Source organism: Micrasema longulum, unplaced genomic scaffold, assembly GCF_059751315.1.
Source record: "Micrasema longulum isolate JH-2025_06_02 unplaced genomic scaffold, ASM5975131v1 h1tg000244l, whole genome shotgun sequence".
Lineage (NCBI taxonomy): Eukaryota > Metazoa > Arthropoda > Insecta > Trichoptera > Brachycentridae > Micrasema > Micrasema longulum.
The window spans coordinates 194,104-266,192 of NW_028277449.1; the positions used below are offsets into that span (position 1 = coordinate 194,104).

Below are 72,089 nucleotides of genomic sequence, written 5' to 3' on the forward strand. Positions count from 1 at the left end.
TACATGCGCGCGTACGAAATCAGAAGCTATTGCAGTAAATGTTTTGGCGCGTACAGCGATGAAAGAATTAAAAGATGATCTTGATACGGCGAATTGTATTACAATTTTGACTGACGCTTCAAACCATGGTAGTAAGAAAATATACCCTATTGTAGTGCGCTTTTTTCTACCTTACGTAGGTGTACAAGTGAAAATTTTAGACCTACAAGAACAGTTAGGTGAGACTTCAGATATTATTGTCAATTATTTAAACCAAGTGTTGACAGATTACAATTTAACAGAAAAAGTCGTGGCATTTTGTGGGGACAATGCCAACGTCAATTTCGGGGGCGCAGCTAGGCGAGGAACTAACAATGTCTTGACAAAATTACAAACATTTATGAAAAAGCCATTAATAGGTATTGGATGTGGAGCCCATGTAATTCATAATGCTGTAAAATCTGCTGCAGATGGGCTACCCTTAGATTATGAAAGTATAATTGTGAAGATATATTCATTTTTTTATATTTACACGATTCGAGTTGAAGCTCTAAAGGAGTTTTGCGCCGAAACTGAAACGGAATATCAACAAATGCTCGGCTATAGCAAAACCAGATGGCTTGCTCTTATGCCTGCATTAGAAAGGGTTTTAAAAATGTATCAGCCATTAAAAAACTACTTTTGGAGTATTGAAAAATGTCCCATTTTACTAAAAAACTTTTTTGAAGATCCCACATCAGAATTGTGGCTTTATTTTTTACACGCTCAGTCAGCAAGTTTTCATCAAGCTGTATTGAAACTTGAAGGTCAGACTGTATCAGCAATTGAAGCTGCAAAAGAAATCAATCAACTAAAAGATAATTTCACTCAGAAACAGACCAATCAGTTTCTCCCATTTTCAGTCCGTCAATTTATGGTGAAATTGAAAGATAATGGTACTGGTATCAATGAAGAGTTTGTGAAAAGGACGGCTACAGAATTTTATAAAACAAGCCGTGAATATCTGGAGCAGTGGACTTGCTTTCTAACCAAATAAAATGGAGATATTTTTTTGGGCCGATTTAAAAAACGTCCCCGCATGGGAAGACATTCAAAAAGCTCTGGATGTCCTAATTGAAAAGGAATATATTGATAGTAATAAAGATACAGAAGTTTTTGACGAATTTTCATTAATTTCTAACTACATTACATCGCAAAAGGTAACAGAATGAAATAATCAAAATGTTTCCACGGAAACTCGTTGGGTGGAAGTATTCAAACATTTTCACGCCAACAATCTGCAGCATGAAAATTTTTCTGTTTTAATTGAATATATTTTATGTTTGCCTGCTACAAATGCTCCAGTAGAAAGAGTATTTTCTATGATGAACAAATTATGGACATCTGAGAAAACTCAGTTACAAATTCCAGTTTTAAAGGCGATGTTGATTACCAAGGTCAATATACCTTTAAAAAGTTTTTTTTTTTCAATGACTACCTATGGTTATTTGACTTAAATAAACCAATGTCCCGTTTTGAGTCAAAAAATAAATGGTCACGTTATGCATGACTCGTCTATTTGTAACATTCATGGAGGATAGAAAAAATGTGTTTTAGTGGGTAACTCACAAATGCTGATTTTGAAGTTACCTATTTGTAGTATTGAGGAACTTCAGTCCTACAGAAAATTAGATACAAAAAATACTTTCTTACGTGCGGTAAAAATTGTACTGCAAATTTTCTTGAAAATGTACAAAAAAATATTTAAAAAAAAACGAATAACTTCGAACGACACCACAAGTCTATATGAATCAACCGACGATAAGAGAATTGTGGAAGATTTCCAGTTTACTTACCGTCAATGGACCAATCAGCAGAGCTAACTAAGAAGCGGAAGAGAACTTGAGCGCCGAAAGTCAACGACTTTAAGAAGTAGTTCGTTTTAAAAGTGAATAAATGTATGGAGGAAACCATGAACTAAAATGTCGACTAATGTTTTCTCGTTACATCGAAATCTCCCTATTTCCGTGATCTTTATAACCAAGTTCGACTGTAGTTCATTTTTATTAATTTTTTCATAAATTTTCGAGAAACTTTTGCATACAATTAAATGCTCTTATTTTTACAGCATGCAAAAAAACATGTTTTATATCCAATTTCCTGTTGCATTAAGCATTAATGAACAAGATAATTTTTAAACTACGTTACTATTGCAATTATGTTATTTTTCTTTTTGAAGCTATGCAATATAAATAAAATAAATTAAAAACTAAGTATAAAGTAATGTTATCTGGGTATGAGTTTTGCTAGAACAATAGTTTGTCTGGCAGCGTTATTAATATGACGAAACCGGTCAGCGTGCAGTTGAATTCCGCCATACCTGCAAAAGAAAAAATAAATAAATTAAATCAGAAAATACAAAATACCCCACCAAATACCTCATATTTGTTATGTACAACTGTATAAAAGATATCAAATTAATATATGGATATTCTATTTATTTAACATCCTGTGCATAAATATTTGTACATTGAAGGGTTTATTGGCAAATCTGAAAATCTGAGAAATCTGAATCCCAAATCTGAGACGGATTGTGGTCCCGTGAGCAGTGTCGGAGACTCAGTATCAGAACCCCGCTGTACCACAACTTGTTTCCCATTTTCTAACACGGTAATTTATGACTAAAACAAAATGGCCCCAATATTAAAATACTCGAGTAAATCGTAAGAATGAAAGTATTTAAAAAACAGAAAAATTTATCTATGGACAACTGTTTAAAAGATATTAAGTTAATATACCGGTATTGTATTTATTTAACATCCTGTGCGTAAATATTTGTACATTGGAGGGTTTATTGGCAAATCTGAGACGAATTGTGGTCCCGTGAGCAGTGTCGGAGACTCAGTATCAGAACCCCGCTGTAGCACAACTTGTTTCCCATTTTCTAACACGGTAATTTATGACTAAAACAAAATGGCCCCAATATTAAAATACTCGAGTAAATCGTAAGAATGAAAGTATTTAAAAAACAGAAAAAGTTATCTATGGACAACTGTCTAAAAGATATCAAATTGATATACCGGTATTGTATTTATTTAACATCCTGTGCGTAAATACTTGTACATTGGAGGGGAAAACCGGAGATTCGGCGAGCCCCTAAATCGGATAGCCTGATATTCTTCAATAATTAACAGTTTTTCTAAGTTTCTCTACTTACTTTTTATTTGTATCTGCTTTTACTTATCAACTGGCAAAGCGGTTATGGGCGGTAACCCACGAAAGTAAAATTTTACAAGATGACCAAAAACCAGCTTGCCCACCACATACCGCACATTGCATCCGAGGTCATAAGTCTCCTTGGCAGTGCCCACATAAACGTAATCAAGCAACCATTTGTTTTTTTAAATATTTTTTTTTTTTTTTTTTTTCGTTCTAAAAATGTATTTTAATGAGCCAATATGTCTTCCTGCTCATACTGATCATCGTGGTTTAAAGAACACCCTGTATGTAACGTTATAGCAAACATAAATCTTGTAAAACAAAACCAATCCCAACTTATGTTAACACCTTCAGTGGTAATTTTAGTTGGTTAAAATCGTAAGTAACATATTAATAGAACAGTTTTTAGGTTACGTCGTATTGCAGTATCACTGACAAAACGCTACTTTTTTTTGTTTTTATTTGATGTAAATGGTAAATTAATTTAAATTAATAAATTGAACAAAATAAAATGAATTATGATGTGTGTATAAAGATCCTAAGTTCAACTTTTTGTACCTAGACTCACAAATATTTACATGAAGCCACGGACCATAATACGAGCAATATTTGTTTCCTTATATTAATTAATACAAAGCATCTCTATATTCAAATGTATTTCAGCATATTGAAAACAGTTTTTTGTTGAATTTTTAATGAGTATGTACACGTTGATAAAAATATTTTTCGCAACAAACTTTAGACTCAGTATAATTTCATTGTTTCATCTAGTGAGCAGATTAACGTTTTAGTGTTTTCATTCATTTTTTCAATCAACATTTTGAGTTTATCCAAATGTATGTAGACGAAGTTTTTAAGATTAACATAACTACACTTACGGAGAAATGGAGTCAATGTTAAAAATCTCGAGTCAACAAAAACGTAGAAATAACATTGACTCCATTTTTATGTTTAATTTGCTGAATGGCTTAATTGATGTACCATCGTTGATGGAACAAGTGGCATTCGATGTTCCGATCTGCCGGTTGCGAAATAATAATGCGCTGTTCCTCGATCAACACAGCAGAAACTATGGCTTGCATGCACCAATGTCCCGATTGTGTCGTATTGTAAACTCGAGACAAGATCTGGAACTTTTTTGGTGTAAGTCTTTATAGATTTAAAAATTCACTAAGACAGACCGGATCTTGTCTTGAGGTAGTATTTTTTTTTTTTTGTCCTTGCTTTAATTTTATTTAGTTGTATTTTATTTTATTAGTGCCTGTATTTATTATAAGACATAGTATTTACCATCGTTAGAATGGACTGCATAAGTCCGTCAAATAAATAATATTGCAACAGAGATGCGGAACATTTTAGAGAAGGAAACATGGGAGTCTTAGCATTTACAGGGTTTACGACACGTCATTTATTTAATGAATGTTCTATTAATGTACAAGTTGTATTAACATAAGTCGTGTCCGTTTCTTTCCAAATTTAAAAATGAGCATCAAAAGTTTAAAAAAATGGTAAAGGTTATACGTCATTCGAAAGAAATTTTTCTGTTCTACAAGGTATCGTGTTTTCTTTTACGATACACATATTATTTTATTTGATTACAAGCCTTTTAAATGGAATGTCAGGAAAATGAAAGTGAGCATTTCGACACCTCTTTCAGTTCGCATTCAATCGAGGGAATAAAGCTGCCAAAGATGCTCGCAATATTTGCGCGGTGTATGGTGTAGACGCTATGAATAATTGACTAATTTGTTGTAAAATAATGAAGGAGAATACATTATTTACTAATTTGATGTATTTTTTTTGTTGCATTCTCTGTTTTCTTCATTTGGAAAAAACTAACACAACTTATACGTGAACACCCAATATTTTAGATTTTTCATCCACCACGCATCAACAGATGAAAGCATTGAAGAAATATGGATGCTTAAACATAGGCAGAATGATGGATGTAACACAGTGAATAAAGTGGCCACAGAGCCAGTGGTAAATGCCTGACTTCCATATTCCTTCTCTAAAATATCCTCCATCTCTGTTGTACTACTACTGCTACTACTACCATCATGCCATTTCTCCGTAGGAGTAGGCAGAGAGAATAGACCGCCATACATGTCTATCCTGGCATACATTCCTAGCTTCTTCCACATTCATACATCTGGTCATACATGCCCTTCGGTTCTGCCTGCTTTTGACATGACCAGACCTAAGATTTTAGTCTAACTGATCATGCCACGTCTTCCTTGGCCGGCCTCGTCTTACGTTACCATTAATTTTCGCCATATATACTTGTTCTACCATTCTTTCATTCTACATGACCAAACCATCTCAGAAACCCTTTCTTAATCTTATTAATTATACTTGACTCTCGCCTGATTTCATCATTTGTAACCCTGTCATACATTGATTTCCCACACATTCGTCGAAGAGATCGCATTTCAAGCACGTTCACTCGGCTTTCATCCTTCCTCTGCCAGTTCCATATTTCACTTCCATACATAAGTAATGGGACTAAAATTTCGTTGTACACTGCCTTTTTTCAGATTTAAGGAAACATAAGGCAAAAAAATGAGTACCGATTTAAAAGATAATAATAATGAAATGGATAGCGAAAATGGTAAGACCAAAAAATTTTTAATGAAATATTTATTTTAAAGGGTGTTTTTATTCTGGAATATTCCATAGTCCCTAGACTGTCACTTGCAGCCATCGCTAGCTTTAAAAAATCATATTTTAATCCGGGGATAGTTCTGGATATTGAGTCTAGATTAAGGTAAAACGGTAAAACAGAACTTAGATATAATTAATAATCGATTAAACTTAAGTCATAGTCCCATTTTTAATATTTTTCCTATAAAATCGAACTCTACCCTGAACGCAATTACCCCCTTCCCTTCCCTTCCCCCACCTTAAACACAATTAACCCCTCCCTCATCCTTATCGACACCCACTAATTTGTTCACTGTTTCTTTTATGTATGTTTAGTTATAAAAATACCCTGAAGAAGGTAACAGTTGGTTACTGAAACTAGTTGGTAAAAATAAAGTGAGTGTATCAAAAAACAAAGTATAAGTTTTATTTTTCCAAATTTAATTCAAAATGATACACAAAGTTATTGCAGAAAATATTAAAAATATAAACGTATTTGTTTATAAATTACCTTAAATCAAAACTATTACTCAATGGGAAAAAGGAAAAAAGAGGAAAGAGGAAAAAGGAAAGGAGGAGAGATTAAGGAAGAGAAAGGAGATGTTTCTTCAGACGTGATTTGAACAGAGATAATGTAGTAACATCTTTGATGGTGGATGGGAAATGATTCCACAGTCGAGCCGCATGGACACTATATGAGTTAGAGAAGAAAAAGGAATTGTGGATGGGTATTAAGAGAGTGCCTTGAGAATTAGAACTACGATGTACTGCATCTAATCATGCCAATATTTATTTTCAGGGGGTGTCAAGAAGAATCTATTATTAAGTTACAATGTATTTCAATTACTCGGCTTTATTTATGCATCATCAGTGATGGCTAGGAGGTACTCTACCCTAGGGGAAGATTCCATTGAGGGAACATACAATGAAGTAGGATGTACTATGCAATTCTTACTGATGACACAGGCGTTTGAGGTTGTTTTTCAAGTCTATGGGATCACAAAGGTCAGAAAAGAGAATAAGAAAGTCTAGTGCTAGCTAAAAACGAATCTTTAAAACGTTTTAAGGAGGTTAAAATTTTTCAGCTGTTATTTTGAAACAGTTATTCTCTAGAAACAGTTTCACAGCAAAACCGTGTTTCTGAAATAATAGTTTATAGATATATGTCTCATATTTATTTATTTAACACTTTATATACATATACAATTTATGTACATATAAGAGTGGGCATGTTTTTTCTTCCTACCTACCCAAACCATTCAGTTTGAGAAAATTACAAGTACAAGGACATATTCTAGATAATTATGCAGTCTTATAGTTTAGAAATTAACTAAAAAATTTACACTATGCTATGAAGAGAGGAGAAAAGAGGTGGTGGGAAGGAAAGAAAAAGGAGAAAGGAACAACCAAACATTTAGATAGTGACATTTCAATCTCGATTTAAATGTAAAAAATAAAGGGGCGCCTCTAACATTAGTGGGTAGATTATTCCACAATCGAACAACTACTACTGTGAAAGAGAAGGCAAGAAAATTAGAGCGGTGAAGGGGTATCGAAAGGGTTCTCTCGTTACTAGAGCGAAGAGATAATCCACGTTGTGATAGAGGTTGGAAAAGCTCTCTCAGATAAACAAGCGAAGTGGGATCATAGTCTCTAATAATATAATAATATCACGACAATTTTTTTGTTGCAGAAACAGTTTATTTTTGTGAAACTGTTTCAGCAACTGGTGTTATTTTTTTTTCCGTTTTTTCTGCTTCTTTATTACATTCCTATCGCTTACTAAGAATTTGATATATCCGAATAAATTGTATGGTTGTGGTAGCATAATTTTGAGTGACAGCTTCTTCCCTATTTTATTGCTTTGAACAACAAAAAGTTAATTGTGAGGCCCAAAGAGGCGATATCTATCCAAAATTCTAATCAACTGAAGCCCGTAGGGTCGATTAACTGAGGCCTGTAGGGCCGATGAAACAAAGCCCGGAGGGAAGACAAAAAGAGACCCGATCAAACGAGGCCAAGTTCGTAGCAACTAACAGTCAGCGTTATCCAACTGTTTCCCTGTAGCAATAGACTATTTAATTGTAGTAAGCTTATTTTATAACATAGATATTATATTTTTAACTAAAATCATCATCATACTATTCCACCCGTTATTGCGTAGGGTACTGTTGGTTCTCCAAACGCGCCAATCACTACACTACAAGTGGGCAAATTTCCATTCAATTTTAATGATTTTTTATTTATTTAATTAATAGGAAAGAGACAAATTAATTCATGGCTGTCTGACCTTTTAAAAATAAAAATATAACACTTATATTACTAATTATTGGCGGCCTCCGCTGTGTAGTGGTTAAGACACATGACTCACACAAGGAAGGTTTTAGGTTCGATTCCCAGTGAGACCCCAAAAGTTAAATGTGATTTTTCTCAAGCCTAGGTATACTGAGCTGTAATTCACCACTGTAATTAGCCTCAAAGGCTGTTGTGGTGCAAAAAACTTTTTAACTATATAACTTCTTTTTTTTCATTATTTAAAGCTTCTAATTGTTAATTTTACATATTTTGGGTTCAAGACATTTTTCCGCTGCAACTGATCTATAATTTTTATTTACAGGGCAAAATTTATCCACAATTTATGCAAACAACTGCCAAAGCTTTAATATTTTTGGCAATTGAAGTTGATTCAAAATTACGCAGATTTGAAAACATTTTCTACATATTTATCCTATGGATTGCAGCAGATCTAGTGAGGTAAACAACATAGTTCTTGAAATTTTAAATTCAAATTCAATAAAATACCCAGATCGCTTTCTGTGGAAACATCGGTAATTTTAAAGTGATTCATCGTATAATGAAATAAAACGGAATACTTCAACAATGTTTTGAGTATGTCCAAATGTTTGCAGACAGGCTAGATTTCCTCCCTAGGGAGATCGAAATTTGTTGCAACAGAGAGGGAAACATTTTTAAGAATGGAATATGGAAGTCTGGACATTTACAGGGCTTATGTTCTGTCATTGGCTGGTTGAAGTGGCCACTTTACACACTGTGTAACATTCACCATTCTGCCTTTGTTTAAATCATTCACATTTCCTCAACTCTTCCATCTATTGACTTTTGTGAAGTAAAAGAGCTGAAGTATCTCATTATGCGTATATAGGTCTCTGGATAAGCCCAACCCCGGCCTATCTTTCTTAAAAATCGATGTTGAACTGATTCAACATTCTTGATGTGAACATCATAATATGGAGACCAGATAACAGCGGAATACTCTAGGTGCGGGCGAACTAGGGAACAGAAGAGAGTTTTAAGGGTATTGATATTTTTTAAGTCAGTTGTGCTTCTGTTAATGTCAATTTAAGGAGATTTAAGGATTTATTGATAACATGTTCAATATGAATTGTATAAAAAAGTTTACTGTCAAGTTTTGCTGGTACAGTAAAACTCCTGTTTTACGTTTTTCAAGGGTGCAACAAAAAAAAGTGTAAAACTTTAAAGTGAGCAAATGAAAAATGTGCGGGAAAAAATTAATTTTATTAAAATATAATTATTGTACTTATATATACTTTATACTGCAGAAAAATTGTAAGAACTGTCATGATTGGGGATTATTCATATTTACCAATGATTTAATAAAAAATATTTTGTATTTTTTCAAGCAATACTACGATATGTTATTTTTTATTGAATTTATAAAAAAACATGTTTAAATAATTTTATCTGGGTACTTAACCTTTAAAACACGAAAATAAAAATTTGAATTTGCATAAAATGCATAAAACGAATTTTTTTCTAGATATTGGGAGAATTTATTTATATGGTATCACTTTTTTTAGTATGGCACCACAAAATTACAACTGTCATTTACATCGCGGCAATTTCACACTTTTATGATAACTGTTTAAACTATCTCCTTTTCACATTATGTACATATTATCAAATAATATTTCAACAATATTTTGAGTTTGTCCAAATTTTTGTAGACAAGGACTGGATTCAACTCCCTGGGGAGCTGTTTATATTAACATATTACAACAGAGATGAAGAACATTTAAGAGAAGGTAATATAGAAGTCTAGGCATCTACAGGGCTTATGACCTGTCAATGGCTGGTTTAAGTGGCTCCCCAGGGAGTTGAATCCAATCCTTGTCTACAAAAATTTGGACAAACTCAAAATATTGTTGATAAATTACCTGGTCCATGAAGAAGTATAGAAATTGAAAAAATAATCTTTTCAGGCGTTGCCTAGTATGTAGGTGAAATAATTCAATTAAATGAATCTCACCCGCATAAATAAAGGTTTCAGCTCTTTAACTTCACAAACATCAACAAATGAAAGAATTGAAGGAATATAGATGTTCAAATATAATCAGAATGGTGAATGTTACACAGTGTGTAAAGTGGCCACTTAAACCAGCCATTGACAGGTCATAAGCCCTGTAGATGCCTAGACTTCTATATTACCTTTTCTTAAATGTTCTTCATCTCTGTTGTAATATGTTAAAATAATATTTCTATTGCCAATTTTTTAAACATTTTGCATCGTAATTTATCGATGTAAAGACTTATCTTCCTAAACATCCGTCAACTGCATGTCACCATTTAGTAAAATGTCAAAATTAGACACTTAAGCAAAATGGTCAATTACACTGCACCCACTTTGAATTTAGTTTGAGACAATAATTTACACATTTTTTTATTTACCTCGATTTTACTCTCCGTTCACGCGGCGGCGCGCGGCTCGTCTTTTGACAGATCGAATGAGTTATGTAAAAATTTCGACGTAACACCGAGGTTATGAAAAACGTTGATTGGGAGGAATATTGAATGAGAATGTATGGAAAAAAATGGGACCTAAATATTTCGGTGTAAAAAGCGGGAAAATGTAAAAACTAGACAACAACAACAACAACAAACCATCACGCCGTTTAGATAGAACGTCATAACACTCTATCTTGGCATACAGACCTCGCTTCCTCTACATTCATACATCTTTTCATGCACGCACGCCGATTATTCCTACTTTTGACATGTCCAACTTCAAGTATTTGATGGCCTCGATCGTGCCACGTCTTTCTCGGTCTTCCTCGTTTTCTGCATCCATCAACATTCGCATCGTAGATCCCTTTAGCCGTTCTTTCGCTGTCCATTTGCTCTGCATGTCCAAACCAACGCAGCACCCCTTTCTCGATTCTGTCAATAATGCATGTCTCAGCCTTACACACTTCGCGGATCTCGACATCTGCGCGCCTATCATACATCGTTTTAGCACACATTCGCCTGAGGGATCGCATTTCGACAGCATTCAACCTACTTTCATCGTTATTTTTCCAATTCCATACTTCGCTCCCATACATAAGAGTTGGAACTAGAGCTCCGTTGTGAACTGCTAGTTTAGCCTCCTGCAATAAACTAGGTTTTACTGTATTCTGAAATTCCACTAGTAAATAAAATATAAAATGAAGTAACTTATTTCCAGGTATTCATACAATATAGCTCGACTGAGCAACAGGAATTCCAGTTTCTTGACTTGGATTCGTTACACAAGTTGGATCATTCTCATGCCTGCATCGGTTTACTACGAAAACAATGTCTTCGAGGAGACAATTGTGTATCACCCGAGAAATAGCGTGCTCCACTTCGCTATGCCCAATAAATGGAATTTCACATTTGACTCAGCGTTGGCCTTCAAACTGTATTACGCACTAATATTGTTGCCAGGAATACTAGCGATGGCATACCACATGATTGAAACAAGAAAAATCAAAATCAAAAGGCTTTAATTTAATGAAAAGATAACAATCTGATTGAACCATAGTTAAATTAAAAATAAAGACATGTGAACAAAAAAATTGACCCTGATTTTATTTATTTAATGCACAAAATACACAATTTTACATAGACACAATTATATGTTTATTTATGTCCCGACTTGTTAGAAAATTCCGTGTTAAGTCGGGACTCTTCGATATATAAATCAAAAATCAAAAATATTTATTTACATATTAAAACAATATACAGGTAATCAAAAAAAATATGCATAGTAATCAAAAAAAATATGCAAAATATACTTTTTGTTGTTTTCATTGTGTGTTTTGTAATATAAATAATATAGATGTATATAAATACCTTTTTTTAAAAACTGTCTGAATATTTGTTAATTATGTTTGTTTTTTAAGTGAGTCTTCTTTGTTTATTCTCAAATGTAATTAAAAAAAACTAAATTGTTAAGTGTCCTCGGCACGGGAAACCCCAGTGAGGTCACATTATTTTTATTATTAATTACAGTTTGTAAGCGAAAAATATGAATAAATAAATTAAAAAAAAAAAAAAATACAAAATAGTAATAGAAAAATAAAATTTATAATACATGTCGAAAATGGAATCAAAAGTTATATAATAATACGTATGACAGTGATGACATACACATATACGATATACGTATATGGATAATAATGAAAACAGCAGCGATGTTATGCATTCATTCCCGAAGCAATCTCATACAGTGGTCTCTACCCCTCGATACAATCCAGTTATGGATCTTCATCTTAAATATAGACGTTATTAAATTTACACTGCCGTTCTTACGAAGAATGCAGTATCTACCGTACATTCACGAAGACTGGACCGCTGAGCACGTGCAAACCACGAGCCCACTGCGTGATATCGCATGATGTGCCCATTTTACACCACGGCATGATAAAATACAATACGGTGGATCGATATTCATTGTTTTACAATTATTTACTTATACAATGCCTGGCAAACGCAATAACCAGTACACCATGAGACCGACTAATCTCCAGTCGCTTTTCTTTTGCAGGATTTTTACCTGAGAGTACTCGCTAAATTCAAATAATGCTTATGATAAAATTATCATTAAAATCTTGTTTGTTTAATTTAACTTTGAACCGGGTTGTGGTCCCGTGGCTAGTGCTGCGGACTCACAGATCAGAGATCCGAGTTATTTACAACTTGTTGAAAATGGTCACCAAAATTGATATATTTAGGTAAATTAAAATAACGCTAATATTTATTTTTTTAAATAATATATTAACCAATTATTAATTTTGGTTGAATTTTTATTTAAGTAAAAAAAAAACAAAAAATATAAATATTATCAAATTTAAATAAGTACTAACGAATCTAATAAATGTCAATTAACTATAATTTTACCATGCCGTATAGATTAAGATGATATGTGCGAAATAGGCTATTCTCCATCGGGTATCGGGTATCATGCGGCTGATTTGTTTATTTGGAAATTCTTGTAATAATGAACAGACTTTAGCATTTTTGACAACATTTTATTAAATACAGATTTAGAATAAAGGGAAGGATCTTTATTTTTGTCTTACTCGCGTATCAATACTCCTTCAGAAACCACGAAATCCACCGCGGGGACTAGATTTTCAGTTTATCTGTAATATACTTTTATTTAAGTTTAATTTATCTTTAAAATTTAAACATCAATCTTATATGAAAACTAAATTAATCTCTCAGTTTTTTCCTTTCTTTTGATACATGGCATACAGTGGTGACATGCATAGTATTGAAACTACAACAAAAACAATATTATTTTCAAACATATCTAACTGAGATACTACACTCTTCATACGGAGGGCAGAACATTACTCCTTCGAACAGTTTATTGTACTGTAGGTTTCATATTTCATAGTCGATGACACACACTTGAAGTCGACAAATGACTGACGATACAGTGTCATAATTTTCTATCGAATCCAATACATACGTATAATGCAAATCTTACAGTATTGCACGTTTAACCGGGAGCATTGTTCTGCAGTACATTCACATCGTCCCTACCATGAAGAAATGAACTACAAAGGAACGTCGTCTATAAAGAGACCACAGGACGCAACGCCAGTCAGTCAGCCCAACATGTTCAGTTCACTTCAGTCTAGCTCGACGAAGTCACTCAGTTACAGCATGTAGTTCAAGTGCAGTGTCTTCAGCCCAGCGTCGCCGCTACGCTCGCGCTACACAAGCAAGTGCTGTATCTTATTTGCCATGTAATAAATACGCATCAAACAGCAACCTCGTGTCTTCTCTTTCAATCTCTAACTGGGGTAGGAACTTCAACCAACAGCCAAAAACTTAAATCCTACAGTACGTAGAGTCTTCTGTTAAATCAATTATGGGATAATTTTATTTATAAAATGTTATTTTTTAAATACTGTAGTTTTGAATTACTCTCAATTCTCTGTAATTTCCCATTGTGAATTATATTATACGCCAGAACCTCTTTTTACACTGTGGATATGAGGGTATTAAAAGTAAACTTAGAAATCTCCATTCAAGGAGTCAATATTTGCAAAAAACTTAGAAAAAAGAATATGATATTTCCAATTATAATTACTCTTCACCAACTCAATGGAGAATGCTAAGTTTGCAATGTTAAGTAGTATAATTGAAATCTGTTTTTGCAAGATTTAGAGACGGTTTTGAATTACGCTTTTATTTAGGAAGGTAGGTTTTTATGTATAATTTATTTTGACATCAAAAACTAATTTTCTGTTTTTGGTGGAGATTTCTAAGTTTGCTTATAATACCCCTCAAATGTTCCAAGCAGTAGAATTGTTTACTATTTATTGAACCCTAATTTTACTAGTCGAATTATTGTCGGCCTCGTGGTGTAGTGGTCAGTGCGTTTGCCTACCATGCAAGAGGTCTCAGGCTCGATTTACGACATGGTTGACATGAAATATTTATTTTAAAAGGTGTTTTTACCAAGCGTAAGACTGATCACCTTACCTTGATGTAACGAAAAAGGGATCAAGATACAATGCGATTGGTGTACCAATGCAGTACCATGCACCATTAGGTGCGGAAAGGGAATGATGATGATAATGAATTTTATTTTTCAAATATGACATGAGTTGATTTTAGCGCCCTTGAGGTGATTTACACAAAAATGGCACTATATAAATTATCTCAGAATAACGAATAAAAGATATCTGCCGGATAGTTGATGCCTAATGTCATTGGCAAATATACATATTTTTAAAAACTACTAAACTTCATCATTGGAATACATTACCATCTGGTAACCACGACGCATACATTGTCCAAGTTCAGTATGTCGATGAGCTTCAGTAGCCTTCCCCCGGCTGCCTTCTCCCCGTCATCGTCACAGTCCTGATGATGACCGCACCTCCAGGCCAGGATGTTGTGGGTAGCAGTGGCGATCTTCTTCTCGCTCTTCAGGCTCCTGAGCACTGCCCTGCAACACATTTGGATAGTTTGGAGAAAAGAAGAAATGCACACTTGCTCATGTGTTTTTTCAGATTAATGTGTGGTATTACGATCAACATAGGTGTAATGGAGAGTATTTTTCTTTATGTTCCTAATGACTACCTTAGACATATGCAGCTAAAGCTGTTTTATCTTCCTGCTGGCAGAACCAACCTGCCGATGGTAATGCGAGTAGGAAGAGCGATGTCTTTACTCGACCGTATCTCTTCGGATATCGACATCTTTCATATAAGTGAAAAAAGGTCAGAGAGGATAGCATTATTTTTCTTTAATTGCTGGGTAGTTTTATTTTACCATCTTTGTATATTTAAATTTAAGTATAAATTTTTTCGTGTTATGTATGCCTTGAAACATTTTTGTAATGTACATAAACGTAAATATAATAAAGTATAATAAAGAAATGTAAGAAATTTGGCTAAAGGTAGACAGACATCCAGTGACAGTCATGGTACAAAATTTCTAGCTAGGCTACAATATCTTTATATATATATAATTTCTCTGTACGTGTGATGTCACTGAACTCCTTCTAAACGGCTTAACCAATTTACGTGCGGTTTTCAGAGAAATATAGATCTTTGCGCTGTGCGTGTTTGTAGATATTAAAATCTTCAATCGAATGTGTAAAAAAGAAGTAAAGAGCATAAATGTTTTATTAATGCATTGACAAAATAATGGAAAGATTTTGTTTTTTTTTTATTTCATTTATTTCTTTTTACTGGATTTTTGGTAATACTAAAATAATATTAAATTCAATACATTTTTAAAAATCATATTCCCACATAAGTACACCCCTCTGTTGATGAGAAGACCGGAGTTTGATGTTTGCAAAAAGAATGCCATATTTGAAAAAATATTTATTTTATGTTTTGGAACTCAACCATAAACAAGTACTTAGGTACCTACTTAAATCCAATATTTGAAACAATTTTCGGTTTTGGAATTCAAACAAGCACCTAGGTACCTACTTATCAATGAAAAGTCTTTTTCCAAGCTTATAGCAGGCAAGCCAACGTTCGGGCAGGACAACGTCTGTCGGGTCCGCTAGTAGTATATTTATTTCAATACTGCTAGACTTTAATAACCAATATTGATTACGTATAGTACATCACAATTTTTTTTTATAATGGTAATAAGAATAAGCGTTGATACATCTTTTTGAGTTTTTATAGAATTACAGAGTTATTAATTACCAGGTACATACGTACTCAATGCCAAAATGTACAGTAGCGACCAGCGACTAAAGGCGACTAACACAAGAGTAGATACTCATCTTACTTCATCATGGTTGATATGAAATATTATTTAAAAGGGTGTTTTTACACTAGAATATTTCATAGTTCCAGGACTGGCGCCTGAAGCGTAAGTCTGATCATCTTACCTTCATGTAACAAAAGTGATCAAGATACGCTGCAATTGGTGCACCAATTCAGTGCCCTATGCACCATTAGGTGCGGAAAGGGAATGATAAAGATGATGATTTTTTATTGTTATTTATTATGGCTTGACACAGGCATAGCCTAAAAAGACCTAATAAGTTCATTCAAATTGAAACAAGTGTAATTTTGAATGAATATTCAATTAAATTCTCCTGAACTAAAAACTAACATTTCTTAACTTTTAAATTAATTTTATTCTATTACTGGGTTATTTTAATGTGTACACTTGATTGATAACTTACATAGCCGTACATTACAATTTAAGTTACAGTGTTCCCTTATTTTCTATGTGAATTATATGTAAAAACTGTTGTTTTTTTCCCAAATAAATAAAATAATTAATATGGAAGTTAAGGCATAAGATAAACGGAAGTCAAGGCATGGGGAATAAAGGAGTCTAAGCAAAGGGAATATGGGAGTTTAGGCATAAGTAATATAACACAGAAAACGATACATAGGGAATATAGGAGTCAAAACAGCGAATATAAATATGGGAAATATGGAAGAGTCAATGAAAGGATATACCCTATCAAAATATGATGGAGATCTCTCAGACAAATTTGTGATAAAACAATGTATGATAGGTGCACATATGTCGTGATGCGTACAGCATGCGAAGCTAAGATAAACATTATTGACAAAATTAAGAAAGGGGTACCGCGTTAGTTTAGACATGGTAGAGCAAATTGACAGCGAAAGAAAGCTGAAAAAGATTTAGGATGCGAATGTTGGTTGATGTAGAAAACGAGGAAGACCGAGATAGACATGGCAAGCACAAATCCAACACACACTTGATGATGGATTTGTCAAAAGTCAGAATAAACGGCGTGAGTAGATGAGAAGATATATCGATGGTCCCTATTAATGTCGGTTCCGCAAAATGACTACTTTTGCGTAGAGCAGTTCAATGTTAGTTTTACCAACACTGTTGCTGTCACATGGACAAAGTTATTACTACCGACAATATTAGCCTAGAAACTGACTAAATAACATGATTTTCAATCAAATAAATTATTGTATACCAAGTAACTTTTTATTGTGATTACATTTATATAAATAAGTGAAAATTGATAAAAATGTATACCCGACATTGAAAATAGGGACCATCGATATGAATGTAAAGGTATGTATGCAAGGACAGAGTAATGTGATGTTTTATCTGCTATGCCTACCCCTGTGGAAAAATGGAATGAAGGCTTGTTTATTTAGGTACAACAAAAAACAATGTCTATGCACAGGGAATGCTCCGTGTCCAGGCGGATGAAGAACACATTTCTGTGAGTGAAATAGAACCAGAACCCTGGACGAGTCGTCTTGACCCGATGGCTCTCAAGTAGGTCCTGAATAAGGAAACCGAAAGAAGACAAGTCCGTCTAGTTGTGCAGTAGTTGGCACGTAGTTGCCTACCATTTTTGAGGTCCTTAGTTCGATTCCTGGAAGGGTGGACGTGAAATATTGATTTCAAAGGTTTTTTTAATTGCAACATTTCATTGTTTCTGTACTGGCACCTGAAGTGTGAGACTGATCACCTTACCTTCATGCAACCGATGATCAAACTACGCTGCATTTAGTTTACCAATGCAAGGCCCAATGCACCACTGGGTGCGGAAAGGGGAATAATGATGATGGATAAGGAATATGAGAGACTAAGCAAAACTTCCAAACATAAAGTGGAGACCTGTATAAAAGCGGCCCAGTGGCAGATCAAGTACGAGATGGAATAGATTGAACAGAAACTGAAGTAAGATGGCCAAAATCTGGAGCTGGTGAATAGTACGCCGGGAGGGGAACAAATCCCATCCTGGAATTAAATGTTGACAAAAATGTAATATTACTCACGCGACATCTTCAGGCGCTGTTATTTTGGCCACATGACCCTGAAACCGGCTCTTTCTATCCTCAATAACTTCCCCGTGGATTATTTTAGGACACGGAACACATTCTTCCGGCTAGAAGAAATCAAAACACCTTAATTTATTACGTACTGAAAGATTGCATAATGCAAAAATCTCATTTACGGAAAGAATACGTAAGCTTCGCAGTATTCAGATTGTTTCACAGAAAAGCTCCAAGATATCTTAGGGAACTTTGTGTTAGGGGAAATACAAATATGAGCGTATTAGAAGCAAACTTGAGATTCTCCATTGAAGGAGTTACTGAGATATTTGCGAAAAACTTTGAAAAAGAATTGTGAGATTTCTAATTATGCTTCACTAACTCAATGGAGAATGCTAAGTTTGCGGTGTCAAGTAGTATAATTGAAATCTGTTTTTGCAAGATTTAGAGACGGTTTTGAGTTATGCATAGTTTATTTTGGTATCAATAACTAATTTTCCGTTTCTGGTGGAGATTTCTAAGTTTGCTTCAAATACCCTCATATATTTAAATGTATACTATAATTCAATTATATCATAATGCATAAATAAATTAGTTTCCATAACAAATGGTTTAAACCAATTGAAAAATATAATAAAATCAAACAAAAAATGGCATGCACACTAAACCAGAAATTAATATAAAAATGATAAATGAAGCAAAACACAGGGTATAAAAACTCACAGAGGTACAAAAATAAATAGAAAGCTTTAAAATATTTCAAATAAAAAAAAAGTTCTTAATCATAAATTCAGATGTAATATGTGATATAAATGAAATATTTATATTAATTCTTAAGATATGAACTAAATTAAAAATAACAGCATCTACGAAGGGGTACCCGAAAAAAACTGAACTAATATTTAAAAAAATATATATATTATCATTATTATTTTTAAAAGATAACATTTAATACCCTCAAAAGTACTCTGCATTAGAGCTAATGTTCTTGTCCAATATTTTATTCCATCTTTGGAATCGTTTTCAATATTCGTTTCTGTGATACTTGACCAGCGCAAGTGTTTTTTTTTCTTAACCTCAGCAAGGTTGGTAAAACGTTATTCTTTCATATATTTTTTCATTAAAAGGAATAAAAAGAAGTCGCAGGGGGCTAGATCGGGTGAACTTCACTTCACTGAACTCGGTCACTCCAGATAGCTCCACAACTTCTTCGGTGGTCTGTCGTCGGTTTACCAGGATGATCTGACAAATTTTAATGACCTTTTTGTCGATTCGGGCCATCGAAGGACGTCCAGACCGAGATTGGTCACTAGTTGACATTTCACCTCTTTTAAAACGGAAAAACCACTGAAACACTCGAGTTTTCCTCATAGCATCATGTTTGTTGGCCGTTGTTGACATTTCAAGAATTTTTATGCCAGTTTTCATGATTTCTCGGCTGTGCGCTCGATCGTCCATGGAAAAAACGACGAGCACACAAAACAACCATCACAAAAATTCACACCAGCCAAACGGAACCTTCTCCAGCAACGACACTCAGGATTCTGGCTGATAAAAGGTGGTTCTACATGATTCTATTAGCAGAACCGCATACTACAAAAACTTCGCCCACAACAATATTAGTTCGGTTTTTTTTAGGTATCCTTCATATATTATAATTATCGTAATCAACTGTCACATCTGACCAGGACAAAAGTCTATTAGAGAATGAAAATCTATTAAGTATGTGCTTGTGATGTGCCTATCTAATTATAAATCATTGCATGTATTACAGTAGAACTGTCCCCGCCTTTCTGTGTACATCTATATATTATTATTCTAGAAATGATTGATTGCATCTGTCCTCTTGTGCTTAATAAATATAAGAAAATAAATATTTTTAATAAGTAAAATAAATATAATAGACCTCTTCCTGAACTTCTACAGTTGGTACAGCTTTAACGGGTGAAACAAATTTTGGGTAATTCTGTAATACTTCGCGAACTTTTTCAATCCACTGAAATATAACTGTCTCGCCAATATTTTCCCTAAAATAACAAAATGTATCATTGGCTCCGTTAGTATTAATTAAAACCAAAAATATTTTGAGTCCATAAACCCATAAAACTTTTTTTTTATTTTAAAATTATTTATGTAATTAAAAAAACTGTTATTTTATTTGCGACAAATAGATTAAAACAAATACAAAAAGGATCAAAGGAGGGCTGTATGATAAGTACCCATGTTAGAAGGGAAATGCATTAAAAAAAATATACATATACAATTTATTTTACATAAATGGGATAATTTGCCTATAACATAATAATAATGAACATACAAAATGAAAAAATATAATAAGTTTGCCTAGCTATAACAATAGTAAGCAAGTAATCACACAAGTAAATTAACAAAATGAGGAAGTTCAGTGGTTTTTAATTTTTTTTTTAACTCAAAAAAAATTTTTTTTACTTTTACATATTGTATATTTTATTATCAGCGACATGCCTTTTAAAGTTTTGTATTTTTAAATTACTGCGCGTGCGACGTCTCAAGATCTCTTCTACTTCTCGGTGAGTTCTGCTGATTGGTCAGTTGACTTACCATAAACCGGAAATATATAACAACTCTCTTATCATCGGTTGGTTCAGAAGAACTAGTGATTATTAAAATCATTTTTATTATTATTTTCATACAATTTCAAGAAACTTCGCAGTACAATTTAATGCTCTAATTTTTACGATGCATAAGATATATTTTTTACATCCAATTTCCCGTAGGGCTGAACTTCCTTAATAACGGATACGCAGAATGTTGCAAAAAAAATATAGATGGGATTTATTTTAACTGCTATTTATATATATTATTTAACTGCTAATATGTAAATATCTAATGAACCATTTATTTTAGGAGCACACCTTAGAAATTATTGAACATTAATTTTTAATTAACAATGGGTCTCAAAGTGATCATAAATGGACAAAGTTCATGAATCATGTATTATTATCTTATGTATGTGTGTTTATTCAAACGAATTAGTTTAATTTTAATAAAATTAAAATTTATAAAGACAGGAATTCACTCCAAAACAAACTTTGTTTTACAAATATATCTAGTTTGTACTTTTTTGTGGCTAATATGTACGCAATAACAGCGTACCTGAAATGATTAAAATTGAAACAAAAAATAATTAAACATTCAAAACTGAATACGATTAAAAATACCGCAGGACAGATAAATCAGATATATCATGAAAATATTTCGCAAATCTGATAACAGAAAGTATACTAAAATGTTTAGCAAAAACTTCATATCTCCAAATGTAGTTTTTGTACATAAGCTCTTATCGAGCCCATGTCTTCAATTGTTGCCGGAAGTTTCTCTGTGTATATTTAATTGGTAAATTATTGACTTATTTTAACTTAATACATCCTTTTGGTTTTGGTTCTGTACCATAAATTAGACTGCCGTTGTTGCTGCGAGACTAAATAAATACATTGATTCAAAAATGTGTGAGATACTATCCTGCCATTTATGGTCCGAAACCTTTGTATTTGTCGATAGTATTTTTGTTTCTCTATCCACTGCCATATCTAACTCACTTCAGACCGACAGGGGAGATTGCCGTCATTGTTTTAACACGCCTCATTTAAAAATACATTAATGGGTCAAACATTAGTTTTAAAATGTTTTGAATCGTTACTTACAAATAGACTTCATTCAGTGCTCTGTGTATGTCTTCCTTCTGCGATGTTGCCAATGTGGGAGCGGACATCTCAAAGGTAGGGGGAGATTCAGACGGATAATTCAGTGGCAAATGGAATGCCAGAGTTACATCGACACCAGCTTCGGAAAGATCAAATCTGAAGTCCTGCGAACCTTCCGTTATTGACTTCCATTCTGTTCCATAGATCGCGGTGAGAGCCTCGATCTCATCAGCCTTAAACATTCAAAAGATTTATTTATTTCACTTTTTACATAACATTTTTTAAAAATATGAATACCTCATGGGGCACAACCCGTGTCGAGGCATTCATTTACATGATTTAATATATTATACTTATGGTGTCTAAAAAATATATATAAAATACATATAAAATAATACATATTCATACTTAAATCCACACAGATATATATTTACATAAATAATAGTAAGAAACATATATGTGTTGTGAGAAAATGATTATGGAAACTATTTATTTTAAATATCCCAATCTTGAGCAAAAATGAAAATTATATATATATCAATTAAGTTATGAATCTCGAAGATACAGGGCAATCCAAATCCAAGATTTTGATATACTCAAAGTATAGTATTAATAATATCTAACGATTTGTCAAAAAAGATTTAAAACTAATTAAGGGCGCCTGTGTTGTGACTTCTCTTTTATGGTAACACTGGGTACACATATCAATGACAGCGTACATATGTACTACTTTTCGGGAGGGCTGATTAAAAACTCGCAAATTAACCTTTGCTTCTTATTTAAATTCAGGATTATGCTTGGTAAATTTCATGTGAATCATGACTTAAGAAAGTTATGTCTATAATCAGCTTTTTTTAATGTCTTCAATCGGCTGTCCTGACAACCCCACGTTTTCAACATACAATAGTTTATTTAGCTGCCATCGATATGTGGACTTCTGGTTTTAATTTTTTACAAACATAATTTTCTTTTTACACTGGAAATACTTTTGACCAACTCAGGTGTATTTATTTAGCTGCAAAAGCAGCGCATTGCATTCTTTTGGCAGATTTTGGTTATTGTTTCTATCAAAAATCCTCAAGAGTGAATGACTCAGAATGGCGTCCAGTTATGAAACTTTTTTCCATTTAATAACAAGGTTTTTTTAAAGAAATTGCATTGCTAAGTAGATAAACCTATGAAAGATAAATCATTATTAAATTGGCTTTCATAGCATATCTCTAAATATTTGTATAGTTGTTTATTTAATTAATAAATATAATAATTATATAATAAATAAATTTTTATTGATCTTAATTGAAAACGAGGAACTAGAATCCCAACCGTCCATGCGCTCTGTAGCTGCAAGACGTACTGGGATATTTATTAATTGTACAGCGCCCTTGAGGTGATTTTCACAAAAACGGCGCTATATAAATTATCCAACTATATATATATATATAAAAAAAACAAAACCACATTATATTATTAGTACAGCTCACATACTTAACTACTGTGCAGACATTAGGTCAAGTAACAAGCTACTGTCAGCACCCGGTGGCCCAACATCCACACAAATGCCAAATATAGGAGTATATGACATATATTCATCGAGACACTGTGTGGATACTAATACAAAACATGAAATGCAAAAACAATTATATATGAACAAGTCTACTGCTTTGGTGGGGTAACCATCTCAAGACAGTTCTGGACCCAAATCAAGTAGTTGCCATTTTTTTTTAAATAATTTAAATTGCTCAAGATTTTTATCTACTTTTGTGGCAAACGATATATTGTTATATATTCTTGGTCCAAGGTATATTTGACTCCTTTGACCAAATGATGTTGTCATTTTAAGTGCCATGTATTCATAGCTAGTATTGTAAATTTTATTTCCACCATGTTTATGAGTGCGAACAAGAAGTGCCTTAGCATACAGTTGCTTGACATTCAGAACACCTACTCGTTCAAACACCTCAGCTGTAGGTGTCCTGATAGGGACCCCGAGTAGAGCCTTGAGAACACACTTTTGTACAATTTCTAATGCTTGAATAGCATTTTTCCTGGCCCCGCCCCACGCAATAATACCATACTCAATTAGACTTTGACATAATGAGAAATACACTTTTTTCAATTACCAAGTTCATATCGATGGTAAAAGAATGAGTGAAATTTGCACGAGAGTCGAATCACTTTTTTGAAAAAATGAGAACATCTTTTTTTATTTTGAATAAATAAATCATTTTATTAACAAGAGATAACTATACAGATATGGACCATACCACCTGTGTACATCAGGCGAGACATGCATTCGACAGGAAATCCATTTTTTTTAAATCAAATAATGTGGACCTGAAACTACACAAGATCCTTGTCATGACCTATGTATGGAGTGTTTTAATGTACAGCTGCGAGACATGATGCCTATCCGAAAGAGACAAAAAGACTAGAAGCTTTCGAGATGTGGTCCAATAAAGGAATTCTTGAGGACTTTATCACAAATGACGAGGTCTTGGGTGGAATCAAAGTAGCGCTTAAGACCATTTCCTAAAGAGAAACTAGATGGATTGGTCTTATCCTGCGTTACGAAGGTCTCTCCTACATGAGGTAATAGAGTGAGTGTCCAGGGGGATAAACTACAGCGGGCGCCCTCACCAAGAACACCTCGAGGGTTCATTCAAAGATACGAGTCGCAGGTCATATGAAGAACTAAAGAAGGCCGCACGGAACAGACCGGATTGGTAAAGGAGATGCGGGGCTTCGCTGCGAACCAATCTAGAGAATTAAAACCAGAAGAAGATTTAATCAATCGAGATTTAATGCACATTTAATCTGCGTCTTTAAAATACTTCTACCAATATTTTGAGTTTGTCCAAATTTTTGTAGACAAGGACTGGATTCAACTCCCTGGGAAGCTGTTTATGGGCAGAATGGTGAATGTTACAGTGTGTAAAGTGGCCACTTAAACCAGCCAATGACAGGTCATTAGCCCTGTATCTATATGGCAACCGCCCGTCTTCGAAAGACGATGGTGATGTAAACTTAATTTGAAGACTGGGAAAAACAGCTTTTCTGGTGACTGTATAGTCCTCTACGGGACCAGCACAGTCGACCGCATTTCTCACACTTCCAGGTTGCGGGGGGGGCTCCAGTAGGTAGCTGCCTTCCTTGCAGTCTTTAAGCCTCAGACTTTCCAGCCAGAGGTCGTCATGTGCCGCTTTTCCCTCCTTTACGGCTCCTCTCCACACATCTCTATCCCTGGTGAGATCTTCCCAATGATCAGCGTCAATGCAAAAGTCTTCATGTCACGTTTATAGACATCTTTAAATCGCAATCGCTGACCACCGTGGGTTCTTTTAGCATCACAAAGCTCTCCATACCCTGTAGATGCCTAGACTTCTATATTACCTTCTCTAAAATGTTCTTCATCTCTGTTGTAATATGTTAATTTAAAATACTTAGTGGTTTATATGACTTTTATTTGGTCCCGACTATTCTCCAACAAATACCTCTTAATATTCCCTCATGTACTCATTGACATAGAAACCATTGACATACTGTGTATGATTACAGTTTTTTTTTTAATTTTCATAAAGTTGATAAATACTAATATTGATAAGTGCCATAACTCAAAATACGACTTATGCAAATAACTGCCTTTTTCCTCATGACGGCAGTACAGGTGTTTCTTCATCTGCACTGCAGAACGTACATCTAGATGTCTTAGAAAAGTTGATTATAGCAATTCAATTTGCAGTGCCCTGCAAGGGCTCTAGTTATAAACCTCGCATGGCTTCGGGTTAGTTTCATTAGGTTGAAAACAAAACCTTGCTAATACCATTTTACTAGCTCTTTTGTATGCACAGCAAATTATGTACAAATGCAGTGTATAATGCACCGTTAAAAGTGATAAGAAAATTATGACTATGAAGAATTGGTGGTTCATCCAAATGCGCTATAGAAGAAAATAGACAATAATTTATGTGGTTATTTAAACGTATTGATTGTACGTCAATCCATATTTTACAAATAAAATTATGTACAAACTTGTTTCGCAATATTATCATCCAACATTTTTGCACTATCCATGCTGATAACTTTACTATAACCTTAGATATAAGTATTTACTACAGTAAGTTTAGTGTTATCTTTCCAGAACTTTAAATCTTAAACACTTATTTGTTTCACAAACACGGCTTCTATTTAAAAACCTGTTCAAAAGTATATTATTGTGACATTACTAGTATTTTTAGTGCAAATGTCGAAGTTCCGCACTACGGCTAATACTGTCTGAATGACACTTTCCCACCATTTTCAAAAATTTCCGAGAACATGGTAAGCATAGACAAAATGAAACGTCTAACGTCATCCGTGTCGGCCGTGTCAACTCAGCTATTTTGGATAGTGTCCATAAATCGAACAACTCGTGATTGTGTCTCAAGAGTTTTTTTTTTGTTTTGCAAAATATGATTTGGTACAGACACAACATCCACTGAACACGAAACTATTACTGTTTTAGATTTTAATGAGTCTTTTTTTTTTCTTTCGCCCAATGTATGGCGTGTGATAGAATGAATTTTATACCTCTTGTGTGACAAGGGTTGGTTTTAGCACTACCAATGCCCTAGGCGGAATCTCTACGCCCCCCCCCTATCTTCCACCCCTTTAAATCCACACGAAAAAAGGCAAGGTTTATAATTAAATAATCATTTATTAAAAAATACTAATAAAATGTTACTTTTCTAACCTTTCTATTGTCGAACTCTTTTATTTAAATACTTAAGTTTATGTTTTCCGCAATTTCGTTTTCGATTGACAAAAATGCAAGGTTTGTCAATCTAGATTGAGATATTGTCGATCGTTGATAAGTTTTTATCAGTTAAAGCTTAGAAAAACTCATTTCCCCATTAGCAACCGTTAAAGGAAAGTAATCAATATTCGCAACGCTATCCATGCAAGTTACAATCTTTGATAAAATTCAAAACAATGACAGGATTAACCACATTCTGATCAAGCAAAAATTATTTTAGACTTATGAGTTCATCATACAACATACAACCATTTATATCGGATTTAGGATGCACTGTTAATTTCAATTTGAAATTATCACAGAGTTCAAGAAGGTCTGGTTTTTCTGGAATCTTTTTATATTAAACAGAGAAGACCAAGATATCGACAACTTATTTAACTTTTCAAATCTTCCACTGAGTGAAATTAAGGTAGTGTTCAAAAGGCTGTAGAAAAATTCAACTTCAAATTTCTTTTTTGGAAAAGTTATAGGCTCATCGTGGGCCACTAAAACGAGTTTGTCGATAGATTTACGAGTAAGTTGGACTGGCTCGATGAAAGAGAGTATAAAATGAGGCGCCTGCAGCGCTCCTCTATATCTGGCGCCCTGGGCGGTCACCCAACTGCGCCCTACCCTGACGCCGCTACTGTGTGTGGCTATGATATAATTCGAGCCTACAAAGGATACAAGATGCCAACATAACAACTGCTGATTTTTACAATAAAGAGTACGAGCATAAAACTTACAACAAGGTGGCAATTATCTTGTGTTCGGTTTATTCAAGAAAAAAAGGTTTTTTACGTGATCGGTTGAGGTGTTGTGTGTATTTCTTCCACAATGACCTTGGCGGTGACTAGAATGACCATAAAATGGTTTCATTTTTGGGTTTATTCTGAATGCATATATGTTTGCCGCTAGATCACCAAATTGAGAAATTTCGAGTAGTCAAAGTATGTTAGACTCCTATTTAAATACTAAAAAAAAAATTGAAATTATTACAAAGTGCTCAAATTATGATTTGAACGCACCTCGAAACTCGCGATTATTTTTAATCTATTCAGCTTTTCATCTGTTCCATAGAAATTAGAAACGTCATTTGACACTTGCGCAACTTGACGTTTTACTTTTACTGTAACAAAGTCAAACGAATGTGATGTTTATTTGAGTTGTCTATATAGCTGAACTTTGGCCATAATCATAATGCTTTCATTTTTCCGAAAGTTGTCTTTAGACGTGCCAGGAAAATCCGCCGTAGATTTTTCCAAGGCTAAAATGGATAAATCCGCAACGATAACGGATCTCGGCTATAAAGATACTAATGACTTGAAAGAAACGATTTACGGTGAGACATTAAAAATATTGAAAAATATAAATAATATAAAAAGTGATTTCAAACATTCGTAGTTTATTTTGCCAGTATTTTAATGTTATGTCACGGCATGTTTTGTTTCAAGATTTCCTGCGCACAATTCGAGACCCAGAAAAGCCTGCCACTTTAGAAGACTTGAATGTTGTTTATATCGATGGAATATTTATTAAAGCACCTACTGCAGATAATGTTCAAGTTATCCGAATAGAATTTAATCCAACCGTTCCCCATTGTTCCCTCGCTACGCTTATAGGACTTTGTATCAGAGTGAAAATTGAGAGATCTATTCACCATTTGATTAAATTGGATATTTTTATAAAGAAAGGTGCCCATACAACAGAAGAAGAAAGTAAGATATTTATTTATTTGTAAATAGTATTTCGGGTACACAAAATTATAATAGCCCAGAAACCGTGTACGCACATCAAACTGAAGCCGACAAAACTATTCATAAATTAGTTACTCTGTAGACGTCGCTTAGTACGCAACTGCCGATTTAAATTCAATTACGCCGTATTATGTCGTTTTTAAGTGTCAAAATACCGCTGCGATTAAAAGGAAATAGGGTAAGATCACATTTTATGTCTAAGTAGCGAATTCATATATATTATTATGCTTTTAGAAAAGAAATACAGTCGATATTGGTTAAAACAATCAGTGAAATAGCGAGATCTTGGATATAATGAGTAAACATAAGTTGACATTTTAATTTGTGGTTTTTTCCACATATTTAATTTCTTTTATAATTACAAAATTTTATATTTACAGAAAGGTTTCAAAAATAGGTTTAAACTGTTTTTTTTATAATAAACTTCTTACCAAGCTCATTTCTGTACCCTTTTCGAAGATTTTACTTATTTATTTTTTCATACTTACGCACCCACACACACGCACCCTCTCCCTCATTCATTCACACATACACACATTCACATACACACATGATTACAAATGTCACACACATATAATTACGTAAACTCTTTTCTTATATATTATGTATTATTAGATTTACAGTGTTTTTTTTTAATTGGCTCTAATATAGTTAATATATTTCTACTTATTTTTTTTGTAATAGCTGTAAAAACCCCATATAAAATAAAATAAATACGAGACGTACCAAACAAAAATATTGTCAACAGTTCAGCAAAAACTCTTAAATTGTTGAAAAAACAATTTTCGAAATAAGAACCCAAGTAATAAAATCCAAATGGGAGACAAACTTACTACCGGCGAATTAAGATCGGTTTACATTTATGACACTATTTAAGTGTCTAAGTACCTGATTGGGAAAGCTAAGCTTTATGAACTTAGTAGCTACGGGCTCGACACCTTATTAAAATTTACAACTTAATTTGTAGTTTATGAATGACGTCCTTGTTTCGGGGTTTTTTATATATTTTTTATGTTCTATGGTCAATGTATAATGAACATTACTAGTGGGTGATGTCAAAAACCCAACCCTTGAATTGTTGACTTGACTACTAACAAGCCAGAAGTATTTCAATTTGTGAAAAAGTGGCAATTATTTTAAGATAGAACGTTGCGAGAAATATGTTGAAGAGTGTAAAAAGTTATCTCTATCCTTATCCACAGTGTCAACGTTGTAAAAAAATACGAATGTTTATTTCACTGTAATTGAAATTTAGAAAGTGGTATTTTCAAAAGCATTTACAATCATTTTCATTTGTCATAATATGCAATGGCGATTGGATTAAAAAAAACCTTCCTCTGGTATAACGAGTGATGCCTATAACAAGCAAATTCAGTCGGTCCCGTCTTCCTCACTATAACCAAGTTTGACTGTATTTACGGTCTTATGATTTACCCAAATAATTCATTTTGAGAGCCATTTTCAATGAGTTGTAAATAACTCACTATTAGAAAATAGGAATCAATTAGGGGTAGAGTGGGATTCTAACTTTGGACCTTTGAGCCGTAAGTCCAAGACTTGATTTTTATTGATATTTCGACCCTGAAAATGGTGCAATGCATCAACGAGTAGGTAACATCTTGGGGGGTTTCATCGTCACGTGGACAGCTGTTGTTCCTTAGCTCTCGGAAAGTTAGAAATGGCGCGGGTAGCTCATAAACCCGCCATGGCTAGGGTTCCCAATTCAATCCACCGAAAATCCGAGAGGTAAAATAAAAAAAAACTAAAATGAAATATTAGTTAGTAAATTGGGATTAATGGATAAATGCAACATCTTTTTAATCCTTTCCTACATTCATTTTCACCAGAAAAGGCAGATGGAAAATACGGTTCTGTGTGTGAAATAGAACCAGAAAGTATACCAGTGTTTTATTATTGTATTTATCGCATTGTATGTTATTGTAAATATATTTTTTTTATTATTATTATTATCCTGAATAAGTCGTTAAGAGATAAGTCCGCCTCGTTCCGTAGGTGCGTTCACCTATCATTTTAGAGGTCGTGGGTTCGATTCCTGGCAGGGTGGACTGTTTAAACTGCAATATTTCACTGTCCCAGGACTGGTACCTGAAGCGTAAGACTGATCACCTTACCTTACTTAGATGATTGAAATACGCTGAATTTTTATGCTCAGTTTACAAATGCAATACCCCTATGCACCATGGAATGCGCTGAAAGGGGTATGATGATGACATTCATGGTAATCATACAGGAATAGATTCCAAGTGATTTTATCTGCATGTCGGGAGATTAAAAAAAATATAAGATTATTCCTGAGAGGATCCCGGAATTACGGGAGGGTTGGAAACCCTAGCCATGGCCCATGAGGATTTGTGTGAGTTTAAAGCTCATATGCTGTTATAAATGTCTCCACATCAGAAAATACTACATGTATTGAATAAAAAATAGATAATATATACATAACTAGCGGACCCAACAGACATTGTCCTTCCTGAACATCGGCTTGCCTGCTTAAATAGGTACTTGTTTGTGATTAAATTCCAAAACTAAAAATTGTTATATTATATTGAATTTAAGTAGGTACCTAGGTACTTGTTTATGGTTGTATTCCAAAACATAAAATAAATATTTTTTCAAATATGGCATTCTTTTTGCAAACGTCAAACTCCAGTCTTCTCACCAACAGAGGGGTGTATTTATTTAAGAATACGATTTTTAAAAATGCATTGAATGTAACTTTTTTTTAGTATTACCAAAAATCCAGTAAAAATAAATAAATGGGTAGAAATTATAAGAAATTTAAAGAAAAAATCTGATTGAGATCCACAAAAAATAAATGCTATTTGTAAACATTTGAAAACAATCTTTTTTTATAGACAAAAAACAACATCTTTCCATTTTTTTGCAAATGCATTCTCCTCGAATGCAACCTTGATAAATTGACGAATAACACATTTATGCTCCTTACTTCTTATTTACATATTAGATGAAGATTTTAATATCTACGAAAACGCACAGCGCAAAGATCTATATTTCTCTGAAAACCGCACCTAAATCGGTTTAGCCGTTTAGGAGTTCAGTGACATCACACGTGTAGAGGAATTATATATATATAAAGATAAATATGTGAATACTGGTTACTCTAATACTATGTACTATGAATAAATAAAATATGTAATACAATTTTTTTTTTCAGTTAACAAACAAATAAATGACAAGGAGAGAATAGCAGCGGCAATGGAAAATCAAAACTTGAGAGAATTGGTGGAAAAGTGCATTAAAGAAGAAACCTGAATAAAATATTTTGAATCATTACCCATTAAGCTAGTTAAATATTATATAACTATATAATAACTATTATATAGTTATATAATATTAAATAATATATATAATAACTATTATGATAACTATATATAATAACTATTTTTTGTATGCTGACAAGTTTAGAATGGATTTTGTAAAAATGTAAATCAATATATAAAAGGATTAGAATTAGGATATTTTGTATAAAACTGTTTATCTATTTACAATACATATTAAAATAAATGAAAAATCATTTAAATAGCATTTTTTTAACAATATAAATATAGACACCAGATCATCAATTGGAATGGGTTGATATTGTCGCGGGAGTATCTCAAGGTGGAGTTTTATCACCATTACTATTTTCTATTTTCCCTGTTTATCAATCTGATAGCAGAATATCTCAAGCGTTCATATCATCTCTATGCAGATGATTTACAACTATATCTTGAGACCTGGAAGACCTGGAAGCACCAGTGAAGCAATAGAATTGATGCCTAATACACTAAATAGCGTGTCAACATGCACAAAAAAGTATGATTTACTTATAAACCCATCTAAAACACAAATTATGTTTGCAAGTAGTCGAAGATTGCTTAGTAAGTTAGACGTATCTACTCTTAATCCTCTGAATGTCAATGGTACCTATATCCAATGCAGGAAATCTGTAAAAAATCTAGAAGTACTAATGGATGAACATCTATGCTGGCGAGCTCAGACTATTAAATTAAGTCGCAAAAACAATTTCAGTCAACACTCAATTAGAAAGTTGCAAAAAAAAAGTTGTGGATGTTTGTAGCACTAACTTTGTAGTTCATTGTTATATTTTAATGGAATAAATAAAACAAAGTAATTTTATTTATTCCTTTTAAAAAAATGTTCACTCATACAAGTATCACTACTCCCATTCAAGAATACGCTGATGTTTCCATGACTGATTGAAGCTGTGAGCAACTCGACAAACTTGAACAACTTCAGAATACATGCATTAGGTATATTTTTGGTCTAAGGAAATACGACCACATTTCTAATTATTGTTTGCAACTGAAATGGCTCAAAATTAGACAGCGGATAGACTATCATTCCCTCTCACTTCTGTTCACTGTACTTCATAGTCTTAACGCTCCTATATACCCCTGTGAAAAATTTCCACGCTTATCAGTTTATGGTTTACCTCTTCGTCCTAATTCTCAAAGTACCCTCTTAATACCCATCTACAATAAATTTCTCTTCTTTAATTCTTATAGTGTTCATGCGGCTCGACTGTAGAATCATCTCCCATCCACTATCAAAGATGTTATTACAGTACTTCTGTTTAAATCACGTCTGAAGAAACATCTTCTTTCTCTTACTTTATTTTTCCTTCTTTCCTCTTTCCTCTTCTTTCATTTTTCCCATTGAGTGATAGTATTTATTTAAGGTAATGCATATACAAATACAGTCATTTCTATTTTTGTATATCTTTAGTTTTTCGTTGGAAGAAATTGCCAATTGGCAATAAGCCCGCCAATGTACAGAAAGTTAAATAAATAAATATATTTACTAGCAAGTAGTGATTCATTTTTCTTTGAAGATGGCGTCAGAATCCTGCGCACACAAACAATGAAAGGAAATGCACTTAATAATTTAGAAATAAATAAAGCAGTAAATCAAAATTTAAATAAAAACAATTGAATGAATAGTCCTAATTTCAATATATTACTTGTGTATTCATACTGGGCACATTATATACAACAACAACAACAACAAACCATCACGCCGTTTCCTCGTAAGGGTAGGCAGAGAGGATAGAACGCCACATCACTCTATATTTGCATACAGATCTCGCTTCTTGTAGAGGAATGTAGATTCATACATCTTCTCATGCACGCGCGTCGATTATTCCAACTTTTAACATGTCCATCTTCAAGTATTTGTTGGATTTGGTCATGCCATGTCTTTCTCGGTCTTCCTCTATTTCAGCGTCCATCAACATTCGCATTGTAAATATTCTTAGCCATTCTTTCACTGTCCGTTCGCTCTACATGTCCAAATCAGCGCGGAGCTCCTTTCTTGATTTTCTCAATAATGCTTATCTCAGCCTTACATAATGTACGAATCTCGACATTTGTGCATCTATCGTGCATAGTTTTACCACACATTCGCCTGAGAGATCGCATTTTGACAGTATTCAGCCTACTTTCATCCCTGTTTTTCCAAGTCCATACTTCGCTCTTATACATCAGGGACGGGACCAGGACTCCGTTGTGAACTGCTAATTTTGCCTCTTGCGACATACATTTTTTTGCCAAGGTTGATTTAAGTGCACCGTTCACTCTGTTCCCGGTACTCGCCCCCCTTTCAATATCTTTCTCAGTCATTCCATCCCTAGTAAACATACTTCCCAGATACACAAATTCCTCTACTTGTTTTAGTATAACTCCTGTTACTGTGATTTCTGATAATTATATATTTATATTATTTTACTTTCTAATGGAGCGAAATTTTTGTATTTATTTGGGAGTTCGTTTTACAATTTTTATCACAGAATTAATTTTTTAACATTTTTATAATTTAAAAAATACCTACATTTTTTACTTATAATATGACAATTGTTTCGCCTCGTTAGGGCATTTTCAAACAAATGTTAGGCAAAACAATTGTCACGAAATTTTTGTTTTTATATTTGTAAAAATAAAAAAAAAGTTTTCAGTAGACTCAAATCAGTGTTTGATTTCTTATATTATTAGTTTAAATATTGAATTCTACAAAATAAACACCAAATCAATCAATACCTACATTTTTTATTACAAGAATCGATGAATACAGCATAGAAGTTAGGATGGATTTCGTATGATTCTAAAGAATCTACCTAAAGTTTGAATTTAAATAGGTACCTACTTTTACATTTTCAATACTTTTTGTTTCGGAAGGTAATTTATAAAAATTATTTTTTCCCGCAGAGTGATTTTGTAATAGAATTAAGAATATTCTTAATTCTATTGATTTTTTTCTAGACTTGTGTTGTTAAAGATTTTTTTTTTATGGATCTTTTTCTTTTTATAAACTTGCACCATGGATTATATTTTAAGCATTTATTTTACTAGATTTACACGAAATTCTTTATTTCATTTTTTATGCTACTTTTTTACACCACGACTGGCCAGGGGACCCAATAACTACAGTGGTGAATTACAACACAGAACATCCCGGCTTGAGAAATATCTTATTTAATTGCATAGAATTATCTGAATTCTATGTTTAATTGTTTGGTTCTCACCGAAAATAGGAATTCTGATTTTCCGTGGGTGAGTCCCACGGAACTTCCATGATTCATATTTTCTTCAATATTGATGGATAAAAAACAAAAAAACTGAAAAATAGCTGAGATTGGCGCAGCGACATTGGTTTAGTGATATGCGATTAATCGGTATAATGTGTTACTAAAAATAAAATTAATCGAATATAATTCAGTAATCGAATGTTCAATAAGTTTTTTTTTTTGTAATCCATCCAAGAGGATGATTTTAGTCAATAAGTTACCTACCTTACTGTAAAGTGTATAAAATGTCCCACGAGTACTTGTTTTTTTTTTTACTGCTCCCTGTAATGATTAATCTTTAAATTTTTTAATGATCTAGATAAGCGTTTTCCTACCTTTTTAAGCCTGCGGATCGGTGAAAATAGGAGAAAATAATTGAGGACTGGCAACGCACGTACAAAAACTTTTATTTATGTAGTATTTTGTTTATTGGTTTTTAATATTATATTAAAACTGGTAAAAAAATAAGAAATAACGAAGTTTTAAAATGGGTGACAAGTATTTTTGCGGATCGATAGAATATCTCTACGGTCCGGTACCGGTCCACGGATCGTCGGGTGGGTTGAGAGTTGAGAAACGCTGATTAAGATGATTTTCCTTACCTGGCCTTTGACAATCGTGTTCTGCATTAAAACTATCAATGAGGTAAGCATTTGATTCATCGTGTAATAATTGGCCAACTCGTTAAATAATTAATCTCATAATATTATTTATATTTAGTATTTTTGGGGTATCCTAACTTTTTTGGTTTAAAATATGTATGTATCAGTATCTGTAATTAATAGTATTTGTATTTATGGGAAATACACAATTGGAAAATATTTCAATTTAATTAATTTGGTTTGAGGTTTAAAGCAAATGATTCATGTAAAGTGGCAGGTATTTATTTAGTACATAATAATTAAAAATGGTTGCAGTATGTAGTACGTCGAATATGGAGGAGTAAATATTATAAGCTGGCAAATTGAGCGTGATATTTATTTAGTTGTACATAATTAATAATATTGATGTTTTTTGTTGATATTTCTTGATAAAACTCCATAGTTAATGATTATGATAAAATTATAAATAAACTTCTAAAGACTCAAAGAACATATTGCTTCCTATAGGTTAAAAAATGAGAAATCTAATTTTGCAACACACCTAAACTCGCTTAACCATACTTTTGACAGCAAAAACAATATAAAATAACTACACTTTGAAAACAAAGGGAAAAAATTAGATAAATAAGAATCATTAGAAATTAATAGAATTAAACTTAATTCAGTAATAATTAACCAGCTATTGGAATTATCGAACTCTCCTTTACTTTAAACCATTAATTTAACATATAACTACGCTCCTTTTTATTGAATTATTTACTACTAAATAAAATAATTAACATAAAATTAACTATCCAAATGAATAACTTCATTCTATTAACAATGTATTATCTAAGTATGTATCTTAAAATATTTCGTCATTGGGTAGGTATGTAAACTTCCCTGTCAAAAAAGTATTATGCTAACTTTATCTGTTGAAATGTGTATTTCCCACTCTGTTATATTTCGCCATGTGTTCCTTTCCCACCTTTGAAATAATTAAAGCTTAATCCCAATTTCGGTCCAAAAACTCCCAAACATAAACTGTTCAGCAAACTAGTTGTAAATATTTATATTTCTGTTCCCTGTTAAAATACTTATTTGATCTTATCTCCAAAATATGTTAAGAATAGTATAAAAAACTGTAAATGTTGTAAACAATTCACCAGTCTTGAAGATGCCTACTTAGGCGAAAGCGCTCGTTGGTCAAAATAATAAAAAGTAAAACTAAACCAAGAAGTTTCATTGATAAGTTTATTTATAATTTTATCATAATCATTGTACATAAATGCCTATGCCTATAGTTTCAAAATATATTCCAAAAGAACTATGCATTCAGATGAACTAGCTGACAGCCGTTTTCAGTTAAGATCAGCTACATCTACTGCGATAGGAAAAGTTATTTTACGTGTACGCAACTAGCGCACTATATTCGGTGAACTTGCATTTGCGGTAGCAGGCTTTACGGCATAGCATGCTCTTCCAGTAGAGGTGCGATACTGTGAGAGTGAAGTGATGTTCTGAAAAAAAAAATCATTTCAATAAATAAGAATGAAAAAATCTTTATTAACCATAACTTAAGTATAATCATCATCATCAGTGGCGCTACAGCCCGTTGTGGGCCCTGGTCTCCTCCAGAATTTGTCTCCGTTTGTCCCTGCACCCTGTGGGGCATTCTGTGCACATGGTCCAACCATTGAAATCTTCTTATTTTGATGAATTGTGCAATGTTGAGTTTGCCATACAGTGCCTCTAATTCATAATTAAACCGTCTCCTCCACACTCCGTTTTGGTTGACATAACATAAGTATGCAATGTGATAAATACAAAAAACAAAACAAAGGTATACATGGTTAAATGGTGGAATTATCGCTATTAGCAATTTCTTAAAGCCTGACCAAAATACAATGTAAATAAATAAAAAGTTAAGAAAACACAAACAGTTAAAACATTGTATTAGTTATGACGTCTGTTGCTTACATTATTCACATTTTAATTTATTCAATTGCATCTCCCAAACATTCATTTATACTACAAAAACATTTATTTATTAGAAACACTTTTGACACTCCGTAATTATTCAATTCGGAGCACGTGAGAACAAAGTAAATTATTTTATTTAAATTATAAATTTCAAGTTCAAATTAAATTTATATTCCTACAACCACTTTGTAAAGTGACCTTGAGGTATAATATTACGAAAATGGCGCAAGTTAAGTTATCCATAATAATGTGAAAATGATCGAACTATTCGATTATTATAATTTGTTATTTTAACCGTTATTCGATAAACTCTCTGTAGTAGCGAGTCCTCATAACAACGTTTTCAATTTCCTCGTTTCCTGCTGTCCGTCCAGTTCGTCGGCCGGTGTCGGCTGTCGGCGCAGGTGGTCGGTGGTCGGTGGTCGGTGTTGGGCTGTGCCTCCTGCAGCTTCAAGTTTATTTAAATTTGATCCTGCTTTGCTCCATTTCTCTTCGCATTATATATTATTTCGTGAAATGCGCACATTTAGAGCATTGACACAGCTGTTCGGAACGACATCGACACTGGGCGCAGACAACTGCGCAATTGAAGAATAGAAAAAGTTGCAAAATATTTTCAAATGCCCTAACGTTTAAACACTGTAAACGTCTAAAATCCAAAGAAAATCCTGCAAATTGGCGGAAGAAAGCGGAATATCATGATATTTCTCCCGGGTAAGTAATCCACGTAGTTATTGTATTACTGTAGGATGTGTGAATTGCTCACGACTTTTCGAGATCATTCTTTCAGACTCAAGACACTTTCCTCCCTTGCTTAACTTTATAGTCCTTAAAACGTAACATGATTAGAGATGCAAGGCGGTAAAATTACCGCGGTATTTTACGGGAATTTTACCAGATTTTGGTAAAATACGGTATTTTTCGGAAAGAAACGAATTTGACGTAGGTACCGCGAAACCGTCCAATTTTGCCCTAGATGGATATTTTGCCCAAAAAGTCTAATCTATGATCAACCTTAAAAAAAACATATTTCCATTTGATTTCGGTAAATTTGGTACATTAAGGACGAAAGTAGATTTATGTCACTAACTTCCCTCCGAAGCTTTAGTCACTAACTTTACTCAGTGGATTGTCAGAACCTGTCAAAGTCCGCGTGTTATTTATTGCGGGCCAATTACGACTCTGTGTTTTTTAATATACTGCTCGATAGCAAAGGCAAAGGTAAGTTTTTCTTATTGCATGATATAGAAGAAGGTTTTCAGATCATTTCCTGTTTATATTATGTGCTGTCAGTAGCTTAAATCAAGAATTATGACAATGGGCAAATTAAAAGGCATAAGTTGAGCCTCTGGGTTGTCAATTTTGCTCAAACGAAAAAACGTGTTAGGGTTGTCACTTTCTTATTTTAATAATTAGTTTAAATTAAATTAAAACTTTTATAAAGGTTTTGCACATGTCAGGTATTTTAGAATTTCAAAAATATTATCATTATTGTGGGTAATTTAATTTAATTCTTCTTTGCCTTTCTTAATTAATTTAATAATGTGTTTGTATATTCCTTATATTGCTTTTTAATTTTCTGAAGCATTTCTCATTTTTTGCATGGTAAACAATATGTTTCTATATTAGATCATTTTCATTATACCCGGAGTTAACCAGCCTCCATTATTATCCACCCTCAAACGATATTTTTTCACTTTCGTAGCTATGGACTGAGATTCCAAAATAATTTATATTCATTTTTAAAATTAATGTCGTCTAGTTTTCACCTTCTTAGTTGTTCGTTAACTATATTCCTGAAACAGTTATTATTTCTCACAACATAGGTTTTGAGTATTTGCCATTTCGAAAAATGTGTGTACCTACCTGATATTAAAGAATGTCATTTAGGTAATTAAGACTAAGATTATTGGCAGGTCTACTTAAATAAAAGTCAGTTTTCAACATTTTAAATAACTTCACTTTAAAGTTTAGTTTACCGGTGTAAAAAAAAAAAAAAAATTATGTTTTATTTGAATCCTGTTATGCCTTATATTATAAACATAATATAATGTTTGTATTATGTCTTAATAGTGTATTATGTTAACTATGTAACTTTATTTTTAAATTTTAATAATATTTTTTTTTAAATTTTTATATTTGAGAAAATGTTAATTATGTTTAATGTGTAACTTCTTCTTATTATATAGTATGTATAATGTAAAAGCCCCATGGGCGTCAACAGAAAGAAAAATAAAATAAAATAAAAATAAAAATAAATAAAAACATTTATTTACATAAACAAGATTTATTCATTTTTCTTAAGTTATCAACCAGATTTTGGCAAACCTTTGGCCGATGTGATGGAACAGTAGTCAACACGGGTTCCAAGAATGGAGCAAATGCATTAATTGAAAGACAGTTAAATCGACCCTCATATTAGTTTATATGTAAGTTGCATGCTAACGAATTACCACCGCGTCATTTATTCATCACTTTGGACGGCTGTACGTTAGGTCCCAATATGTTTGCATCGTCATAATTCTTGATTTAAGCTACTAACAGCACATAATATAAACAGGAAATGACCTGAAAACCTTCGTCTATATCATGCAATAAGAAAAACTTACCTTTGCCTTTGCTATCGAGCAGTATATTAAAAAACACAGAGTCGTAATTGGCCCGCAATAAATAACACGCGGACTTTGACAGGTTCTGACAATCCACTGAGTAAAGTTAGTGACTAAAGCTTCGGAGGGAAGTTAGTGACATAAATCTACTTTCGTCCTTAATGTACCAAATTTACCGAAATCAAATGGAAATATGTTTTTTTAAAGGTTGATCATAGATTAGACTTTTTGGGCAAAATATCCACCCAGGGCAAAATTGGACGGTTTCGCGGTACCTACCTGATATTGAAAATTGTCATTTAGGTAATCAAGACTAGGATTATTAGTATGTGTACTTAAATAAAACATTTCTTTAAATAAACAAGATATATTAATTTTTCATTAGTTATCAACTAGATTTTGACAACCCTAAGGCCTATAAATTGCTTGTATGAAAACAAATAAAGTTTGGCGTGTAAATTTGCCCAATCGTTATTAGACTAATATTTTATCAGTAAGCCATTGAAAATATGCCCAAACGACAATTTTGTCCTTGCATTAATAATTCAATAGAGTAGTTCTTAGACAAGAACGTCATATGAGCTACAGTTCAACAAATAATGGTTGCGGGCAAACATGGAGGAACATTCTGGTAATTTTGCCCGCCATCAAAATTTTTAATTGCTTGAAATCGCATTTAAATATGACTGAATTAACAATTGTAACACAATTCAATGATTACCAAGGTCATTCTTTGTAATTAAAAAGCAAAGCACAACACACATTTTTTGGAGAAAATCAACATAATTGCAAAAAAGCGGACAAAATTGGACGGTTTCGCGGTACTAATTTTTATTTTTCAAAGATATTACAAATACGAGTAGCTTTGTTTTAGGACACCTTACATGACTGCAAAAACCAGGTTTAGATCCATCGGGTGGTTGCCGAGATTTTTTAGAAGTATGGGACATTCAAGGTCATTTCGGTATGTACTTTTTTCACTTTTTTTTTTATAGAAAAGGTTATTATGTTTATTTATGTTATTAGGTTTACCTCTTCGTTCTCATTCTCAAGGCACTCTCTTAATACCCATACACAATTCCTCTTTCTTCTCTAACTCATATAGTGTCCATGCGGCTCGACTGTGGAATCATCTCCCATCCACCATCAAAGATGTTACTACATTATCTCTGTTTAAATCACGTCTGAAGAAACATCTCCTTTCTCTTCCTTAATCTCTCCTCCTTTCCTTTTTCCTCTTTTCTCTTTCCTCTTTTTTCCTTTTTCCCATTGAGTAATAGTTTCGATTTAAGGTAATTTATAAACAAATACGTTTATTTCTATTTTTATATATCTTTAAATTTTTAATCTTTTTTTTCTATTGAATATGTTCTGTAACTTGAATAATAAAAATAAAACTTTTATTTTATTGGTTGGTTGGAAGAAATTGCCATTTGGCAATAAGCCCGCCAATGTACAAATAACATTATGTACAAAAAGTTAAATAAATAAATAAATAATAAATTATGTTTTGAAACTTAACAGGATCGGTGGACATAGGGTCCTTAGTAAAACCTTAAGTTTGTGACCTTAAACGACCACCGCTCATGCCACGATTTTGAAAAAATGGTGCTTAAAATCAGTTTTTTGTGTATAATTACGTCCCTGAAGGTTTTATAGAAAAAAAACATACGAAAGTCTGAGAAAATAAAATTGACTTAAAAATCGTAATAATTTTTTTTCGTGGGATCAATACTTTCCAAGATACACGTTTGAACATCAAATACATTTTATCAAAATAGCGGAAAATCGCTATTTGCTCTAACTTTTTACTAATTATTTGATAGTTGACCTACCAAAAGTCATCATCATCATTCCATGTCCGCTACCTAGTTGGAGTATATGGTGTCACAAAGATCCTCCAGGCATCTCGGTCGGATGCCAGCTCCTGTGCATCCTCACAAGTCAGGTTTGCATCTCGCAGTTGTGACATAAACTACCAACTAAATTAGCAGCGGAGGTCTAAGACGCCGAGAACTTGATGAGAAAGTCTTTTCTACTACTACTATTACTACTTCCATCACGCCATTTCACCGTAGGGGTAGGCAGAGAGAATGGCCCGCCACACACGTCTATCCTGGCATACATTCTTAGCTTCTTCTACATTCATACATCTTGTCATACATGCCCTTCGGTTCTGTCTGCTTTTGACATGACCAGACTAAATATTTTCAATGGGCTTAATCGTATTGTAGTTATTAACCACCATTCTTTTAAAATTGCCTCATTAAAAAATAGTACGTAAACATTAGATTTAAACAGTCATTTTCGTATTTTTAATAAAAAATCTGCTTAAATGTTTTGTGTTACTAAAATATTGGTGAACAATGTTTAGTGTTATTATTTTATATTTTATGAATTGTATATTATATATTGTGATATTTTTTGCTGTTAGCAAACTAAAAATAAGTACATAAATATTTTGTTTGATAACAACCACAGATTGTAAGGTCACTTTGCCTTTTGATAAACATGTTATCTCTAACTTGTACTCCTTGGTCACCATGTAGGCATTGTGTTTGTCACAAATATTTTTACTTATCAACAAATTTAACCCACCACATAAAATTTCTATCAGCCAGTTAGGATTCGAAACAAAAACCGTATCTTAACATATTACAACAGAGATGAAGAGCATTTTTGAGACAGGAATATGGCATTTACAGCGCTTATGACCTGGCATTGGCTGGTTTGAGTTGCCATTTTACACACAGAAAGTTTTTTCAATTTTAATTTAAATAAATAATTTCGAAGAATACGGAAATACCACTTTTTTTAAAACATTTTTTATGTAATAAGGGTCATTGAAATACTGTCGAGTAAAAAAAAAAAAATTTTTTTTACTGCTTATTACTAGAATAAAAAATAATTTTAAATTCCCGCAAAAACGGTCATTGCATTGACCACGCCCTTTATACGTCACGATTAATGTTAATTTTCAACTTTGTTCCAAACCATTTGAATTCTTTCAGAACACCGTCACGAATTTTGGCCTCACAATTATCAATGCCAAACATGTCGCGTTTTTCTAGTGACATACGCACTTTTTAAAAATTTATTGCAACAGAGAGGAAAAACATTTTTGAGAAGGGAATATGGGAGTCTAGGCATTCACAGGGCTTATGACCTGTCATTGGCTGGTTTAAGTGGCCACTGTACACACTGTGTAACATTCGCCATCCTGCCCATGTTTGAACATCCACATTTCCTCTACTCGAAATTAGTTTCCAATGCTATAAAACCATAAGATGCAACTCGTACAGCCGACACACGGGAGGAGTGGTTATTCTAGTTAAAGAAAATATTATGTTTGATATTATTTCGAATAAACAACATGAAAAAACAGCATGGATTTTAGGAATCAAAATAATTTCGCAAATATGGGCAGAATGGTGAATGTTACACAGTAAGTAAAGTGGCCACTTAAACCAGCCATTGACAGGTCATAAGCCCTGTAGATGCCTAGACTTATATATTACCTTCTCTTAAATGTACTTCGTCTCTGTTGTAATATGTTAATTTTATATAAATGTAAGTTATTACATCATTACAACGGTATTTTACCAGGAATTGCCAATAAATAACTTAAATCAGACCTTTTATTACTTTATAAAGTAATAAACTCATATATTGACTGTCCTGATGATGGAGTCGGTGTGTATCCGTGGATCTGGTCGACATACCACATTATAACTTGTCATTTAAAACATTTTTTGTACTACTAATTTCAAAGGTACTAAGGCACTAAGGTTCAAAGCAAATCTTCGAAGGCAAATTCTGGATGAGTTAATTTTTTCCCTATTCTGAACTGCCTCACCTCTGTTGTAAAAATATCCGATAAAATTAATTTACTCGGCAATTATTAAATCATTAAATCTATTCCAGATCTTCCCTGGAGACACTTCAGGACTTCGGCTTGTCGAGTATTAAAGATGAACATCGCAAATTCAGAACCGCGGAGAAAAGAAAATCTCCTATTCTGTAAGAAGATAAAAAACATGTCAGCAGACCGGTCCGGCCAGGTTTGGAAGAAGATATTTATTCATGCCAATCAAAATAAACTGTGATAAATATATATATTGTAAAAGGCGTATTAAAACAAAGACGGTAATCTCCACCATTGGTCTGAAATTATTTAGATATGGCGATGGATAGAGAAACAAAAATACGATTGAATTCCAAAGGTTTCAGACCATAAATGACAGTATCGCGTAAACTTTTAACTCATTGTATTGTAAAATATGTCAATAATTTACCCATTAATTACAATAAAATATAACTTCCGGCAAAAGTTATTAGCTAATACAATAAATTCGGGGGTTAAGGGTCATAAGGGCGAAACTACAAAAACAGAGTTTTGAGATAAATGATAAAACAGTTTTCAAAAAATAATACTGTCTTTTAAGGGTAACAAATAAAGAAAATAAAAAATACAGTTAATAGAGCATAAAATGTTTTAGAGACAAAAATATGAAACTACGCTTTCGTCTATATGACCCTAACTTGCGCTTACATTAGTAAATTAACAAAATGATGTAAAAGGTGTTTTATTCTTCTGACTTTAAACAAAACGCTTCATTTGTAGTTTCACACAAATTTATCTAGGTAACTACTTATCGGATGATTTTCATCTTTTTGTCACTAACAGGATATTTTGTTTGGATATCAGATTAGTACTTAACACAAAACAGCATTTTTTGTAGTTTCGCCCTTATGACCCTAAGCCCCCGAATCCTCGCAGTCTGGAAAAAGTAATAAAAAACATTTTTTGCATGTTCCTCGAAACGAAAAATAATGGGGAGTGCCATCTTTGTTTTAACATGCCTCGAGTATATTTCATAGGCTGTCAGGGATATTTTGAGCCAGTAACAAAATTGATCTTTAAATTATTACGATAAATACTCAACACTTGACGAATATACCAGAATCACTTTTTACACGTTTTCAAAATAACGCAGTACGAAAATGAATTTATTCATTTTGCATTCATTTAACAATGCGTAATAGTAATACTATTCATATTTGGAATTCTTTACATCGCTCTTTTACTTACTAGGTGCCAAGTGGGTGGCTGGCAGTAAATGAAAGTATTTTGCTGCCATGTTCATCATAAATATTTAACTATTTCAGTTTTTTTAATTTGAATTTTTATACAAAGTAAATGAAAGTATTTTGCTGCCATGTTCATCATAAATAGTCAACTATTTCAGTTTTTTTAATTTGAATTTTTATACAAAGTAAATGAAAGTATTTTGCTGCCATGTTCATCATAAATATTTAACTATTTCAGTTTTTTTAATTTGAATTTTTATACAAAGTAAATGAAAGTATTTTGCTGCCATGTTCATCATAAATAGTCAACTATTTCAGTTTTTTTAATTTGAATTTTTATACAAAGTAAATGAAAGTATTTTGCTGCCATGTTCATCATAAATATTCAACTATTTCAGTTTTTTTAATTTGAATTTTTATACAAAGTAAATGAAAGTATTTTGCTGTCATGTTCATCATAAATAGTCAACTATTTCAGTTTTTTTAATTTGAATTTTTATACAAAGTAAATGAAAGTATTTTGCTGTCATGTTCATCATAAATATTCAACTATTTCAGTTTTTTTAATTTGAATTTTTATACAAAATGAAAGTATTTTGCCGCCATGTTCATCATAAATATTAAACTATTTCAGTTTTTTTAATTAGAATTTTTATACAAAGTAAATGAAAGTATTTTGCTGTCATGTTCATCATAAATAGTCAACTCTTCAGTTTTTTTTTATTGAATTTTTATACAAAGTAAATGAAAGTATTTTGCTGCCATATTCATCATAAATATTCAACTATTTCAGTTTTTTAAAATTAGAATTTTTATACAAAGTAAATGAAAGTATTTTGCTGCCATGTTCATCATAAATATTCAACTATTTAAGTTTTTTTAATTTGAATTTTTATACAAAGTAAATGAAAGTATTTTGCTGTCATGTTCATCATAAATAGTCAACTATTTCAGTTTTTTTAATTTGAATTTTTAAACAAAGTAAATGAAAGTATTTTGCTGTCATGTTCATCATAAATATTCAACTATTTCAGTTTTTTTAATTTGAATTTTTATACAAAATGAAAGTATTTTGCCGCCATGTTCATCATAAATATTAAACTATTTCAGTTTTTTTAATTAGAATTTTTATACAAAGTAAATGAAAGTATTTTGCTGTCATGTTCATCATAAATAGTCAACTCTTCAGTTTTTTTTTATTGAATTTTTATACAAAGTAAATGAAAGTATTTTGCTGCCATATTCATCATAAATATTCAACTATTTCAGTTTTTTAAAATTAGAATTTTTATACAAAGTAAATGAAAGTATTTTGCTGCCATGTTCATCATAAATATTCAACTATTTCAGTTTTTTTAATTTGAATTTTTATACAAAGTAAATGAAAGTATTTTGCTGTCATATTCATCATAAATATTCAACTATTTCAGTTTTTTAAAATTAGAATTTTTATACAAAGTAAATGAAAGTATTTTGCTGTCATGTTCATCATAAATATTCAACTATTTCAGTTCTTTAAAATTAGAATTTTTATACAAAGTAAATGAAAGTATTTTGCTGTCATGTTCATCATAAATAGTCAACTCTTCAGTTTTTTTTAATTGAATTTTTATACAAAGTAAATGAAAGTATTTTGCTGTCATGTTCATCACAAGTTTATTTCTTGGACAGTCAAATGATGTTTGCCGTTCTGATGACCATTGAAAGCCTTGTTTCTTTAGAAGTTTCGTTAATGGTAGGGCTAATTTAGCGAAATTTTCTATGAATTTACGATAATATCCTACAAGTCCGAGAAAAGCTTTTACGTCGCGTTCTGGTATTGGGATAAGATAATTTATTATAGCGTGAATTTTATCTGGGTTGGCTTTGACTCCTTTATCAGATATAACATGTCCCAGCGACTTCCATTTGCAAAAAATCACACTTATCAGGCTGTAATTTTAAATTGTGATTTCTAAGTTTTTTTAAAAAGATTTCTTTAAGCTTTAGGTTATGATCTTGAAGTGAGGATGCATAAATAACAGTGTCATCGAGGAAGACAAAACATTTGATACCTTGTAGACCTGAAAAGAAGTTATTCATAAGTCTCTTGAAAGTGTCGGGGCGTTTTTGAGACCGAAGAGCATTCTTTTGAATTGGTAATATCCCAATGGTGTCTTAATGCAGTTTTTTTCCGAATCGTTAACATCCAGGGGTATTTGGTGGAAACCCGAAGCAAGATCTGGAGTAGTAAAATATTTTGAATTGCCTAGTTGATCTTAGAATATCTGCAATATTTGGCAGAGGGTAGACATCACCTATGGTAATGTCATTGAGTTTTCTATAGTCAATGACTATTTGCCATTTTTTCTTGTCCGAAGCATCTTCCTTTTTTTCGTTCTACTGTGCTGGACTATGGAGAAATTGATGACTCTATATTTTGTGATAACATTTTATTCATTTGGGAGTTAACTTCATTTCTATGTACTTTGAAGTATCGGTAAGTTTTAGTAATAACATACCGGATTGGGTGAAGTAACAGTAATTTGGTGTTTTATCGACCGAGTGTTGGTTAATTTGTCACATTCGAGGTAAAATAAGTCGTTACATTAATACCAAATATTCAAAAGAGAATCTTGTTCTTGTGTATTTAGGTGGTTTGTTAAAATTTGATTTTCCAGTATTAGATTTCTGGATTCAGAGCTGCAAGTGCTGGACTTGGGCGGACTGTTAGAACTTTTGACTGAAAGCAATCAGTCGTGAGCGTTACACTGATAATTTGTAGAAAACTTAGAAGGAGGCTATGACAGGGGTAGTTTTCTTCCTCAGGATTGTCCACCAATGGTAACACTTGTGCAGATACTTAATAATTTATTTGTCAAGAAGGAAACATTATTTATGTATTTTTTATAACTACCGAATAATAATGACACAGCTGGTATGTGCAAAAATTATATCTAATTAATAAAGAGTGTCGGCTATTACACTTGTGTATAAAAGTTTGGTTGTGTTTTTGGTACAATTCCCTTTTTTGTTTCAAAATATTTATATAATAATAAAGTGATTAGTATATAATGATGATGATGAAATTTATATAATAATAGTTAGATTATTTGCAAGTTTAGCAAATATAAATAAAAGTGAATTTTAAATTTCTTTCAAATTATTACATATTACGTAATTTTAATAGATTATACTTATACTTAACTTAACATAACTTATCTCGTATCATAACTTATCTCTACATCTAGATGTTATAATATTTATGATCATTAGATCAGGCGCGCTAGTGCAATGGTGGTATTTTGCAATGTACATTTTATAAACAATTACAAATGATTTCATTTAACCTCGTATATAATATATTTATTAATCTCATCATGATGTTATTTCTTTTAACTTTCACATCAGAATGCAGGGACTCATTACTACATCCTCTGTAATTCGTTATCATTGATATTTGACAATATTGTCTTAAAAACACAATAATTAACAATTATTGACTCATAAGATTTTTTTTTATTTTTATTTTTCCTTCACAAACCAATTCTATACAAAATATACTTGAATTGCAACGTCAATATTTTCGTGAAGACTCGCCTATATACATATACATTTACATATGCATACACATATTTATATAGATACACATACTTATATAAATACACATATTTCTTAAGAATACGTGTTGTCTCTCAAAGGTTGCATAGACCTAGTGATCATTCTGTCTCGGGGGGCTACTGGAGATGTAGTGGGTGTATTTTCCCTTTCTCTCCCATCAGAGTTCACATTTGTTAAGGATATAGCAGGGTATCTGTCATGGCTAAGGTTATCGTGACTTTGTCTTCTTGCAAAGCATTGATTAAATATTTTGACACAACATCCGTTATGTTTGTCGTTATTGCGCTTTTTAAATCTCCTATATAGTTTTAGCAATCCGTATAAAATAGTAATTGCGATTAAAATAATTATAGTTGTACTATAGTATGTTGTATATTTAACTATATGTGGTTCGTTTTTCATATTATTAAGATCGTCATTAAATTTATTTAATTTATGTGACGCTAATCTTAATTCGTCTAAGTCGATGTTAGAAAATGATATAGGCAATAAATGTGGTATGGTCATGTTGACTTTTGTTTTGGTACAACATTCATCGTTTACGATACTAAAGCTGTAAGCTGGTAATGTAACGTTATGCGTAATGTCATTTGTAGCAGTAAATTGTAAAGATTTCGTATAGGCTTTACAGGGTTTAGTTAGCTGTAGTAGTCCTGTTCCTATTACATCGATTTCTTTTACATGTTCCTTTTTACAATCTATAGTTAATCTTGTTTTCGAAGTTTGTACATAAATCCATTTATTGTTTAAAAGTTTATGCCAAATTTTAATTTTTCCAAATATAGTTCTAGTTTCGCAAGTTCTAGGTATTCTGCTAATACTTGAAGTTAAGATTTCAGATTCGCAAGACGGATTGTCTAGTGTTGACATTATATCCATTCTGTGACAGATAAATCGATTTGAATTTATTTGTTTACAATCTTCTAAATTATTCATTCCAAAATATAATGTTTTCGATTTAGAAATTCCAATAAATTTATATTCGTTTCTTATAAGTGAAAACGTTTCAGGCTGTTGTGCATTATGTGGAATCGGTAATGGTATAATTTTACTAAGAATAAATTCTTGTGTCTGAACTAAAGGTATAGATATTATATATATGATTTTATTTTTCATAAAATATGATGTAAGAGTGGCTAGATTTAATATATTGTGAATGTTACCTAGAGTTGGTGGTACTAAAAATTCTCTTCCATGTGCAATGTATTGAACATTTGCTGTTAATTCTTTATGTGCCTGTAAAGGTGTAATAATTGATGGATGAATTAAGTTATTTTTACCAAACATTATTGAATTGAATATATTTTCTACGTGAATTCTAATTTCTTCTACTACGTCTCTTAGTAGATTCAATTGATTTGTCATGATGGAATTCATGTTGTCTAGGGTTGTCTTAGTCTTCATCTTTGTCATGAAATCTTGAATATCGGCAATATTTTTGTTTAGGATTATGTCATTAGCTTTGAATTTCGATAACGAAGTATTAAAGTTTTCAATAGTAGACGATACGACATGAGTTTGGTCTATCAATAAATTAATAATATGTTCGTCGTCTTTAGTGACTTTTGTTATTGCTTCGTCATAGTAATTTGCATCTGCTGAGTCTAATGTTCCAAAAAGTGTTTTAAATGCGCTACCAATACCATCAAACCAACCTCTTTTAACTCGATTAGGGCTGTTTGAGATAAGGTGCGAAAATGAATTTACTTTTAATTCCAAGTCAGCTAATAGATTTTTCGTTGATGCTAGTGATGTTTTACATGTGCTATCTAGTTGATATGATTTTAATTGTGTACAAGCAATATCAGTTTTATGATAAATAATAATGGCTTTCTCTAACTGTGGTTGAATATTCGATGTATCTTGGAATGTTACCATCTTCCAGAAATCGTTATATATTTTTGCTTCTCCCATAGTTTCAAAGTAAAGTCCTATTCCATTTGTTATCGGTGTTGTATAATTGTCCGTCATGGTGCTAGTGATCATCGTGATCATCAGAATGATTCTGTAAATTAAAATATTTTTTTTATCTGATTGATATGGTATTTTACACATTTTTTATTGATTTTTAGCGTAACGTTAACTGGTGAATTTATTTTTACAATTTCATATGGTCCTTTAAATTAGTATTCCGTCATATTCTAAGTTTACATTCGTAACAACGTGAAATTTAAATTTAATACTATTTAAATTAAATTTTATATAGATTGATCCTTCAGTTATGCAATCGATACTAGTTTTTTTTATACCTTAAATATTTATTTTATCACTTTCATTAATGTTCATTGATGAATCTTTATTTAAAATTTCTTTTTTAATGAGAGAAATGCTGGCACCAGTGTCAATTAAAAAATCATAATTTATAGAATTATTATCATCATCATAATAAGGTATTGTTACGTAAGGTAATGTTCCAAATCTAGTTGAATCCAATTTAATATTATAGATAGGTAATAAATGCGTATGTTTTACAAAATTTTGCATCTTAAAATCATCCTTTATTCCATCGTTGAGATGCACAACATGGAATTGGTAGCGTTTAAATGTTGAATATTCTTTTCAATTTTATTTAGATTTTTCAAAAATGCCTCTTTTTTATGTGGATATTTAACTAAAAAATTATCAATGATATGACCTTTCTTTTTACAAAAATTACAAAATAGAGTAGTTTTGTTCCCTAGCCCAATATTTTTATTCGGTTTTATGTTTAAAACTTTCTTAGTATTTTTAAAACAATTACTGGATAAATGTCCTAATTTACCACATACATGTCATTTGTTTACAGGTTGTGTTGTTTTATTAGAACTTTGTAAATATCTAGTAATTTTTTCTTCATTAATCGCTATTTGACAAGCTTCTTGGAAGGTAGGAGGTGCTCTAGTTCTTAGTAAATCAGAAAGCTTTGGATTAACTTCAATTATAAACGATTGCAATGCAAGATCGTCAGCGCTTGCATATCTACCTTCTAATTCTGTTCTAATTACAGTGGATAGATCAATAGAAGTTTTTAGTTTTTTTAAATGAGTATCCATCCTAAGGATATAGTTGGTAATATTTTATGTATTTCCTTGTTTGCAATTAAGTAAATCTAATGAAAGATGTTCTCGAGTTTTACTTTCTCCAAAATTTTGTTTTAAGAATGCTTTAAGTTGTTCTCAATTTTCGAAAATTTTATTACTGCAAGCCGTTTGTGCCTTGTCAGTAAGTTTTGATCGAATGAACTCTAGTACAGGATATTTCTGAATTTCACTAGACAGTTTTAGGGCTCTTTCACAATTTATAAGGAAAGGAGTTAATTTATTCCCATCTCCATCATAAGGATTAATGAAATCCTTAAGGTCAGAAAATTAAAATTTCATTGCTTCACTTTCGTTACTACTACTTGCTTTGTTCATTTCGAAAAGAAAATATTATTTTAAATTTAAACTAACAATTAAACAAACCAAATAACAAAATAAAAATACAAAGGAAGAAATGGTCAAAATTACAAGACAATTATAGACTTACAAAAATAATGTTGGGGTTGACATTCCTGGTCGAATTCAGCTGGAGCACGGCGAGTTGATCTGTCTCGATGCTTAGGGTACAGCTGCTACAATGATGGTGAATTCTTTCGTCCTGATGAGGCAACTCTTCCTAGGAAGGCGGTGAAAGCCAGATCCGCAACACAGCAAAGAGGATCCAAAGAACAAATGCCCAAAAGAAGATCCACTCAGCGATGAAGAAGTCCTTTTTTAAAGAAATATTTTTTCAATAAGTGTCTTCTATCGTATCTTGTAGTTTCTTGTAGTGGTAGTTTTCTTTTCTTATCCCTTCTGACACCAGTTTTTGTGTTAGAACTTTTGACTGAAGGCAATCAGTCGTGAGCGCTACACTGATAAGTTGTAGAAAACGTAGAAAGAGGCTTTGGTGTGTGGTGGCTAGGGCCTTTTGGCGCAGCCGTTATGTTAGCACGCTCAGGGACTGCCGGCAGGCTTTCCGTCTGCGTGCTCCACCAAATTGATAAGGATTAACGTCCGCGTGTCACGCTCCGCAAAGGAAACCTCGTAAGAGTAACCTTAACTTCTCGGTCACGGACGGGAACCCTTATGTTGAAATGGTATATGTAAGGTGCGATAGTAAGTGAAAGAGAGTACTCACGGTTTGTACGATGTTTATTACACTGAATCAATACAAGAGTTGATTAATGACTATTCAATTAATGTAGAAAACGAAATACTAAAAACTAGGTATTTAGATAAAACGTAGATGATGAAGCGATTCAGGTGTTGCACGAAGTGCGTGCGGTTCGGTGGACGATTCGGGGAGACCTCCTTTGTTTTCGGTTATTCGGTCGGCCTAGTGTAATTCCTTTCGGCTATGTTCGGCTCTTGTCGGCTCACCGAACACGTTCCGCGTGACGTCGCGCCTGCTGGCGCCACAAGGCTATGTCAGGGGTAGTCTTCTTCCTCAGGATTGTCCACCAATGATAACACTTGTGCAGAACTTAATGATTTATTTTATCAAGAAGGGAACAAGTACAATTATTTATGCAGGCGTATAACTATCGAATAATAATGACACAGTTGGGATGTGCAATCCCCTTTTATATGGTTCAATTCCCACAAATATCATGTTTATTTACCTATTGCGTCGTATTCCAGAACTTACTAATACGAATTTTTAATGCGTCAACAGGATAAATAATCAGTTAATTATGACGGGATTTCAGGAAGAAATGATGAGTATTTTCCACATATAAACAGGATAAAACTATCAATCAAATATAAAATTAGCTTCAATTTAATTATCAAAAGGAAGACGCTTAATCACAATAGTTTTAAAAATGCTTTAAGTTGTTCCCAATTTTCGAAAATTTTATTACTACAAGCCGTTTGTGCCTTGTCAGTAAGTTTTGATCGAATGAACTCTAGTAAAGGATATTTCTGAATTTCACTAGACAGTTTTAGGGCTCTTTCACAATTTATGAGAAAAGGATTTAATTTATTTCTATCTCCATCATAAGGAGTAACGAAATCTTTAAGGTCAGAAAACGAAGATTTCGTTGTTTCACTTTCACTTCAACTTGCTTTGTTAATTTTTAACAATCAAACGTTAAATTAAGGAAGAAGTGGTCAAAAGTATGAGATAATTATACGTACAAAAATAATGTAGAAGTTGACATTCCTGATCGAATTCAGCTGAAGCACGGCGAGTTGATCAGTCTCGATGCCTTGAGTACAGCTGCTACAATGACGGTGAATTCTTTCGTCCTGATGAGGCGATTCTCCCTGGGAAGACAGTGAAAGCCAGCTTATTTTTTAACGTTTCGAATGCTATTTGTTGGTTTTCCTTCCAATCAAACTCAATGTCCTTTTTAAGCAAAGATGTTAATGGCTTCGATAATTTTGCGAAATTCTCTATGAATCTTCTATAGTATCCAATCAGTCCTAAGTATGATTTTAATTCTTTTGTATTTCGTGGAATCGGATATTCTTTCACAACGATTGTTTTTTCAGGGTTTGGAGAAACTCCTTTATCTGATATTACATGTCCCAAATAAGCTACTTCTTTTCTTAAAAATTCGCACTTATCAGGTTGAATTTTTAAATTGTGTTTTCTTAGTCTTTCAAATATCTCTCTTCATTTTTGTTCATGATCTACGATAGAATTTGAGAAGATTATTAAGTCGTCAATGTACTTAAATAGTTCTAGTCCCGCTAATACAGTATCCATTAATCTTTGGAATGTAGCTGGTGCATTTTTTAATCCGAAAGCCATTCTGCAATATTCCAAATGACCTGATGGTATAGAAAAAGCTGTTTTCTTACTATCTTCTTCATTCATTTTAATTTGATGAAATCCGGTTTTAGATCAAGAGTTGTAAAATAAATACTATGTCCTAATTTATCTAAAATATCCGTGATGTTAGGTAGAGGGTAAGCATCTCCAATTGTTATATCATTCAATTTTCTGTAATCTACTACTATTCTCCATTTTTTCTGTCCACTTGCATCCATTTTCTTTGGTACTACCCATATAGGTGAAGAGTATGAACTTGTTGACGGTCTAATAATACCTTGTTCCAACATTTTACTCATTTGTTTATTAACTTCTTCTTTATGTACCTCTGGGTATCTGTATGTCTTTGTATGTCCACTTGCATCCATTTTCTTTGGTACTACCCATATAGGTGAAGAGTATGAACTTGTTGACGGTCTAATAATACCTTGTTCCAACATTTTACTCATTTGTTTATTAACTTCTTCTTTATGTACCTCTGGGTATCTGTATGTCTTTGTATGTTTGTATGTACATCGTGTATGGTTATAATTCTATGTTCCACTGCGGTGGTCGCAGATAGTTGGTCGTTATCAGTAGAAAATATATCCGCGTATTCTTCACAAATATTCAATACCGACATTTTTTCTTCATTATTTAAATGTTCTGTTCTAATTAATGAGCGAATGTGGTCAGTTCGGTTACTGAGTCAAGTTTTACCGATTGTATATATTTCGTATGGCTTAAGATATGTTGAGAATGAGTGGATTTTTACAGTCTTATCTGTGATATTGATGACAGATACAATTGCTTTACCATCACTGTTAACTGTGGTTAATGCATTTGATACTTTAATTCCTTCTAACATTTGATAGTATAAAATTAAACCTTCTTTAATCTCTGGATTATTAACTTTTACTTTGATGAACATTTCCGATCAAGGTTTTAGTTTATATAATATAGTTTCATTATGTAATTGCAATTTTACATTATTTGGTAATATAAGTTTTTGTATTTTTATTTCGGAATTATTGTTTATAAGAAAATCATTACCTAGTATACCGTCGTATTCTAGATTAATATTTGATATGACGTGAAATTTATGCGTAATTTTATCAAACAATTTTAATTTAATTGTTCCGTCCGTTTCATTGACAGTTTCCTCTTTGCTAATACCTTGTATTTTAATTTTTTCGTTTTCATCTATTAATTGTGAATTCCCATAGTCTAGAATGTCTTTTAAAATTAGAGACACACTGGCTCCCGTGTCGATAAGGAAGTCGTGAACATTAATAATTTGACCTTGTTTAAACTTTATCTTTACATATGGCAAGCTTTTAAAAGAATTTTTATCAATTCTTACATGATGAATATAAGCATCGTTTTTTTTCTACTCCATCGTTGCGACGCTCAACGAGGATCCTATGCAGTTTAAATGATTCACTTGAACCGTTTTATTCTTGGAATTGAGATACCTATCTCTTTTAGATGGATCTTTTTTAAAACAATCTTGAATTAAATGTCCAGTCTTGTGACAAAATGAACATATTTTAGAATAATTTTTATTGAGGATTGTTATTATTTCTTTGAGTAAAATGAAATATTTTCTTTTGATTTTGATAACTATTATTTTTACCTTTATAACAATTAATCGACAAGTGACCTGTTTTACCACATGTATGGCATTTTTTTTACATTAATTGCTAGTTTTGAAGTACTGTTTAATAATTTAAGAAGTTTTTCTTCTTCTAGTGCGATCTGGAATGCTTCATTTATTGTTGAAGGCATTCTCGCTCGTAAGTGTTCGGATAATCTCTGATTAACACTAATAATGAAAGTTTGTAAGGCTAAGTCATCTGCAGAGGCATATCTACCTTCGAGTTCTCCTCGGTTTGTAGTAGTACCACACTGTCAAATAAGTACCCGGAAATTTGAAATAAAACACAAACAACTTATCAATCATCTTAATTTATTATATCCCCTTCAAAATAGGCCCCTTCTGAGGCAATACACTTCTTCCAACGAACAATCCAATCATCGAAACACTTTTTAAAGCTATATTCCGGGATGGCCTTCAGTTCTCGTTGCGAATTAGTTTTGATGTCTTCAATGCTCTCAAAACGGGTTCCACGAAGTGGTAATTTGAGTTTTGGAAACAGGAAAAAGTCACACGGGGCCATATCTGGAGAGTACGGTGGTTGTTCGATGATATTTGTTGAATTTTTGTTCGAAAACTCGTTCACAATGATCGCTTTGTGCGCTGGTGCATTATCGTGGTGCAAAATCCAACTGTTGTTCCGCCACAAATCTCTCTCAAACGCCTCATAACGCCAAGATAATATTCTTTATTGACGGTTTGGCCCTCCGGTAAAAATTCCGAATGAACAACACCACGAATATCGAAGAAAACGGTCAGCATCACCTTGATTTTCGATTTGCTTCGGCGCGGTTTTTTCGGTTTCGGCTCATTTTTGGTGCGCCATTCTGATGATTGTTGACTTGTTTGCATGTCGTACTCGAAAACCCATGTCTCGTCACCAGTTATGATGCGTTTGATGAACGTTGGATCGGAATTTACGCGTTTAAGCATGTCTTCAGCCACCTTACTGCGATTCACTTTTTGAAGAAAATTCAGATCTTTTGGCACCAATCGCGCTGCGACTTTCCGCATACCCAAAACATCAACCAAAATATGACGAGCGGTCTCATGAGACATGTTCATTTCTTGGGCTATCTCTCGCAAACTATAATGACGATTTTTGAGCACCATTTCCTTTATTTTGTCGACGTTTTCTTCAGTTGAAGAGGTCGAAGGCCGTCCTGAACGTGGCAAATCGTTCACTTCTTTTCGCCCCTCTTTGAACGATTTATACCAATCGTAAACTTGAGTTTTCGACATGGTTGAATCACCAAATGGTTTTTCAACATTTCCAACGTTTTGGCACAAGAAATTTTGTTTGAAACACAAAATTTCACACAAACTCTTTGTTCGATATTTTTATCCATAGTAAAAATCGCAACGCACACAAAAGGTTGACTTGTTCCTAATGACGCCGTAACCAAACTAAATGACACATAGCAATAAAAATTCACAGAATAGTGGCTGACAGTTGTGCCAACCTGGGAATTTTTTTTTTTTTAAATATTCTCAGAGGGAAAATTTAAAATGAGAATTTCTGGGTACTTATTTGACAAAAGGTATGACTTATAGATGTTTTTAAATTTTTAATACATGTTTCCATGCGAAGCATATATGCTGCAACGGTTTCATGGTTAAATTATTTACAATTTTGCAAATCCGTAAGCAAATGCGTTTGCGTTTTGGTATCGCCAAAATTACGGGTGAGATAATCTTTCAATTCTGCAAAAGTTTCGATTATTTTGTTAGAGCATGCCGCTTGGGCTTTATCGGTGAGTTGAGTGAGTATGTAAGATAAAAGTACACGCTCTTGATCTGGTGACGCAATTTCGAATGCTCTTTTACAATTCATAATAAATGGGATAAGCTTATCGCGATCTCCATTAAATGGTTGAATGAACCGCATTAAAATGCTTAAAGTAACCTCGGGTAATTCCATTTTAAGGTCGTTATTCATTTTAGTTTTCAAAATTAAATTATTCCAAGATATAAAAATTTATAACTGCTATGCTTATAAAGCTTTAAAGAAAAATTCTTCGAACAGGATATTTAAAATTAATCTTAATGATATCACGACTTTAAAAATTTTAAAATTCAAGACCAAACAAAAATTACTTTAAATAGTAGAAAAACTTATAACTATGATCTTTATTCCTCTCGTTGTATGTAATAAATGTCTTACTTGTAGTATTCGGTGGACATATCTTGTGCAGGAAAAGTGGTAGTTTCTACGGCTTGCAGGCAGGAACTGGAGATGAAGACAGGTACAGGTACTGGAGTAAAGGCAGCTACTGAGGGCGGCAACTGGACAGTGGCGACTTCTCAGGGCTGCTTCCGGATCTGGGGTGGCTACTTCGGGTGTGGCGGCTGCAACGTTTCGTCGTAGACTGCTGGCTGCGGCTGCCACGCTTCGTCGTAGACTTCGACCAGATGGTGCTCCAATGGATGTAGATCTGTAGTATCAACAATTACTCATGTACTGCAACGGTGAAAGTTGATCAGTCTTTCGGTGGTCCGTAGATGCTCGTGGTTTTCGTCAGTTTAAGTCTTAGAAGACACGATTCAAGTAACAACTCGAACTTTAAGATAACTCTGGAAGGTCTTCGAAGATATCGAAGTGACGCTCGTATTTTCTCTCTTTTCGGGGTGCTCGACCAAATGTTTCTTGAAAGCGACTGGTGTTCCTTGGGAATATAGTCAGTTAGTCAATCCCGCTTCTGACACCAATTTTGTTGTGTCCTAATCCTCTTCAGGAAGGGTGGTGGATGGTTTCTTGTAGAGTTGATTGAGAACACGAGTTTTAAGAATTGACCAATATATTCACAATAAAATAAACAGAGTAAAAATTAATTACAACAACGTGACGATGTTATGTCAGCGAGTCCAGAAGAATAAAAGATGTAGAGGAGTAGGTCTACGGGGTTTTTATAGCCCGAATCCTGTGATAATGATTGACGCAAATAGCAAATGCTATTTGTCACGTATACAAACGGATCTTCCTTATCTGGGTTTTTTATAGGTAACCGCAAAATATGAAATAATATTTGATTAATAGGAAAAATAGTTAAACGCTATTTCTTGAGGTGACAAAGAAATGAATAAAAGGTCAAGGTTCATAACAGTACTAGAAATTCTCGTATTGAATATTAGCTGTTGATTCTTTGTGAGCTTGTAAAGGTGTAATGATGGATGAAGTTTTTTTTTTCCAAACATTGAATTTAGTATATTCTCTACACAAACTCCAATTTCTTCTACGTCTCTTAATAAATTCAATTGATTTGTCATTACGGAGTTCATGTTTTCTAAGATTATTTTTGTCTTCATTTGTAACATGAAACCTTGAATATCAGAAATATTTTTATTTAAAATTATTTCATTAGCTTTAAAGTTGGATATTGGGTTATTAAATTTTTCAATGGTAGACGCGACATGTGTTTGGTCTATTAATAAATTAATGATGTGTTTGTCATCTTTTATGACTTTCGTTATTGCCTCATTATAGTAGTCTGCATCAGCTGCGTCTAATGTTCCAAAGAGTGTCTTGAATGCACTACCTATACCATTTAACCAACCTCTCTTTACTCAGTTTGAGATAAGGTGTGAAAATTAATTTACTCTTAATTCTATATCAGCTAACAAGTTCTTTGTCGAAGTTAAATATGTTTTACAAATACTATCTAATTGATATGTTTTTAATTGTGTACAAACAAAATCAGTTTTATGATAAATAATAACTGCTTTATCTAGCTGTGGTTGAATGTTTGATGTATCCTGAAATGTTATCATCTTCCAATAATCATTATATACTTTCACTTCTCCAATCTTTTCAAAGTATAATCCTATTCCATCAGTTATCGGTATTGTATAATTTTCTGCCTCGGTGTTAGTGATTATCACGATCATCAGAATGATTTTGCAAATTAAAATATCTTTTAATTTAATTAATATGGTATTTTACAAATTTCTTATTAACCTTAAATGTTACAGTGGTGAATTTACTTTGACAATTTCAAAAGGTCCTTTAAATGTTGGTGATAATGCTTTCCTGAGTCTTAAATAAGCTTTTAGTAAGACGAGATCTCCTACTTTATACTTGGTTTTTTAAGTATGATTATCATACCTTTCTTTAGATTTTTCTATATTTTCTTTAGCTATTTTATGTGTTTGAGAAAATTCATATTTTAGTTGGTTTAGACAGTCATTATAGGTTGGATTAGAAATATCGTTTCGTAATAAATTTCCAGGTATAACAGGTTTTTTCCCAAAAACTCATTTGTATGGTGTGAATTTGGTTGTTGAATGTCTATTTCAATTAAATGATGTTTAAGAATGTTTTTTGTTTTTGATACTTAAAAAAAATACCGGAATTGGCTCAAACTCGTTTTATTTACTGTTGAATTAAAGAGCCGTTTTTGAATTATTATTTATGAAAAACAACTGATTTTAAATGTGCATCATCCACTTCTTCACAATCATTTAGTCTGGCACAAAAATTTTGAATCACTCGTTGAAGCATCACTCTTGGAATAACGTTGATTTCTTCTTTGATTCTTTGCTTTAACACATTTAAGTTGGGTGGTAGCAGGTTGAATACTTTACCTTTTATGTAGCCCCCATAGGAAAAAATCAGCAAGCGTTAAATCTAGACTCCTCGGCGACTTACTACTCTTCCAGGGAATAAATCGTGAAGAGCAGCTATCGAGTCATTTGTGACGTGGGAAGTGGCTCCATCTTGCTGAAAAAATGTTGAGCGGTTGTAGCAAATCTGGTTTTGCGTTTCTGAGGTCAGAAAATGCACGTAAACAATGATCCGTTCTTCCTGAGTCATATATTGCAGTCATTGTTTTGCGTGATTGAGACTGAAAAACTCGGCCCACAGCAAACGTCGTCCATGTCGACGCTTGAATCTGATTTCTCCAAACGGACTGCATCTACATCGCGAGTTTGTGAATGTGCATGTGTGGAGGATGTGTCCGTGTCTGTATCTTTGTCCTAGTCTATTGTTTTCCTCTTCGTGGAAAACGATGATGATGTTGCGGCTCGGATGTCCTGACTCTTCGCATTTAGTAGCAAGTTCTCCAATGTCCGAAAGTCTGCAACCGGGAATGATATGATATGAATGATAATTAAAATTCTTTCCTTTGAAACAGATACATGATAAATACCTTGATGTACCGCAAATATTTAATTTTCTATTACTGAGACAATTTAGAGGTGCGATTTAAAAGTGTTTCTTCCGATGCGATTTGAAATGCTTTATTTATTGTTAAAGGCATGCTCGTAGAGATGTTTAGATAACCTCTGATTGATTATAAAGGGTTTTTATAACTAAGGCATCTGCAGAAGCCTATCTACCTTTGAATTCATCTCGATTTGTAGTTGTTTGACTAATAGAAGTTTAAAAAAAAATTATGCATCTTTCCATTCAGCAGCAAAAAGTTCGAAGTCAGCAAAATACACTTTTTAGAAAAAAATAAGTTTTTTTATGTAATGTAAGAAAAACACATGGATTAATGTTTTTAAAATACGTTATATCATAAAAATAATAATCAGTATTTAAAATGTCTCTTTCGAGTGTTTTACAATACAAGTATTTTTCAATGAATTTATTTTTATTTTTCAACATTTTTTCTATTAAATCACAGGCATATATCCATTGTTTTTAGCTATTTCTTTTATTATATTTAATTCGCGATAGCAATTGGTTTTTCTAAGGGGATTATTAATTAATCTGTTTAACAAAGAGTGAAATTGTTCTACGATCCCGATAAAATGTATTTTTTCCTCGAGTTAGGAACTTTTTCTACGACAAATACATCATAAAACCATTAAAATTAACAAATAATAAAGAATTTAAGTAAAGTTGTTTATAAAAAAAGTACTACTAAAGCTATTGCTTCAAATATTAATAAAAAAATCAGATTATTTGTTCCCCTTTCTTTGCATGTATTATATCGTATATTATGCTGCAGCCTGTATGTGTTTACTGAAATCAAGAGTCCACGTGTAGTATTTATGTCTACTTTGAAAATTAGACTGGTTGTGTACCAGTACCTGAATGAAAAAACTGTTGAGGAAAGTACTGAAATTTCATTTTTGATATATCAGTTTGTTTACTGATCTTATTTCTCTTTACTAGATTTATCAATAGATAAATAATATTATTCAAAAACAATAATTATTATCAATTTTGTCACCTAGTATTTCTGTGATTTCATTTTTTCTCATGAACTAAAACAGCATTCAGTCAAAACTGCTTTACCATATTTTTAATTCTAAAAAATAAATTGTCAACCATCAAATGGGTAAATAAATATTTTTTCATTCTCCCAAGATAAGGGTTAAAAAAAACAAAAATATTTCTTTAGAACAAATTGTGACTGAAAATATTCTAGATATACACATTGTAATACTGTTTCATTGTCCATAAAAAAAAACTGGTTAAGAAAGTACTTTTTATATAACTTAGATTATTATCATGTAAAGAACATCCTTTGAATCATTTTGCAGTTCATCAATAAGCCATTTTGCCGTTGACCAATGAGTCATTTTTCCATTTATCAATTTTAGTTATATTGCAGTTGATCAATAAGAATCATTTCGGAGTTGATTCGGAGTCATTTTGCCGTTGATCAATATGAGTTATATTGCAGTTGATTAATAAGAAACATTTTGCAGTTGATCAATGTGTCATTTTGCCGTTGATCAATATGAGTTATATTGCAGTTGATTAATAAGAAACATTTTGCAGTTGATCAATGTGTCATTTTGCCGTTTATCAATATGAGTTATATTGCAGTTGATCAATAAGAATAATTTTGCAGTTGATCGATAAGTCATTTTGCAGTTGATCGATAAGTCATTTTGCAGTTGATCAATAAGAGTCATTTTGCAGTTGATCAATAAAAGTAATTTTGCCGTTAATCCATAGGTCATTATATGGTCACCTATGCAGTTTTTTAACAATTTATCTTAATAGAATCTATGTTTTTACTATTATATAATAAAAGTAAGCAAAGTGTAATAAAATATATCAATTCAATGATTTTTTTAAAAGTAAAAACTTGTTTTTTTAAGGTGAAAACATAGAATCCAAAAAAGCTCTTTTGAATCATTTTGCAATTGTTCAATTTCTGTTATACTACCATATTGATGTATGTAACATTATATTTGATGTGTTTTTTTAAGAGAAAAATAAAAATATTTGTTATTATAAATTGTTTTATTTCTTTTACAATTAAATTATGCAAAACCTTGCGGAATATATTCATTTTAGTATACAATTTTTCTTAGCGGTCCTGAAGGAAACTGTTTTCTTGCATGGAAATTCCAGGTTCAATTCCTGGTGAGACAAGTATCTAAAACAGCAATATGTTTTAAATGGTGAGGTGGAAAATTGTGTTTTTCCAATTCAAAATATTACACCAACGAAGAAGTGAAAACTGGCCAAGTCAGAATTCTTGTTTGTCGGCAAATCAAGATTGAAGCTTTTAAATGGTTTTGCTATTTAGTACACTTTTGATTTTAAGTTTCTTTTGCTTAATTTTTTTTAAATTTTGTTTTAAAGGAATAACCCGTAAGCCTCTATACAAGATGTTCTTAAAACCCTGTCACATCCAAAACCACGATGATCAGGATGAGCAAGAAGACATATTGGCACATTCAAATAATTTTTTAGAACAAATAAAATTATAAAAAATAAAATATAAATAAAAAAAAATGGTTTCTGCAAGGGAGAAACGAGGAGAGGGGAGTCTGATACGCTGCTGAACCCGCGCGTTGCGCCCCCCTCGCCCGATTCAGAATCCGAGCACTGAGGAACTCGACTTATCAACACATGTAGTTTAGCACAATTTCTTTACTATGGTCGAAGAACATTTACATTTACCCACACTATTCAATTAAAACATTAACAATTTGAATTTTAGCCAAGAAATTTATGGCAGTTCTGTGTCCCGCGAATTACATGTATGATTTTTAAACATCTTACTCTCCTCCGAACAATAGTTTTCGACAATATTCTGAGTTTGTCCAAATTTTTGTAGACAAGGACTGGATTCAACTCCCTGAAGAATATTTAAGACAAAGTAATATAGAAGTCTAGGCATCTACAGGGCTTATAACCTGTCAATGGCAGATGAATCTCACCCGCATAAATAAAGGTTTCAGCTCTTTAACTTCACAAACATCAACAGATGAAAGAATTGAAGGAATATAGATGTTCAAATATAGGCAGAATGGTGAATGTTACACAGTGTGTAAAGTGGCCACTTAAACCAGCCATTGACAGGTCATAAGCCCTGTGGATGCCAAGACTTCTATATTACTTTGTCTTAAATGTTCTTCATCTCGGTTGTAATATGTTAATAAAACTATTGTTTTTTCAATATTCAATTTTTATTTGTTTATATACTTGTACAATTTATTTCAGAAAGAGTACATACATAACATTATGTCTAGACCTTAACTTTATTTTAAAACTAAAATATTATGTACAGGAACAAAACTTAATAAATACGATGACTTAAAAATCTTTCTCACTATTAAAATTTCATGTAAATAAAATATACCTAGCTTTTAACTATTATATTGTGGAGTAAGCAAAGTGTAATAAAATATATCTATCGAATGGCGGCCCAGATAAAAAGGGTAAATTTTACAAGCCTATTTACTGCGATGAACAATTTAATTTCCCCGTTGAGGTGGAGGCAAAGTTACACCTACAAAATTAAAAATTTAAAAAATAATAATTTGAATAAAAATGTGACGGTAATATAATTTTCTTGTAGAATTTCAAAAACAGGAATGATTGAAAAATATTTTATTTGAACCCGAATTGAATGAATCAGAATTATTTGACATCTCAAACCCAAGTTCAATTGCTTATCAATTTTTCCCGAAACATTAATTAAAATGTATGGGAAAAATAGTAAAATCTGTAAAAAAATTAATACATTTCAAATACAAAGCCAATCAATCATAAACCCTCGTTTGACCTTAGTATAAAAAATCAGCAAATTTTATGAAACTTCAAAGTAAACTAATGTTTATAAGTAAACACTAAAGTGGGAAATTTAAAAATCTAAATATATTGAAAACACACAATGCCGGCAAAACAACACAATAAAATGGCTTTGTTAAATAGTACAGTAATCAATATTTTTATAAGCATACTAGTGATCCTCATTTAGGGCATTGGAATTAAAGATGGCAACCTTTAAAAACATTTTTTTTCACAGAGAACATTTTACGTAAATTAGGAGTTGAAAATTTAGGCTATTTCCGACAGCTACGAGATAAAAAATTCTCATTCTCAAAGGCCTCACATAACCAACAGGTTAGTGCATTAAATAATAAGATGACTTAATCAGTAAAAAAAAAATGGTCAACGCATCTCAATAGAAGACCTTAACAGTTTTCAAACTTTTCGACTTTGTAGTTTTATACTACTGTCCCTGATCTTATCGGCGTCAAATCCCCAAGCAGTAATAAACCTCGGCATAAGCAAATGAAAGCAAAAACTGGTAGAAATCATAATAAAAATGAACCTTTTGAATACATGTCACCATTGTGGACAAGGACTAGGGCCTGGATTGAATAGAATAGAATAATTATGTCAAAGATTGTTTTACTATCATGAATTATGTAAAACTACTACAGAACATATATTGTTTTTAAAACAAATGTTAAATGAAATAAATCGATTTGTCAAACTGAATTTTTTTTCTTTAGAGGTTGCTTTCTTTGCCTTCAATCAGTTCTAAAAGAATATTGCGTGGCGTCAAAACATTAAAAGGAAAGCATTGTTTTTAATGAGCCATTGTTTTCGTTAATATTAGCCAGGCGCTCAACGGAATCAGCTCCGCGGAGTGTAAACTTTTTGCATTTCGGTAGTTTTAAAACGAGTTCAAATTTGTAATGTGATTAGGTTATATCTTTACTAACAAAAAAATAAATTTATCAATATAGATTAATAAAGAATATTTTCAGACAGTTGCATTATTGCCAATCCAATTTTTAAAATCATAACCCATAAAACTGTATTTTTACAATTAAAAAAATGGTTGCTTTTTAAAAAAAGTCTTGCATGTCAAATGCATGTATTGATTACACTTTTTTCTGATTGAGAAGTGCTAAAAAATAGGTTACGTGCATTCATTTTATTGATTGATGGCAGAGTAAAGCTAAACACCAATATTTTTTTTAACTTACCAAACAAGCACAACAAATTATAAATTCAAGTGCAACAATATGCCGATGTGTCAAAAGTAATAAATATATTTTTGGATATTAAAAATCAAACATTTAGCCTACTGAAACTATTTTTCAATAACTGGACATTTAGTATATTTATGAGAAATCCTTAAATTGATTAACCATGGTGTTCTTCAGATCTTTTTTATACCCTCTAATTTGTATAAGACTGCGAAGCAATTCAGTTGAAAGATGGCAAAATACCATATCGTCATAATCGTAGAACAACGACGGATGTGTGAAAAATACGACATGGACTTTTTTAAATATTTGATCTTGAAAAAGGTTTTATAATTATTTTTTTATGTAATGAAGGAGAAATTAAATATATACAAATTATTCAAAATAAGACAATGAGGATTATAGACAAAAGAAATATCTATTCTAATGTAGAAAGAATGCACAAAGAAATTGGCTTACTCACAGTAAAGCAGCAAACGAAATATAATGTAGCAATTTTTATGCATAAAATAATTAAGGGGATGAATAAAATAAAAACAATAATAAAATTTAACAAACAATGTCATACATATCGGGGGCTTAGGGTCATAGGGGGGAAACTACAAAAAATGCTGTTTTGTGTTAAGTACTAATCTGATATCCAAACAAAATATCCTGTTAGTGACAAAAAGATGAAACTCATCCAATAAGTAGTTACCTAGATAAATTTGTGTGAAACTACAAATGAAGCGTTTTGTTTAAAGTCAGAAGAATAAAACACCTTTTACATAATTTTGTTAATTTACTAATGTAAGCGCAAGTTAGGGTCATATAGACGAAAGCGTAGTTTCATATTTTTGTCTCTAAAACATTTTATGCTCTATTAACTGTATTTTTTATTTTCTTTATTTGTTACCCTTAAAAGACAGTATTATTTTTTGAAAACTGTTTTATCATTTATCTCAAAACTCTGTTTTTGTAGTTTCGCCCTTATGACCCTTAACCCCCGATATGAAACAAGGGATAAAAAAAGATAAGATTACCAATGAGGAGAAAAACAGAATCTCAAAACTCATTGTACAAGGGATTGAAGCTGTACAATTTGTTACCCGAAGAAATAAAGAAGATAAAAAAGATTGAAATAATATTATTAAAAGTTTATATTAGTTCTTAAGATGTTATGAACTAACTTAATTAAGCATAAATAAATAAAAATGATTTATTTTCCAAGTTTGAATAAAATGAAATGTATATAACTAACATAAGTATCAAAGGAAATACTTTAGTAGTAATAGACTTGTGATATGCTTGTGTCAAAAAAAATGTTTGAATAGCTCTCATGTCCAGTTGAAGAAAATCACACATTCTACAATCATGATGATATGTCATTTTTTATAAATTTTGAAGATGAGAAATTGTATAGTTTGATGGGTTCAGAAAAAGTGGAATTTTAGTTTACTAGCCTAATTTTAATGTCAGTAGAAGTATTGAACATTTGTTTACCCAGGATTTTTTTTCACCATGGCGTGTTTACAAAAAAATGTTGAAAAATTGCTGAAGAAAGCTAGTCACTCAATATGCCCAGATATCATATTTAGCCATCTTTCAAACATAATTTAATTGAGGACACGGGTGGTAGAACATACTAACGTCGTTTATCTGGCCAATGCCCTATGCACCGCTGGGTGTGGAAGGGGAAACGATGATGAATAATTCATGTCAACCGTGTCAGGAATCGAACGCAAGACCTCTTGCATGGCAGGGCAAACACGCTGGCCATTACACCACAAGGTGGACAAATCTAATACAGTACAGATAAATAAATACAAGATCCTAAATGGTCATTATGATTGCCTCCTGCATGGGATATATACAGAGTGTTCTTTAAACCCTGTCACATCCGAAACCACGATGATCAGTATGAGCAAGAAGACATATTGGAACATTAAAATAAATTTTTAGAATGAATAAAATTTAAAAAATATATATATAAAAAAAACAAATGGTTGCTAACTTCTGCAGGGGAGAAACGAGGAGGGGGTAGGGAGGAGTCTGAGACACCGTTACCACGCGGCCGCGCCCCCCTCGCTTCTCCCCTGCAGAAGAAAGCAACCATTTGTTTTTTTTTAAATTTTATTTTTACAAATTTTCTTCGTTCTAAATATTATTTTAAATATGCCAATATGTCTTCTTGCCCATACTGATCATCGTGGTTTCGGATGTGACAGGGTTTAAAGAACACCCTGTATTAATACAATCCATACACCTGTTTGTAGGGTCATCGCTGGAAGCTCTATCGTCCCCAATTGCCTCAACCCCGAGAGTATTTTCTCTCCGGCAGAGTGGTTTTAAACTTAAATTTTGGAAGCCAAAATAAAGTAAATAAAATTAAGGAAAGTACAATAAAGTAAATGTATACTAGATATTCGCACACCAGCAATGGCTGCTTGCCTATAATCCAATAATAATCATAAAAATAGAAAAAATACATGGTTTTACAATCGGAGAGGTTAACGGAAGGTCAGAACACAGAACACTGAATTTTGACGACTTCTCACTTGCTTATTATTTAACATTTGGCTAAAGAATTTGCCACCAATTAATTTCATTTGTACTTCACACATTCGGTCGTGTTAGATCATTTTGAGGGGTTAATATTGAATTAATGTTATTTACAAAGTTTTTACTAAATTGAAAATGTATTGATCGTTAAGTTCAACAGTTAAGAAAATTTATTATTACTTTAGAGATAATGAAAAAGAAATACATGGTTACCAAGAATTTCGTTAATTTGTTATACATGAGCAAAATGTCTGAAATGCTCTTGTAATGTCCCAGAAGCCGACATCTTAATTCTTTACTGGTTTTCTGACTTTAGAACTTCTTCGGCGGGATTTCGCAATGAGTGCTACAGAGAAAAATGGATACAAAAAATGTTTTCAAGCATTAAATTGTACGGCGAGGTTCCTTGAAAATTTATGGGAAAAAAAAGATTTTAGTAAAAATTAACTACTTTGAATGACGTCTTTAGTTCTTTAAATATACCAATGATAGAGTGCTGTGATAGATTTCTAGCCTACGGAAAGCCAATTCACCAATCAGCAGAGCTCATTGAAGAGAACTTGTGACGGCACAGGGGGAGTAATTTCAAAATTACAAAACTTTAAAAAATCATAGCGCTGATAATACCACACAATATTCTTTAATTTGGCTTACTTTAATAGTCTATTAACAAATATTTTGTTTTAAAAAAAAAACACTGAATTTTCTCATTATCTGAGCAAGAAAATTTTACATATGAAGAGGGTACATGGCTAAAATGGGCCCATTAATTTTTTCAATTTTCGAAATAAAGATGCCATTTTTTTTCTCTTGAATGAGTTCTGTAGAATAGAATATTCAAAACTAACAAAATCTGACTCCTTGTCTAACATATTGTATGAAATAAATATGGGGCCAAGGCACGGAAAAACATTTTAAAAAAAAAACATGAAAATTTTTATTAGTTTTATCTGCGGTTGTATGTAAAAATATATTTTACATTAATTGAGAACGTATTTTATTAAATATATGAACTACGAATTTTGTTCATGAGTCTATTTTTGGGATGCACGCTACATATGTACAACTGCATACTTAACGAAAATTTCGTTGTTTGAAAATTATGATGTTTGTTACATTTTTTTACTGTCTCAACTAGAAAAAAAACTACAATGTATTTACTATGAAGCAGTCAATCAGCGAAAGAAAATGTACTTTTTTGAGTGTTAATTTTGTGGATAAGGCTATTTACACGGATGCTCGAATCTATGTAATATGGTAATTTATAATTTTGTATTGAAAAAAGTGAAGCCTTACAAGAAATAACTCAAAATTCTGAACAATAATCATGTTTATAGGTTTTCCAACAGACAGAGAATCTCTTTGATAAGGGAGTAAAATCTAGCCATTTAAAGCTCTTACGACGCGTTATCAGCGAGTTGAAACAATCGTTATACATATATCGCAGATGATGGACGCAACCAGACTGTAAGGAACGTCGGCAAGGAGTGCTTAAAACAGATGGCTGAACAACCCAGTATTTGAAAGGCCGTAAACATCTAAGTAGTTTATTTGCCGGTATACGAGGTGTGTTCATAAAATAACAGGAGTTTTTCAATTTTGCAGGTTTGCAGAGTCTGAGTGTCAATTTTTTTATATTTGCTATGTTGGTATACATGCCCCTGAAGCATGCTAAAATTTTAAGCTGTATTCATTGTTCACTTCGTCTATGTGTTCGGTGTGCTCGGCGATTTTCGTCTTGGCGATCCAGAATGCCTGCATTGGGACGATTGAGCCTTCGTTTCAACGTCATATCCGTAAAACCATGTTTCGCCACCTGTTATAACACATTTCAGTAATTTTGCATCGTCGTCGACTTCATTTAGTGACACCTGAGCGACTTCCGTCCGCCGCTGTTTTTGTTTGAAATTCAAAAATTTTGGAACAAACTATGCTGCCACGCGTTTCATACCCAAAACATTTGAAAAAAATTCATGGCATGAGCCAATCGATATGCCAACATCATCAGCAACTTCTCTTATTGTGATTCGGCGATCATTCATAACCATTTCATTAATTTTTTCCATGTTTTCATCGGTTGCTAATGTGCTGGGGCGTCCGGGCCGTTCGTCATCTTTAACATCTTCACGGCTATCTTGGAAACGCTTATACCACTTGTAAACTCTTGTTTTACACATAGCAGACTCACCATAGACCTTTGTTAACATTTCACACACTTTACTTAATTTTTTTACACAAAATTTGATAAAAACTCATTGATCCGTTTAAAAAAAAAAGAAAATCGCCGAGCTCATAAAAACACGTCTAACCTTAACGGCTGCCACAGACAAAGTAAGCAATGAATACAGCTGAAAAATTTTGCATACTTCGGGGGCATGTATACCAACATAGTAAATATTTAAAAATTGACAATCGGATTCTCCAAACCCACAAAATTCCCGTTATTTTCTGAACACACCTCATACCTATTCTTTAATTCTTGTCTCTTGATTTTTACTACCATATTCCTTTCTCGAAGAGGTTCATCCCATTTAAATATTGCGATGGCTACTACATAACCTTTGTTTTTAATTTTGTATTCTTAAGCTATGGTTTTCTGAGAAAGCGGTGCCGTTATCTAGCGGACATGATATGCCGTTATGCGGCGGGCGTAACAAGACGGCCGCCTTAAGGGTGACCAGAGATCAATTTAAGGAGAAAGGTGCCGTTATCTAGCGGCCGTGATCACCTAAATTATTAACTTATTTTTATAAAACTGCAGAACTCAGCAGAATCGTAGAAGGGAGGCACCTATCTCCGAGAGGCGAGCCCAATGGATAGGTCACATTATACGCCATGAGGGTCTCCTGCGTGACTGCGTCTTTAAACTGCGTCTCATATACCA

General features: G+C 32.5%; 4 protein-coding genes and 1 long non-coding RNA gene across 8 annotated transcripts in view; 2 read left to right on the plus strand and 3 right to left on the minus strand.

The window, feature by feature from the left end:
* Positions 1-1,236: 1,236 nt before the first annotated feature.
* On the minus strand, positions 1,237-26,348 carry LOC148283357 (protein IMPACT-like). Of its 3 annotated transcripts, none has more exons than XM_088223636.1 (6): positions 26,084-26,348; positions 22,055-22,287; positions 20,278-20,398; positions 18,375-18,484; positions 14,885-15,067; positions 1,237-2,338 (listed from the first exon to the last, which is right to left on the minus strand). In XM_088223636.1, exons 1-6 carry the CDS (start codon positions 26,123-26,125, stop codon positions 2,245-2,247), a joined length of 783 nt encoding a protein of 260 aa, XP_088079762.1. In that variant the 5' UTR covers positions 26,126-26,348; the 3' UTR covers positions 1,237-2,244. The 3 variants fall into 3 exon arrangements, 2 of the variants coding, with proteins under 2 accessions (XP_088079762.1, XP_088079763.1); XR_015821873.1 differs by having other exon boundaries at positions 2,150-2,338; positions 14,885-15,062; positions 26,084-26,271; XM_088223637.1 differs by lacking the exons at positions 18,375-18,484; positions 20,278-20,398 and having other exon boundaries at positions 2,150-2,338; positions 26,084-26,346.
* LOC148283358 (uncharacterized) lies at positions 3,838-11,776 on the plus strand. The gene is made up of 5 exons (XR_015821867.1): positions 3,838-4,013; positions 5,715-5,788; positions 6,620-6,825; positions 8,438-8,574; positions 11,303-11,776. It is a non-coding gene; the product is annotated as an uncharacterized LOC148283358 (long non-coding RNA).
* Positions 26,349-27,906: 1,558 nt separating the features above from the next.
* galla-1 (cytosolic iron-sulfur assembly component galla-1) lies at positions 27,907-32,138 on the plus strand. The gene is made up of 3 exons (XM_088223616.1): positions 27,907-28,167; positions 28,280-28,543; positions 31,779-32,138. The coding sequence occupies exons 1-3, from the start codon at positions 28,026-28,028 to the stop codon at positions 31,874-31,876; spliced, it is 504 nt and encodes a 167-aa protein (XP_088079742.1). The 5' UTR covers positions 27,907-28,025; the 3' UTR covers positions 31,877-32,138.
* Positions 32,139-44,374: 12,236 nt separating this feature from the next.
* On the minus strand, positions 44,375-55,816 carry LOC148283360 (uncharacterized). Its single transcript, XM_088223644.1, has one exon. The coding sequence runs from the start codon at positions 51,103-51,105 to the stop codon at positions 49,105-49,107; it is 2,001 nt and encodes a 666-aa protein (XP_088079770.1). The 5' UTR covers positions 51,106-55,816; the 3' UTR covers positions 44,375-49,104.
* Positions 55,817-64,827: 9,011 nt separating this feature from the next.
* Herp (Homocysteine-induced endoplasmic reticulum protein) overlaps positions 64,828-72,089 on the minus strand; it is a 17,667-nt gene continuing 10,405 nt past the window's right edge. For both annotated transcript variants that reach the window (XM_088223645.1, XM_088223646.1), the window contains exon 5: positions 64,828-72,089. This exon is cut by the window's right edge and continues 1,519 nt beyond it. The gene's annotated coding sequence lies outside the window, so the exon portion shown is untranslated.

Coding starts and splice junctions, on each gene's coding strand:
- LOC148283357 (XM_088223636.1), bottom strand. CDS start 26,125: ATGGATAGTGCAAAAATGTTGGATGATAATATTGCGAAACAA. Junction 15,068..18,374: donor ACAGCGCCTGAAGATGTCGC/GTGAGTAATATT, acceptor AATGTGTTGCAG/GGCAGTGCTCAGGAGCCTGA. Junction 2,339..14,884: donor TGCGTCGTGGTTACCAGATG/GTAATGTATTCC, acceptor TTTCTTTTGCAG/GTATGGCGGAATTCAACTGC.
- galla-1 (XM_088223616.1), top strand. CDS start 28,026: ATGCTTTCATTTTTCCGAAAGTTGTCTTTAGACGTGCCAGGAAAATCC. Junction 28,168..28,279: donor CTTGAAAGAAACGATTTACG/GTGAGACATTAA, acceptor TTTTGTTTCAAG/ATTTCCTGCGCACAATTCGA. Junction 28,544..31,778: donor CCATACAACAGAAGAAGAAA/GTAAGATATTTA, acceptor TTTTTTTTTCAG/TTAACAAACAAATAAATGAC.
- LOC148283360 (XM_088223644.1), bottom strand. CDS start 51,105: ATGTGTAAAATACCATATCAATCAGATAAAAAAAATATTTTAATTTAC.